Here is a 63,224-nt window from a genome sequence, read left to right on the forward strand (position 1 = left end):
GGACAGATCACATGGCAACAGTAGGTTGAATGTTTTGCTGCTGAAATCGATCTGTGCCTTCCAAAATTCAAATGGTGCAGCATGACATGTCCACAGAATGGCGCCAAACACGAGTTGTATTTTTAGTTGTAAATTATGTAACACAGACAACTGGAATGCAAATTTGATTAACTCTACTCCCTATTCCAAACACCAACCCTTAATCTAAAGGCAGCGTCTCACTAGCAGATTATTCCAATTATTTTCAGCTGTTAGCTTCATTAACAATCGACAACAACAGATGGAGAGACTCCCTGGAAGCTGCATATGGACATGCGTTCTACGACAAGCCTCGATTGGATAAATAAACAATCACTCCACAAAGTTACTCCATCTTCACGATCACATTTCTATTATGGGAGAACAGACACAGGAAGAGAGAGCTCTGTCTGTCAAGTTCTTTTCAATGCAGAAATAATGCAAAAACTACTAATAACAGAGAAAAATAACCACAGCGTAAATGTTTCAGTTTTGTCCATTTTAAAGTATAACCTTGTAAAAGCCTACCGAACCTGCATTTGGATGAGATGCTTTTTGCTCTTTGGAGTCAACATGTATATTTGTATGACATATCTAAAATGTTAAATCATGACAGACTATTAAAAGAAACACATTTCTATCGGGAAGACACACAGGCTTGAGTGAAGTTTAAGATGCCATTTATTTGATAAATGTAAAACAGAAAGTAATGTCTCTCTCTTTGGCGTTGGAACCGTCCAGCGGTCCAAGGGAGTTGCACCTGGAACCGTCATGTCCTGCCGGAGATAGGAGGCAGGGGCCTACCCCCGTGTGGGACAGGGCTCAACTGGTGGTGGTGGGGTGGTGGAGGTTGCCGTGTTAGCACACTGAAACAGCAATGTGATAGATTGTGAGCGGACTTATAAAGCAATGGCTTACATGCAATTGGCTAGGAATTACCCAGCTAATGATGTGATAATGTACAGCTGATTGTCTTCGCGCTAGAACTACGCTGCACTTCCATTTCTTCTGCCCAAAAAAGTAAAACCACTTACATTTAATAGTTAGGTCTTATATTATTTTATATTACTTAAACAAGCTTTATATTTGTATACAGCTTTAGATTATGTACAGTAAATATACAGTATTGTAGTCTACATTTATATAACATTATGTATAAATATGCATCCCTTACAAGTTTGTACAGTGAAGCATTTGTGACAGTGAAGTGTTGTGAGAAGTCAAAGGCAGTCGTTAAGTGACACCTTCCCTCTGTTTTGAATCGGTAAGTCTGACAGGCTCATCGACTTGGAGGGAAATATCAGCTAAAACAGTCACTGACTGTGACACCCCCTACCCAAATCGATTTGTTCTGACTTGGCTAGTGTGGAGCAAAAAATTTAATTGCGGAGCAAAAACGCAACCACCTTTTTTAATGTGAACACGATTACTTCCTGGTTCCCACCTGACCAGAATCCCTGTCTCGAAGGTTCATGGAACACACTCAGTATTGCAATAGGAAAATGTACTTAATTGAATTGATGCAAAAATGTCTGATGAGTGCTGTAGCTTGTCGGTAATTCGGCTGAATGGGGTCGATGTTGGGGAACATGAACTTTCGAAGCATCGTGTCGATTTCTCATGTGATCATTTTGGCTTTCCTGTGAAAAACTCATCACCAAAATGCTAAAATGTTTTAGGTGGTTGCTAGGGAATTGTGAAGTGGTTTCCAAGGTGTTTAATGTGGTTGCTAGGTTGTTGCTAGGTGCTTGAGCCTACTGCTCAAGCCTTAAGAGCCCACCCTCAAATCTTTACAAAATTTTTGATCCCAGAAATGGCTCGGGTCCCTCTTTCAAGAGTCAAATGTATTTTCGCCCCTGAAAATCTGATCACTTTGAAAAATAACACATCAGTCATGTCCATAAAGTAATGATAAAAGAGAGCTCAATTTTAGCCAAATCAACAATTTGATCACATTCCTAACCCTAAACGATAGTGTCATAAAAAGCAAATGTGACATGGAAAATGCAGTTTCTGAAGCAATCACATTATTTTGCTCTTCAGGACTTTTCGTTGCAAGTTCAATGTTCTATTAGTTGAGCAACTGCAGAATTTTGTGCTAGAACAAGCTTGTAAATGTAGTTGGTTATGTAATGTAATCATTCAAATGTATTGCCTTGCAAATCACGCACTAGGCTATAGGTTTTAGAAGGTGATAGAGTTGTGAGGAACGGGGCAAAATGTAAGTGTTTGTGTCCTGATAATCTTCTGTTTTGTATAAAGGAGAATAAAAGCGTGTTTTGTGGTGTTCTAGTGTTCATATCACCACGAAACTGCAGCATTATGTACAATAAGCAATGTTAAAATAATTTTGCAAAAAAGTATGTATCATAACATGATTCTATGACACCAGCTTGGAAAATCGCTTACAGTGCAGGTGTGATGAATTAGAAGTCGGGTGAAGAGTAGCGGAACACTGAAGGAGGTGGAGAGCCCGATGGAGTCGTGACAATATGAATATTATATGGTAGCACAAATCAGTTTATTTAACACTGTATAGAATCTGTGAACACAATGTCAGAAGCAGAGGTGTGAAAAAATATTGAAATATCTATATATAGTGATCTTTTTCCTTGTGAAATTGTACCGATATTTGTAGGCCAAATAGCGTATATTATTATTATTTACATTTTTTCACATTACGGTGATGGTAATTTTTTTTATCTTTGCCAAACTGATCTAGGAAATTAACAACAGTCCCTTAGAAGGTGCAGTCATCATGCTTTACACATGATCACCCACCGTTACTAAAATGCATTACAATTTTACAGTAGTAACATTAACTTAGGTATTTTTACACAAATGTAAATTCTTTAGGTGATATCTATTTTACTTTTGTGTATTGAAACTGTGTTGTAATAAATAATGTTTTGAAAGTGTTTAGGGTACTATTATATTCATAAATACTATAATTAATTTTTAGAAAGTGTAGCTACATTGACCTAACCGCAGATATAAGCACCCATTATGGTCTTACTGTATATGCTTATGGCTTTGCAATATACATATATATTAGGAAATAAACTGGCCTTGTTTTGAAAACTGGCACTTATATATTAATTTAACAATGCATTTGGTGATTTGGTAACAGTTCTCTGAAGTCCAGTGAAGATGAATGAGATATATTGGGTGAAATATCACAATATATCACAGTTTTGAATCATAATACACCCAAAATAATGAATTGCAATAATATCATGTTGTGACTTAAATATCTGTACAGTATCGTATCGGAAGTTACCATTTGATTTCCACCCCTAGTCAGAAGTGCTGCCTTTGCTTTCTTAATCATCTAATTTTCATACAATCTGAGCAATTTTCTGAAGGGATGGATAAATTGTCCAAAGGCAATGGAGAGCACAGACACTGCTTTCCTTGCAGCACTATATACAGTGACCCAGAATGCACTGTGGAAACATGAGAGCCCACTTTAGTTTCAAAATGAGATAATTGGGCCGATGGAAAGCTCTAGTAGAGGTAATGGCCTTCAGTCCCAGAGCATGGTCACATCAGAGTGCAATAATTAAGAGGATGCACTGCTCTCATTGTGACCGGAATTTGGACAAGACCTGCTTGTTAGTGGAGCTGTTACTGAGTAGACAGAGAGTGAGAGAGAGTGAGAGAGAGTGAGAGAGAGTGAGAGAGAGAGAGAGAGAGAGAGAGTGAGAGAGACATAATGATGTGGGCATGAATCATGCTACTTGAACGTTTTCTTGACCTTTTGACAAAGATTTACTCATGGTTTCTACAGAACTAATGCAGTCTAGTTGCAAAGCAGAAAACATATACATGTGCCGCTTATTCTATTTTTTTTGTGGATTTTCCTCCCTTTTCTCCCCAATTTGGAATGCCCAATTCCCAATGCACTCTAAGTCAATCCGCGCATCTTATCACGTGGCTTGTTGAGCATGTTACCACGGAGACATAGCGCATGTGGACGCTTCACGCTATTCTCTGCGGCATCCACTCACAACTCACCATGCACCCAACCAAGAGTGAGAACCACAATGAGATTAACACAATGTGACTCTACCCACACTAGCAACTGGGCCATTGGTTGCTTAGGAAGCCTAACTGGAGTCACTCAACACACCCTGGATTCAAACTGGTGACTTTACTTGCTGAGCTACCCAGCCCCCCTGTGTCACTTATTCTTAATCAAAATGTTCTTTTGAACTCTTGAAAATGGACATTTGGACATTATTGTTTTTGGGTAATACATTCTTAAAAATAAAGGTTCTTTATTTGCATGAACTTTGAACATCCATGAAATCTTCCCACTGCACAAAAGTTTCTTTGTAGTGGGAAAATGTTGATTAGACTGGAAAAGGTTATTTAAAATGGTTCTTTTAAGAATCTTTCACTGGAAGGTTCTTTGGGGATCTGAAAATTTTTCTTCTATGCATCGCAGCAAAACACCCTTTTTGGAACCTTTATTTTTAAGATTTATTTTTTACATTTCTAGTTTCATAATTATAGACCTTTGTTTTGCTGAAAAGGAAAAAATTGCTTCAAACCATGTGAACCACATTGGGTTTTCGACCACTGAAAATTGACTAAATTACAAAATTTTTGAATGGATCCTTATTGAGAGCCCCATATATCTGGAATTTAACCATAAAGGGCCTTAAAAATTTACATACAAAAACAAAAGTTTGTTCTGAACCAGAATCTGACAGAATATTTGGATATCTTTAATACTTCTAGAATTATGGGTACTCAAACCTTTTGGAAAGAAACACAAAAAAGTATTTGTTTTTTCCCCCATTTCTGGACTCCTATTGGCATACAAGGGTTCTGATCAACTGATTTGATCTCTGTGTAATTAAACTATCCTGCCACCTTTCTAAGATAAATATATATATATATATATATATATCTGAAGTATATATATATATATATATATATATATATATATATATATATATATATTTTTTTTTTTTGCCCTGAAGTTTTGCTCTAAAATCAAATGCAAAAATTGTCGTTTAACCCCTCAGGAGGAGCAACCTCTGAGCAATGCTTTTTTCCTGTGCAGTTTTAATACATGTAGTCATAATGTCTATTAAAGAGCAAGACAACCTCTAATTAACAACTTCAACACTTCCATGATCCTACAATGGATATCAGACACACTTACCACTTGAAAGCTATTTCGAAACCTTCATTAGAGCACTTAGAGCACTTATTTTAAGTGTCTTGTATTGCATCTGGTTTCTCTTATGTTTGTATAAATTTCAGTATATTCTGAATTTGTGCTCTTGCATCAGCTTATTCAGCATAACGTGCATTATTTTCCTAGAGACCGTCCAATTGATGTATTATTTAATTAGTGCTTCAAATAAAATAAAATAAAATCATACTTTACATATTAATTTTTTTTTTTTAATGAAATTAAATAAATTATATAGTTCTAAAAACTGCACTGGCAGTATTTAAATAGTTCTACTGACTGATGCTATTGTTTTGCAATTAATCTTCCCAAGTATTTATGAATTGAAATAAACCAAACCCCAGAAAATGTGCAATAAAGATAACAAATCACAGCTTTATGATATAAACTGTCTACCACAAGTATACTTGTCTTGAAGTCAGACAGCTTACTTTCAGTATGCACATTAGTTTCCAGACAGCAGCATTATCACCATAACAGGTGACCAAAATGAAAGTGCCCCTCCTGTGCTCTGGATTTATCTTACCCGTTTCCACCTGGTAATAAGATGAGTCCGATCCCATGTGGTCAGGTGAGACACGTCACTGTTTACACCTGTGTCTCCTGTGACCACTTGTGATAGGAGGGACTCATCAGTCACTATGTCAGTGTGTTACAGCATGTCATGAAGGCACTAAATAGTCAAAAAGACAAAGAATGTGTGAAAAAAGGCACGCTATTTCTCCCTGATGCATCTGAAATTTAATCTAACCACAAATGCAACATTTTAAGCAGAACTGTCTGTTATTTTAGTGGATTAGTTGTATTAACCTGAGCTGCAGATTTTCGTGCTTCTCATGAGTGTCCCTGCATGTTGATATCAGACACACTGAAGATCTGTGAAGTTCTCTTGCTTGTGTATGTAGCGGACAGTTATTAACAAATTTAAACTCTTGATTTAGCGCAGCGGTTGATTGACAGGTGAGGGGTGATGCTTTGCTACTGCCCGGACACATACAGGACGGATTAGCGTTTACGCATCAAATATGATGCATTCAGATGGAATTTTGACCACATACATATGTGGTTTTTGAGATTTGATCACAAAACGTTTTAGACCCCATTTTGACCTGTATTTAGTGCTGACCACATGTGATCCGATTGCCAAAAATGCATATTAATACCAGGTGGAAATGGAGTCTAAGCAAATATATCTGAACAGGGGCGTAACTACAGGCAAGTAGATGCGGAATGACCCTTTTCCCGGTGGGCCAGTTGAGAAACAGGGCCACGATATGCCAATGTGAGCCACAATATGATGAATAGGGTGGCGATATGCTGAAGGGGAACGCGAAACACATTGCCAAAACACCACCATCTCGCCCCCACCCACCCGGGTCGACAACTTCACATCAGCCATAAAACCCCCTGCCCCTCTACAATTTTTTCCAGGGCTGATTTATGTTCTCAGTACACCCATTAAAATGACCGAGAGGGACCCTCTCCCGGAAGGTGAAAACGAGGGGGGGCCACCTGCTGCCTTGCACTAGGGCTCTTAAGATCAAAGTTACGCCACTGAATCTGGAGGTCAATTGTCAATTAAGTCTTTGGAATATAAGTTGATTCCACTTATTGCTTCTCCCTCTCTCTGTATCAAAATATTTAGGTACAGTTAAGCCAGGTACTATTCTCCTGAAGTGGACAAAGAGAAATGTCAATAGCTTCACTCTTCAATCCTTGTAATCTTAGAGCACTTTGGGTTAAAGGTTGAATGTTGTATTCAAGCTGAGCATCCGTAGGGGAGAGAGAGTCTGGCAGGAAACAAATAAGACAGCATGGTACAATATTTCCATACTACAACCCCCAACAGGGACAGGGTTTGCACCAGGTTGGGAGTATTGCTGAATAATTAATATCTCTGTTTTCTGTTTTCTGCTTTTTGCTTGTCTCTGCAGAGCATTTTCTATGAATCTCATTTTCACTCACTTTCTCTCCAGAGCTCTTTCCATCAGAATCTGTACTGTCATTCATACAGGGCTTCCGTTGATTTGTGTAACGACAATACATCTTTCTTTTTTTCCAGGAGCGGTATGCGGCAGCTATTGCATAATTTGTTTCACAGAAAGTCAACAATCCATATACCAATCTCTGTTTCAAAGATAAAATATTTCTGTCACTCAATCAGTCAAGCTTGAAAAGATGCAATCAGGCTGGAAGCCATAATGTATTTACATTTCTCTTGTCATAGGCACTAATAGGCACAAGATGCATTTCCCTTGTCAAATAGAGCAAATGGGCTTACAGATATACAATGCACAGCTAAAATACACAGAAACATAGACTGGGGCAAGTTGTCACATGGGGAATTAGAAGGTTTTAAGTCAAAAGTCCAATTGCACAATTGCATGTTTTTCTAGTAAATGTTTTTGTGGCAGGGCGGAGGGCGGGGCCGGATTGTGATTCGACACACCCGGTCCCTTATCAGGCTAATCAAGCCTCTGAGAGGGATAAAGGCCAACTGCGGAGGCCTTTGGTGTGGGAGAGAGAGATTGTTTACGGACATGTCCGTCGTGTGTGTTTGTGTCTTTTGTTTAAATTTATCATTAAAATATTATTAACATTGCCAAGCCGGTTCTCGCCTCCTCCTTTCCATTGAACTGCGTTACACTGGTGCCGAAATCCGGAAAGGAGGAGGGATACGCCGTAGTAGAGTTCTCGTCACTACCATCCACCCCAATGGAGCAGCAGTGGCCATCTGCCGGGGGACGAGGAGCACGGTCGCCTGGAAGCGGATAAACGGCCACTGACGGCGAGGGCAGAGGGGGCTCCTAACCGACCGCCTGGAGCGGTCAAGGCCGCTGCCGGGGCGGAGGAATCCCCTACCAGCCGCTGAAACGCGGCGGGGTCTTTGACCGCCGACCGCGAGCGGGGAGGGGCTCGCTGCCGACCGCCTGGAGCCGGAGAACCGCTGCCAGGGGTGGGGGAGACCCCATCTGTTCCCCAAGACCGCGGTGGGGCGTTACGTCCTCTCTTTTTTTTGTCATATCTCTCTCCTCTCTCTCTCTCTCTCACTGCCGCTCCGCATTGGCCTTTTCACTCTCGTTTAAATTTTAAATACAGTGTTTTTTGGGGGGTACTACACTGTTACAGGAAGTACCCCCATTTTTATTATTTATGTTTCCCTCCCCTTGTCCCCTCCCTCATCCAGGTAGACGGGGATGATCTGCCGGCAGACGGGGATGCCTGCACGCCCCTCCCCAGGGAAAGGGGGGGTGGGGGGTGTACGTCATGCCGGGGGCTGAGAGAACGAGGGAGGAACGTGACAGGGCGGAGGTCAGGGCCAGGTCGTGATTCGACACACCCGGTCCCTTATCAGGCTAATCAAACCTCAGAGAGGGATAAAGGCCGACTGCGGAGGATGGTGCGGGAGAGAGAGATCGTTTACGGACATGTCTGTCATGTGTGTGTTTGTGTATTTTTTTAAGTTTATCATTAAAATATTATTTACATTGCCAAGCCGGTTCTCGCCTCCTCCTTTCCATTGAACTGCGTTACAGTTTTGTATGTTGGTTTCAAAAACCTACTTTAAAATAGTCCTTAATTAGAATAATTTGTGGTGAGTTCTATCCTATCCAAACAACAATTCCAAAATCAAAATATTTTTACATTAGCTGTTCGGTAAACAAGTAAACATTAAAAGTACACTAGCATACATTCAGCAGCGGTCAACTATGTAATTAAGCTTAAACGTTGTTCTTAGGTGAAGGATATTTCTAATAAAGGTCCATTTGCACAATTATTTTTTTTTTTGGTTGACAAGTGGTCACTTGTGTTTTAAATTATATACATTTACATATTTTATTAATTTAAATATTTGTTGGCTAAACCAATCGTTTAACATTGTTGTATGCGATTTTTGCTGTTTCATAATTGTTTTAATGTTTTAATTTAGCTGAAAAACCTTTAATAATGTTTAACGACAGGTTGGGTCAGCTTGCCCCAGATAGTGTGACAAAATTACATCTTTTTTCATGGGCAATATCGGTGAAAATGTCAAATATCCAAAACTTTTTTGGACCCAAGACGAAAATAAACTTACCCTAAGAAATATTCACTGATGACAAAAGTGACAACTTATCCCGATTCTCCTTTGTTATTATTATAGCAAAAAGTACACTCAGAATAGAGAGAATAGGTGAGACAAAAATGTAATGCAAATAGTATCAAATAAATAAAATGAAATATTCAAAAATAAATTCAACAGTGTAGAAATAATAAACTTTGTGTGTAAATATAAAGTATGCAACTGTATATATAAAAACATTTCTGAGAAACAGAGCAGGAGACTTAGTAATGAAAACATTCTTATTAAGGACCTTGGAGGTGGGCGTAACCTTGATCAACCCATCCTCTGTTATGAGGGGAAGCCTTGTGTCTTGTTAGATGCAAATGTGAGCTCTGGAAAAAAGAATTGCCTTTCACATACAATTGTGCAACTGATTCATCAGGCCCAGCTTTCCCAGTCATGAATAAATCACTCAGCAGTTTGAACAAGAAGAAAAATGTCAAGGCCAAACTCTTTTACCTGGGTCTAATGTGTTTTGATCAAGGGAGCCATATTTGGGTCTGAGGGGATTTATTTGGGGATTCCATTTTTTTCATCCTTTAATTTTTGTCTGTCTGTCTGTGTGAGTCAGAGAGACAGAAAGAGCTTGAAGTTGATTTGTCTTGCCTTTGATTATGTAATCTTAAAGAAATATTCCAGGATCAATACAAGTTCGTCTCAATAAACAGCATTTTGACATTGTTTATTACTACAAAAAATGATATAGATGACTCGCCTCCCTTAATAATTCAAGGTGCACAGACTGGTTTTAGAGAACATTGAAACCTTATTGGAATATTCCGGTTTTAATACAAGTTAAGCTGCAGTCAAAAGAAGTTGTGATTCAGTTTGTTAATTACCACAAAAAATGTATTCCGACTGGTCCCTTCTTTTTTTAAAATAAAAATAGAATAAAAACGTTCTAGGTTACAGTGAGGCACTTACAATGGAAGTGAATGAGGCCAATCTATAAATGTCAATATTGTCATTGTTTCAAAAGTAAAGCCATAAGACTTAATACGCATTATTTACTGGGATATAATCATTTAATAAATTTTGCTGTGTAAAGTTATATCCAATTTTCCATGACACTAATCAGGCACATCTGAAAATTACAATTAGTCCTAAACACCTAGATAAGGAGTTGCCCTTAAGGATAAGCTATTGATTTGTTTGTTTCCTTCAAGGTAAGTGCAGTCTGAGCTCCCTTTTCATTAGCACATCTGGGAGGCGAGTGTGACATTTCAAATCTTCCTAGACAGCGTTAAAGTTTACAATATTCAGTTAAACCATTGACTCATTGAGAAGCATTGGCAGATCTTGGCAGAGGCAATATAGGCAGGCGCCTAGTGCGGCACGACAGGGTACCTGATTGATTGCCCCTGCATAGACCTCGCAAGTCCGCAATGGGGGAAAGTTACCCCGAATTGTGCCATCCAACTCTTGGCTTGTGATGGGTGAAAGGTGCCCCAAAATCGTGCCATCCCGCCCCCACACAGAGCTCGGAAGATTTTGATGGGGGAAAGGTACATCGGATCTCGCCTTGGGCACCTAGTAAGCCAGAACTGCCACAGTTGAGAAGGGTACAGATTGTGTTGGCTACGAACACAATCACCCTGTCTGTCTCCCAGCAACAAAAACATCTCTCACAAAAGCTTGTTTTCTCAAAAGTTTAAGAATTGATTTTAAGTTCATTGCTTGGTCTGTACTGCAAAAGGTTTTATTATTATTATTTACCCACAACAGGCTTGTGGATGCAGTTAATTTAAAAGTACAGCCATTTGTTTTGTGTCTGAGTGTTTGTTTATTTGAATGTTTAGGTAAATGTCTTTTTTTATTTGAATGAAAGGGTAGGAAAGCAAATTCATTTCAACTCGGGATGGGTTAAACTTCCACTTCCAGAGCTCAAAAGAAAAATGAAACTGCTGAGTTTGACATTAGCAAATTATGTTTTAAATGAGTTTTATTATATCTAAAAATACTTCTCCAAAGCTGCATTGACTTTTGTTGTTGGTGGTGGTGGTGTGTCAGTGGTTGATGGGACAGCTCAATGGCGCCCTCTTCTGTATATTAAAAATACTAAATACCTTTAAAAACGTTTGTAAGATTCCAGTGGGAACAGTTAAACTACTAAGTGGTAAATCATTGAGAGTGCCAGGTTTTAAAGGAATAGTTTAACAAAAAAAAAAATCTCTCATAATTCACTCCCCCTATGCCACCCCAGATGTGGGACTTGTTTCTACAGAACACAAACAGAGACATTTAGAAGAATAGTTTAGCTCTGTAGGTCCATACAATACAAGTTGTATGTATTGACCAAAACTTTGAAGCAACAAAAAAGCACATAAAGGCACCATAAAAGTAATACAGAAGACTCCAGTGATTTAAACCATGTCTTCTGAAATTATCCAATTTATTTGGGGTTAGAACAGACCAAAATATGGGCCAACTTATTTTTCACTATAAATCTTGACATCAGCAGCCTCCTTGGCGATCATGATTTCAAGCTTGATTACACTTTTTAGCGCCATCTAGCACTCTGCACATGCATCAAGCACTAGGATGTGTAATCAAGCTTGATATAATGATCATGCCTAGAGACTGTAATGGCAAGATGTACAGTGAAAAAGAAGTTATGTTTTGGTCTGTTTTCACCCAAAATCAAATAGGTCACTGCCGAAAACATGGTTTAAACCTCTGGAGTCATCTAAATTACTTTATGCTGCCTTTATGTGCTTTTTGTAAAGGTAAAAGTCAAAGTTTTGGTCACCATTCACTTGCATTGTATGTACCTATGGAGCTGAGATATTCTTCTAAAAATCTTTTTGTTTGTGTTCTGTTTGCAAGTCATACACATGGAATAGCATCTGTGCGAGTAAACAGTAAGATAATTTTTATTTTTGGGTGTAATAAAAAGGAACCTTAAATGTAAGATGATAGCCCTGAAACACCTGATGTGTCATTCAGATTACAATTTTACAGTATGTGAAATAACAAAAAATCCCATTAACACATATAGGCTATGGTAAGTTCTGGTGCACAGTCCAGAATTTTTTTCTTTTTATTATTGTGAGCAGTGCAAAGTTCTGCTGCAAAAACTTCCATTCTGTTTAAAACAGCAGCGAATTAAACTTAAGCGTTCACTAAACCACCTAAAACACATTCGGAGTGAAATATTTGTGTACATGTGTTATTAACAGGGTTGGGGTGTAACAAAATATAAAATATAAGTAACTGTATTACACTACAGATACAATTTAAATAGTTGGCATCAGAATACAGTTACATTCAAAAAGTGTTTTGATTAATGAAGAGATTACTTTGCATTTTATTGTCATTTGTTTAATTTAATATTTAGTGCTTTCAGATGGAAACATATATATATATATATATATATATATATATATATATATATATATATATATATATATATATATATATATATATATATATATATATATATATATATATATATATATATATATATATATTTTTTTTTAATGAGTTTTATTATAATCTTAACGTACTTCTCCAAAGCTGTTTTGACTTTTTGTGGTGGTGGTGTGTCAGTGGTGGTACTGGCCAATGGTGACCACTTCTGTATATTAAAAATATTAAAATTAGCCTTTTTTAGGGTATCTTGCCCTCATGTTTGTAATACTGTTTTAATGCAGTTTGTTTGTTTTTAATTGAGTGAAGAATGTTTATTTCTGACTTCAACTTAGTTCGCTGTGTCCTCGAAAAGTCAACTGCTCAAGAAAAGGTAAGTCTTCTTTGGGGAAAAGTAAATATTCAAACCAGTTTGTTTGTTTGCCGGGATTGATGATTAGATTAGAATTACACCTCTTAAAATAAAAATGCTAATTTGTCACCCTCATTTTTGCATGTACAGAGCGCCCTTTATAATGAGGGTGTTGAGTTTCAAACCTTCCGATCTAAATAATGTATCGCATAATATCGGCACGTTTATATGATAATTATCTTCAGATATATTTTAAGAACATATATTACTATTAATATTATTATTAATTTATATTATTATTATTAGTATAATTAATAATAATGATGAATAGTATATTAATATTAATTTCTAAATAAAAAAAGTCTCCTAATTATATTTAATTATTTGTATTATGATGGAGTATTAAAGTGTATAATCGTTGGATTTGAGCATTTTTAAATCTTGTTTTAGAAACCGTTGCCCAAGAGCGCGAAAGACGGTTTTACTAAATTTTGAACGTTACTAAATATATCCACAAGATGGCGTGCTGTGACGCTGAACCAGCCGTCATTGGCTACTTCGTCTTTCTAAAAACAACACGATACATCGTCGAGAGGTGGAGCCGCCGCGCTGACAAATGTTAAGAGACCCTTCCTGATAATAAGAGCTCTTCCGTCCTCATATCTTCTTGTCTTAGCGCTGTCGGGACAGTTGTAAGTTACGGAATTGACGTATTTCAGGTCGTCGTTAAAGTGTAATTCTCGTGTGTGCGACGTATCTGACGTTAATACTATATTGTGGACTGTGTAGCCGTCTTGGATGAGCGGTTCGCTGCAGCACTGACAGTTTGACAGGCTGAATGTCTTGATGGAGACCCATCGTGAAGGTAAAAAAAAAAAAAAAAAGAAATCAGTGTGTATGAAAGTGTCAAAAAGTTGAAGTGTCATATTCAAATCGTCGGCATGTTGCGTGCTTATGGGACTAGCCATCATTACACGCTAGGTTTAGAAATGATGCTGAGGACGCATTTGCATGGACGCAAACGTGCTGGTAGCATGCCTGTCCATCCAAAACTGTATTTAGCTGTGTTCTAATGTGGGATGTCTGTTTGTGATTGTTCATTAAACAACTCATTCAGAGTCCTGGAAAAACTTTCATTTAGGGAGCACGTCAAGAAATAGCCGTTCTAAACTTTTTTTTGCGGTTGAAAATTGGCGCACATATCAATGGAATCGCCAAAGTCTTGTTAAGTAAAAAATGGAAACTTATTTGCCCCCTGCTGTGAACTAAAGCTCATTACTATACAGTTAAACACACATGACGGCATGTGTTTGCAGGATAGATAGATAGATAGATAGATAGATAGATAGATAGATAGATAGATAGATAGATAGATAGATAGATAGATAGATAGAGCAATCATTACAATAAATTAGGGATGCACAATACATTAATTAACATGCTTAAACGTTATCCATATTTTCTTCTGTTCATTATTATGTTTTCATGCCTGGTTTCAACGTTTAATGTACTTGATTGGAGATTTATTGTGTACACACAAAAAAACAGCAATAGGTAGAATTGTATAGAGTTATAAAATCATCCACCACACTGAAAATGATTGTGTGTGCAGCAGTGAAATAGTCCAATTTTGAGGTAACAATGGGAAACAAATAAGGAAACTGTGAATTTAATGAACACATCTGAGCTGTTGAGACAGCACTGTCTGTTTAAAATGAGCTTTTAGAGGGATTATTAGCTAAAGAGAGGGATTTAGTCTTAAAGTAGTCACGTTGCGTCCAACAGCCTTGGAGGTTGTTATTTATTTTGCTTCACTGAAAACATCTATTGCTCAGTTGAAATCCGAAAAGATAGTAACTTTACAGGTTTGCTCCATTTGGATTGCCATACAGAATTATACTTTTCTTTATTTGAGTGTGTTCCCAAACCCTCAAAAACTATTTTCTGTGATGTCCACCAATATTAGTTAATGACGTATTTGTTTTGTTTGCAAGCCTAGTGTTTTATGCAGCTTTAGCGTATTAACTGAATCCGATTTAAGGAGTGGGGGGGGGTCTTTTATCAGATTATGAATACTGTATTGTGCCATTTTGCTGAACTTGGAGCACAAAATTCTAGCTAATTAAAGTGTAAAAATGACGTCTGTGTTCTATAGATCAACCAAATTATCCAACTCGAATTCGATGTAAATGATTGGAGGGGAAGTGGATAAAGTCGATGTTTGATCGTCGAGGTTATGGTTTGGGAATTTGCAGCACATGTCCCGAGCTCTGCTTAAAATAATCTTCTTCTAAAAGATGTGTCACCCTACCTGGGATGAGCCTGCTGTTTCAGATTAGGAATTACCCAAAGATCAGTAACACTTTGTAACTGCAGCTAAAGATTGTGGAAACCTGGAAGGTACTCGTTGTCCTTTTAATGTCAAAATGTGCTTGCCAGCGGTTAGTCTTCCTCGCTAAGGATGTTTGCTTATGAGTAAATGTAGGCTAATAATAATAAAGAGAGAAAATTGAATGCACATGTAGCACAAGGCTCTCTTTAGCTCAAATATCTGAGACTCTAGTCTAGCTTGTTTACTGGTTCTAATTTTTGAAATACTCTGTGCTATTCCTTAATGTAAATGCACTTAATCGCCACAAAAGGCATTACAGTGTGAATATGATAAACTACACAGCTGTTCAATGCATGATTACATTCATTTAAAATAGTCACAATGAACATTTATTCCGACAAGTCACATTAGCCTAGATTATTTTGCAGATATTAGATTTGGTCCATAAATACAGCTAAATTGCAGTCTATGGGAATTTTCGCCCATTTCATCATCTGATGAAAGTCTAATTTCTTAGAGAATATATAGCACACTTTTTCAACTAGCAGTACAATGTAAGGTATAATTTATGTCTGCAGTACAAATGGTGTGGGATGTGTTAACTGCTATATTTAAATTCTTAGGGTTAAGTGTTTTGGGTGTAAGCAATAGTTATAGCACTTATTGCACAATGTATGAATTACAGTACTTAGATGTGCAAATTATATTCGCACACCACTTCCCCACAATACTTTATCTTGGATACTTTGGAAAGCATAACTATAATATAAGCCTACATGTTGGTGTGTTTTGCAGAAATGTCAAGGCGAAGCTCAAGGTTTGCTCTCAATGTGTCTAAAGGGACGTCCTCCTTACCTGATGATGATGCTGCCAGCACCAGTTCCACTGAAACCACAGGCCAGATGTCCTACAAAGAAAGTCCTCTCAGGTGTGCTGCTTCACATATGTGTTTTTGTATGTGCTGGAGTTCATCATATATTTAGTGTTCATGTGCATTTGCAATAATGATCCTGACACAGGTCTCTCTGTCTCCGCCCTATTTTTTCCTCCAGGATTTTTAAGAAGAGGGCTGGGCGCAAGAGTACAGGCAGCGCTTCCCGAAATTCAAGCTGTGCTAGCAGTGTGAATTACACAGTGGATGGGCAGCTAGGTGAGCTCACTGACACTAAAAATGAGAATGGTTAGTACTGATGAGCAGGTCCTCATGGAATCTACATTTTGTAGGCTGATTGTGGGGAGAAATAAGAAAAATTGTAAAGGAGTGGGTTTAAATATTGTTAAACAGTTCTGAGGGAATTAAAATATTGTTTGTAGCTTAAAACATTAAAAGGGTTCTGCAGATCCTTAAAAAGACTTCGATTCAGTTTTCCAAAATCTTTAATTATATAAAGTCTTAAATATCATAAATGATACAACAAAATACTTAATTTTTATTTATAGAGGTCTTAAATTTGGGGGCGGAAAAACAGGAATCATGTTATGACCTAATATGATTAACAAACTTCAAAAGAATATGATTTAATTAAATAAATGCTTGCACTGCTTCCTTCAAAGTGAGATGTGAGAGTTTCATGCTGTTGCAGAGCAGTTCACAAGCATTATGCCATATCAGAAATGTATGACAAGCGATCACTAATGATCATCTGTTGATAATGATGTAGTGTTGATGAAATATGAAAATTTTTATTTTATATTGTAATACATTGTAGATTACTGTAGGATTGCACATTTTATTACACTTATCTGTTTGAATGAGCAACTGGAAGCAGTGATGCGCATATATTTCAAAATAAGTGTCCCCATTGTATTTCAAAGTTAAAGTGCCTTTTAAGTTAAAAGTTACACGCTTTGAATCAATGAAACATTTAATATAGGCTACCAATTAAAAAAATATATATATTGGCAGACTAACTAGCTTTCTTTCAACACATTATCGAATCCGCACAATCCAATATTGGTCAAATTCTAATTTGAATTTATTTACAATGGCAGCCAAAAGTTTGTAATAATGTACAGATTTTACTGTTTCGGGTGGAAATTGGTAATTTAATTTACCAAAGTGGCATTCAACTGATTACAAAGTATAGTCAGGACATTACTGGTGTAAAAAACAGCACCATCACTATTTGAAAAAATAAATTTTTGATCAAAACTAGACAGGTCCCTGTAAAGCGATATAAACGGGCAAGGAGGAGGCGAGAACCAGCTTGACAATATAAATAATAGTTTAATGAGTAACTTAAACAAAAGACAAACACACACACGTGACGGTCATGTCCGTAAACATCTCTCTCCCGCACCACCGTCCGCAATCGACCTTTATCCCTCTCAGAGGCTTAATTAGCCCGATAAGGGATCGGATGTGTAGAATCACGACCCGCCCTTCGCCCCGCCATTTTTTTGGCCATTGACATTAACGTCTCAACACATATCAAGTCCTCGGTAATCCTCTGCAAACATTGGGACCGGCTCAGTCGGTTCTTTTTGAGTCAGACATTTCAACGCGCTGCATAGCCAGAACAAGTACTTCAGCTGTGTGTCTTGAGTCATCAACCTAGAACTTAAGTTCGATTCAGTGAGATTTCTTGAACAGATGTGACCAGATACTTGCTGAGAATCAGCTCAAAAAACGCTCATCAATTGGTCATTATTATTTCTGTTTAATTTCCTTATTTGATTTGATTATGATTTACAAGCTCTCGAGTTACAAGTTCTGATATCGATTCGCTTCGATTCCGGTTTATATGGGTATATTTCAGTTAAAATTCAATTTGGTTTACATATGACAGAAATACAACTTCATTTTATTAAACTTAATTATACAAGGGACCTTTTAAATTTTTGCTTTTTAAAAATGTACAAATCCATGTATTCCATCAATAAATATAATATCTTGAAATTGCATATAAAGCATAAATATTCATGCAGTGATAGGATCTCAGTGCCTAGCATCTTCGCTGATATACTTCTCCATCATGGTGAGTGAAATCTGAACATTTGGTCGCATATGTAAGTGATTTACTGGCATTGTAGAGGGTTGCTGCATAGAGTTAAAGATTGTTCTTAGGAAATAAGAATTGATATCGAGATCAAATGAAGATCGCAATGCAAATCTGAAAATCGATATTATTTACCCAGCCCTAGTAAACACAGACTGCAACTTACTGTTGGATCACTGCCCCATCCTTCATTAAGAGTTTGTTTGCAAAACAGTCTGCTCTTAAATTCGCACTTACTCATTCTTTATATTTACCTTTCTCTGTGTCTGGGTTTAAGGTGAAACCTATACTGCTCAAGGCTTCTCCTCAGGATATTCATCAGCTGAAGACCAATATGAGAAACACATCAACCCAAGCACTGGTATGTGTGCATTTCAAGTTTATAACATAAAAAAAAAAATCACTGATTGTCTGGTTGCTAATGTTGGCCATTTTGTGTATTAAAAAGTAGAGAATTATTAAGCTTTTTTTATTTCCTTTCCTTCAGGTTCTGCCCGATCTGTGGCTGAACCAGCATTTGACGTGTGGGACGTGTTTAGTTCTCCAGGTATTAAATGTATAAATCCTCCCTTCCCTCCACTAACATGAACAATCAGTCTTATTCTCCTGCTGTAGAGTGGGGAAAGTCATGTGCTCATGTGTACTGTATGTTGCAGCTCAAGCTCTGGTTATGTTTTACTGGTGGCTGGGCACTTCATGGTACAGCCTCACCTCTCGAGTGTCTCTGATCAATGTGTATTTGCTCAGCAGGTACATTGCTCTCTCTCTCTCTCTCTCTCTCTCTCTCTCTCTCTCTCTCTCTCTCTCTCTCTCTCTCTCTCTCTCTCTCTGTGTGTGTGTTCATATGTTTGACAGGTGCATTTTTAATCAACTAGCTTTGGTTCATATAGTTACATGATCAATTATCCTCTGTTTTTCTCCATAGATGCACTACAGGTATGAGAAAGGCTGTACTTCTCTTCTTCCTCCTAGTCTGCTTCATTTTTGGTGAGTCAGCAGATGGAAACCCCTTTGTAAAATATTGAAAATTGTATTTCAAGACAACCCATTTTACACAAGTGGACATTTCAAAATTTTGGCACCCATTCACTTGCATTGTATGGCCCTACAGAGCTGAAATATTCTTCCAAAAATCTTTTGTGTCATACACATCTGGGATGGCATGAGAGTGCGTAAATGATGAGAGAATTTTCATTTTTGAAACTGCAGGGTTATGCAAGTGAAACGAACTGTCGAATTGTTTTGTTGTAGGAATATGGTACTTGTTCCCATCTGCTGCTTCTCACCCTCATGAGGTTGCTTCTAGGACTCCACCTGTCAAACACACTGATGCTCCTTTGATAGCAGCTGTTAATGTAAGCAAAACTTATCTCCAGTTTAAATAGCCATATAGGCCTGAGCCTTTTTTTGTACTTTTCAGCTACTACTGCTTTCTCTTAACTTGATTTTATTTTACAAATAAATGTGTTGCGCTTTTTAGGACAATTTCCAACATGCCAGCCTGACTAACCTGCAGGATGAGATCGTAAACTTGTACGAAAGAGAGGCCAACCTGATGGTGAGGAATAAAATCGAGTCACATCCAACAATCTAAAATCTAGCATCAGTGTCTACAACAACAAAAGTGCACAACGAAAGATGTCTCATTGCCTTTCCTTCTTTGTCTTTGTAACTCTATCATTAGAGAGACATTGAACTGCTGAAGATGGAGAGTGCAAGGCAGAAGGTCAACTCTGAGGTGAGAAAACGAAACACTGATTGACACATATCGTTTTCTGTATATTGGTATTCACCCTCTTCTACCAAATGTCACCCACCTAATTACACAGTTTTGTCTATCTGTGTGCTTGTCTCCTAGATGCTGCATACCGATATGAAGTTTCTGACTAATCAAATGAAAAAGTCAGTGTCTTTTCCCATTTTCTGAACATTTGTACTTATTATTTTTTACTTGTTTTAATCTTGTTATTGCTTCTTGCTAAGGCAAACATCACTATTACGATTGCACATACTTGGGTTTAGGGATTTTTCGAAATATTGAAATGTGTCACACAGTTCATCCAACACGTCTGTGCAACAGACATGTGCAATACCACAAACTGTTCAGCTTAATGTTCACTGTCTCTCCCTAGTGTTGAGTCTGAGCATGGGCAGCAGATTTCTGACCTGAATGCAGGTCTCTCAAAGCTTCAGTTGGGTTCAGACCTCCTTATGGAAAGAGTTGATGCACTAGACACTCTCAACACAAATGTAAGGACACATACTCACTTTTCCACGACTTTTAATGTTGGTGTTTAATGCCAATTCGAGGATTACAGGGCAAAATAATCAGACAATGATGCCATGTCCTCTGTAGCTGAAAGCAGAGATGTCTGAGTGGCTCATAAGACACATGAAAGATACAAGCTCATTGGAATCAACTATAGTTGCTCGTCCTGAGCTGCAGAGGGCACTGGAGGATCTAGAGAAACAGATACTAGACAAACTGGGGCAGAAGAAAGAGCAAGCGAGAGATGTGTGGCGGACTGTAGGGGAGACGCTTCAACAGGAGGGAGCTGGAGACATTACAGTACAGGTGTGTATCTGTGTCTAATAGTGTTTTAAATCGAAAAAATAATAATTTGGACTAATTTTCAACTGTATTTTTGAGGATGGGTCTTTGATGGGCTACGTTTGGTTTCATTATACTGCTGAGCTGTTTTACTCAAGGGCAGTTTTAAAGTGTACTCATCAGAATCATGATGTCTTTGAGTTTTATTAAGTATGTTTTTAATGTGTAACAGGATGTGAAAGAAATCGTGAACAGGGCAATTAGTCTGTACAGGGCTGATGGAATTGGAATGGCAGACTACGCCTTGGAATCTTCTGGTAAAAATTTAGCTCACAGTAGTTTTGAATTGAACATTATGGGTCTGTTCCAGAACTTAGTACGCTGCTTCACTGTCCTGCCTACATAGGATCTGACTTCTATGGCAGTATCCTTATTGAAATGGAGCCTCATAATAGACTTTGGACTGCTCTTCATGGGCGGCAGCTCCGAGCATCTTTTAAATAGTGCTCCTCATATACAGCGCATGGGAGACTCGACTGGCTTTTATACAGGTGATGCGAGAGAAACGACGCAATCCTCTAATGAGCATAAATATGCACAGCGTACACCTATTTTGGGTAAAATAGTTGGTTTTGTATCACATTAAACTGTAATTTTTCCGCTTTGTTTGCCAGCTTGGATTTATTTTTATGTCGAGCTCATCAAGGTGCACTCTGGGATCGCCAACCCAGGGAAGGATACATTCAAATATACCTTAGAATTTGGCCTAAACTAGATATCTTAAAAAGCAGCATAATTAAGACACTTACCTTTTGAAACAGCCTTTCCATCAGGAGCATGCCTATGATGTTTTAAAATGCTGCCTCAGGGGGATGCTTTTGGAACAGACCCTATTCATATATATATATATATACATTATCTCAGTGACCACTTTATTAGGTACACCTGTACACCTACATCTTCACGTGGTTATCTAATAAGCCAATTGTGTGGCAGCAGTGCAATTCATAAAATCATGCAGATGCAGTTAAGGAGCTTCAGTTAATGTTCATATCAACCATCAGAATGGGGAACAAATGTGCTGAGGTTGTACCTACCCGTGGGCCTACCATCTGTGTTCCTCAGCAGAAATCGAAATTCATCAGACCAGGCACTGTTTTTCCATTCTTTTACTGTCCAGTTTTGGTGAGCCTGTGCCCACTGCAGCCTCAGCTTTCTGTTCTTAACTGACAGAAGTGGACCTCGGCATGGTCTTCTGCTGTTGTAGCCCATTCGCCTTGAGGTTCGACATGTTGTGCATTCTGCGATGCCGTTCTACGCACCACAATTGTACAGAGGGGTTATCTGAATTACCGTAGCCTTCCTGTCAGCTCGAACCAGTCTGCCCATTCTCTGTTGACCTCTTTCTTCAACAAGGTGTTTCCGTCCACAGAAATGCCACTAACTGGATGTTTTTTGTTTTGGCACCATTCTGAGTAAACTCCAGAGACTGTTGTGTGTGAAAATCCCAGGAGATCAGCAGTTACAGAAATACTCAAACCAGCTCGTCTGGCACCAACAATCATGCCACTGTCGAAATCACTGAGATCACATTTTTCCCCATTCTGATGGTTGATGTGAACATTAACTGAAGCTCCTGACTTATATCTGTATGATTTTGTGCACTACACTGCTGCTACATGATTGGCTGATTAGGTAATATATAATAAGTAGGTGTTCAGATGTTCCTAATAAAGTGCTCTGAGAGTGTAAATATATATATTTACATTTGTATATTACTGTAGATATACACATATAAGTAACTATATGTATATAATTAAGATTAATATACAAGTGCAAACAAATATACAAGTACTAGGCACAGTATACAATATTGTATGTTTGTGTGGGTGTGTTTTAGGTGCCAGTGTAATAAACACTCGTTGTTCAGAGACGTATAACACAAGATCTGCGTGTATCAGTTTATTTGGCATACCTCTCTGGTATCAATCTGAAAGCCCTCGCACAGTTATCCAGGTAAACTCACTTTATAACTGTAAAAACACAAACACTGTCATAGAACTATCCACTTTTGATTATCTGAAATCTGTAAAAATCTGTGAGGGTCAGGCTTAAGGGTAGAGGTACAGTTAGGGAAAGATAATATAATGAGCACATGGGATGTCCCCAACATTATAGAAAAACAAACGTGCACTTTTTTTTATGTTTTAGCCAGAGCTGTATCCTGGGAAGTGTTGGGCATTCCGTGGCTCACAGGGTTTCCTAGTGATCTCACTGTCCTATCCGATAAAAATCAACCATGTCTCACTTGAACACCTTCCTAGAGTGCTCTCACCAACAGGACACATTGATAGTGCACCAAAGGATTTTGCTGTCTATGTAAGTCAACATTCTATAATTTCATCGTTTTAACATTCATGACAATGTTAAAACGCTCTTATTACAAAGTCCAAATTTACCGGTTACCCGTGTGTGTAGGGTATGACTAATGAGAACGAAGACGGAAAGCTGCTTGGGACATACACGTACGACCAGGATGGAGAGCCCATTCAAACTTTCAAGCTTCCGGTAAGTCATCCACACACAGGAAGTCAAAAATGGAGCAGGAGCCCAATAATGAAAAAAAATATTATTTTATTTCTCATAGGAAGCCTCAAATATCTACAGCCTGGTAGAGCTGAGAATATTAAGCAACTGGGGTCACTTGGAATACACATGTGTGTATCGCTTCAGAGTTCATGGGGAACCGTTGCTCGCTTGAGAACTAGAATAAGAAGAGGATCTTAAATGCTTTTCACCTTTTCAGTTTTGGTATACTCTATGCAGAATAAATATGAAAAGAAAAAAGCTCATATGCACTGGACTCTCAAAGAATGATTCAAACAGACAGCTTCCTAATATACTTACAAACACATTTTAACATACAAATGTGTACAGAAATGTGTCGAATTTGTGCACGGTATTTCAATTTTCATTCCTCATAAACAGAGGTGCCGTTTTGATTTTCGTTTTGAAGTGCTGATAGGACATTTTAAATGTCTTTATTTAATGATACTGTTTTGAATGAGGAATCATAGCTATTCATTTTTTTATGAAGGACAGACCCCTGTTTTATGTAACAGTTAATTATTGTATGACTGCCAGCTATGTATATTTCTACATCAAAGCCTGAACAAAAGAAAATTGAGCTTGCAAACAAGTGGAATGCCTAGAGACAAGAAGCACCTTTAAGCAGTGTTTTAGCTTGTAATCTTTTTGTTGGTTTGATCTGCTCTTTAAATTTTAAATTTGCTTCATCTGCTATTCTGTAATGACAAATGGTTCTGGAATGTGTTAGTGCACATCATCATGGAACTGTAAGAGTTTTAAAAATAACAAGCTTTATTGTTTAGATACTATAAGCAGCAATTCTGTTTCCTGATTGTCTAGACAAGTTGTGTTGAAATGTTTTCCCTGGTAGAGTTGGGATGGTTATTATCTCCTCTGCAGGACAGGGGAAGAGTAGTCAAACTCAGGTTTGGGTTTTCTGACCAAAGTGCTCTTTAAATTCTCCTTTGTGTGTATATGTGTGCTTGTATAATGTTGAATGCAGACTTGAAATATTCCTTGAAGGTATAAATATTTTTGTGGATTTTGTTTTGGTTTATTGTTTCATTTTGACATACTTATCAAGCTTAAATGGATAGTTTAACCAAAAATTAACATTTACTCATCTTTTACTCATCATCGTGTTGTTCCAAGCTTGTATGCTTGCCGCAGTCACCATTCATTTCCATTACAATTTTTGTTGTTTTTTGCCATTCAATGAAAGACAGTTATGATTGAGGCTGTTGTTCTGTCTGACGCCTCCTTTGTGTTTGTGAAAGAAAGTCATACAAGTTTGGAACAGCATGAGTAATTAATGGTGGTATTTTTATTTTTGTGTGAATAATCCCTTGAAACTATCTTTGTTTTAAATTTGGCAAAGTTTACACGAAGTTTCTGTCACTTTATTTGATAGGATTATTTTGTAAGGAAAAAGGCAATTTGTTTTATACGATGGTCATTTATATGGTGTAAATGCAAGTTGCATAAAACACATTTTTATGTGTAACGGTGCACAGATCTTTCAATACACAAAAAGAGTAATTGTTTCTACCTTTACCAAATGAATAAAAACTGATCTCATAATAATTCAATTGTCTTCCATGGTGCAATGGATGAATTGTATGGTCATGTAGGCATTAAGATATATTCTAACATATATTTTATAATTTTAGGGTGTGCATTTTTGGTCAATTGATATACAGTAAAGGTGGCAGGCGGTGTCTATTGGGTGAACAGATGTGTATTTTCAATACATATATAACGATTTTTCTCTGACTTCAATAATGAGAGTAAGGTGTTTTGTTTACTGAAAAGGCATTGTAATACCATTTCATAATACATATCACACTCAACGCAAGATTTGAAAATGTCAAGAAAATAAACTCAAGATAATTAGATATAGATCAGGATAGCAAGTGCACGACTGAACTCTACAGATACAACGCAAACAAAACATCCCACAAATGCAGATCCACACTGCTCTATAACTAATACACAAATACAGTATTATTTTTCTAGCAATTTTATTTCAAGAAACAGTAGTAAAACTGAAAGCATAAAAACTAAATAAATTAGGTAATCTTATAAATACAGTATGTTAAACACAAAAGTTGGTAAGATGTTGACATTGTCTTACAGTATTGGCTACCGTAATAGTGCATCAAAGAAAGGGAAGTGCTGTATAAACTACATTATAAAAACAGGAAGATGTTACATGTGCATCTCAAATAAGCACACTGTTAAACTACATGTATGATACATAAAAGTCAGCAATTCTATTTTACATTCATTCACTATTTACACTTACTGCTGCAACTCAATTACCAAACTCTCCATAGGCTAACGGTGAGTGTGTTTGCTTCTTTGATTTCATAACACACATGAGTTATTTCAGTGAATATCATTGTGCATGAGTATGTTCATTTTGAGTACAGTTGTCATATGCAATTGATCTACAAAAGGCATGACCATTTCACATGAGCCCATGTCTTTCTAATGTGTACAAAACTTTTCAAACAAACACAAGACATGCTCCCATATGGAGTGCTGTGATGGGAAATATTTACATAGGATGAGGGTGTTAAAACAAGAGAATTTTATTAAATAAAATTAAATTTTTCTGTCAAATTAGCCAAATACCACAAGCAAACAGAACCTAACTTGCATGAATTTGATATGCCAAAAAATTATAAATACTTATGGGTGAATTATTAGGGGTAACCAGAAGGATTTGCTAAAAAAATAAAAAATGCTTGAAACTTGAACTTAAACCTTGCAATTATATAAGAAAAGTCTGAAAAACAAAGATAAACATAATTATTTCAAATAAGAAAAAAACTGTTTTTAGGGGTGGACATTAAGGCTTAAAACATTGGCTTTCCATACAATAGCATAAAAAATATACACTTCAAACTGCAACTCTATAAGAAAAGTATGAAAACCTAAAAAATAGCCTGGCATATTCTATGGTGTATAAAACTACGATGTATAAAAACAGGAACCAACTCTAAACTGTTCAACAGTTTAACAGCAGTTTACAGTTTAAAGTACAGTTTAACAGCATGGGAGTCTCGGTGGATTTTGGTCGCTTTACTTTTGAAAGTGTTTCCCAACCACACAATTCTTCACTCAGCGAGTGATTCATCCGCCAACTGTGCAAAAGGCATGTTTTCAAACTACAAACTGAACTGAACTGGCTAAATAATTGCAGTAAGGCTGGCCTGAAACGTAATGAGTAAGAGATACGAGAGTTATTGAAGTGAGTCTGGGAGTATATGCTGCGTTTTATGACTGAAACTTGAACCAGTACTGACGCTAATACTTTCAGTGAACTTATTAAAGGGTAAATGTGACATTTCTCTAAGTAACGTAATCAAACTTACAACCAGATTTGTCAAAATGATGTTCTGGATTAAATGCAATTTACTGCCACAGTTGCTGTCGATTCTATCAGAAAACATTTTTGACTCGTGCCACAGTTTAAAACAGCAAACATAATATGCACTGACAGAAATCTAGCTGGAACACTTCATTGTAAGCGCGAAACTGTCACCGCATTTTTCTCTGCCACTGATCATATAAATAGAGCTTAAGTTGTTTTTAACCCTGAATATTTAGTAAAGAAATGATTTGTTTGTCACCAAACAGATCATTGTGGAGTAATTCTAAGGATTTGTATTTGTGGAGACAGCAACTGAATTTGTTACAAAATATAAATACATTTAAAAGTTGTGATTTATCAGATAAAAAATATATGTTTTCAAAAACAGATTACATTTATAGGAAGAAATGACCCTGTAATGTGTTAAATATATATATTTTTAAAAATGCTATCCATGCAGAAGAGTTTAAAATAAAACATACATATGTTGTATTGCTTAGCTGGTGACATCATACAGGCTAAATTCAGGTATATTGAGCCCAGTTGACCTGAAGTTGATCTAGATATGCATGCATTGAATTGATGACCAATGCCAAGATAATGATGTCCAACTTGTCATCATCTGATTTATGATGGTTGACGACAGTGAGATAAAGTTACCTTGAAATACAGTATTGAATTGTCAGTTGCCATTCACAACAGCAGTCCTGTTAGGCCTTGAGAGACACTGTAGATTTACAACATCAATGTTGGGTATGGCCAGGTTACATCTCAGTCGTCTTTAAAGGGTCAGGTCATCTAAAACGATTCAAATTCTGTCATAATTTCCTCACCCTCATTTTGTTCCATATAGGATACATTTGGAAGAATGTTGATGCTGCTATTTCTCATCCAATGAAAGTGAATGGTGATTTATTCTGCCTAACATCTCTGTTTGTGTTTCATGAGGGTAAGTAAATGATCTCCGAATTTTTTATTTTTAAGTGAACTATCCCTTTAACTCTTCCGTAGAAGAGCAGAAGTAACAGTTAAGAAAGGTTTTTAAAATAACACATTTCAAATGCAAATATGGCACCTCAAACATTAAATTATCATCTTCCTGATAAAAGGAATATGATAAATACTCTTGCTCCCTGCCTTTCAAGCCCCATTTCCCGCATTCAGCATTGTTTATGAAGCCACAAGGGTTGAAAAGAGGTGAGTGCAGCCGTGAGAGGGGGAAAATATTTGACAGCTCAGTGAGCCCCTCTCCTCAGTAGTTACGTGCTGAATTGTGAACAGGAGGAGGCGGAGTCAAAGAAGAACTTTAAAGTTGAGAGTCTGCGCCCAGACTGTTGAGCTCTTCGGCTGTGTGTTTCTCTGCACCTGACGCTGCCTGGCGAAAACCAGCAGAGATTTCGTCGAACGTCCGACCCTTGGTCTCTGGAACTTTGAAGTAGGTGAAAACGAAGAAGCAAAGTAACAGCACAGTGAAGATGACAAACACATACGGCCCACAGAGCTCCTGTTATAGCAGCAAAAGTAAAAAAAAAAGATAAAGCTGTTGTGAATAACAGAAATGTTAAAGGAATACTTAAAAGACTTTTAAAGGCATGAAAATGCTGGCATTGTTAACTCACCCTCATGTAGTAACAAACCTGTATGACTTTGTTTTTCCATGGAACACAAAAGGAGTCTCAATCACAATTCACTTTTATGGCAACTTTTTCTATATCGTTAGTGACCCAATGTCTCTTTTTGTGTTCCAAGGAAGAAAAAAAAGTAATACGGTTTGGGACAACATGAGCAGATGACAGACAGAATTGTTTTTGGTTTGTATGAACAATTTCTATTAGCCAACCACACAATATTCCTGATCTGATCAATCAAAACGTGCTCTTAAGTGGCCATTATTATAAATAATTCCTACTGGTCTCTTACCTCCACATACTGGAAGCACATGCCCACAATGAAGTTGGCTGTCCAGTTGGAGAATCCAGCAACAGCAAAAGCTGAGGGTCTCGGGCCCTGACTGAACAATTCAGCCACGATGAACCATGGGATGGGGCCCGGTCCGATCTCAAAGAATGCCACAAATGCAAAGATGGCCACAATGCTCATGTAGGACATCCACTTCATCTGTTCCTGTGAGACGGACGGGTGACAGAGCAGTCAAATCAATTGTATTTTAAAACTTGATCACAGTGATGACTAAAAGATCAAGACTACGAAATAAAAGTAAAATCCTCTAAAACCTAGACTAAGTTGTTTAGCCATCAGTTCATACCAGCAGGGCGAGAGCGATGGTCATCAATACAGCTGATCCAGCCATTCCTAGCAGTCCCAAAAGGTGCAGAGACCTGCGGCCGGCTCTCTCGACCACAAACAGCTACAAAAAATAACAACACATTTTAAGTATATCTTTATAAATATACAGTGTACTTTGGGATCAGCCAGGCCAATTAATCGGCTGATATTTGGCCATTCTGAAATGATCGCATTGGCCAAATTAACAGCAGTGTTAGCACCCCCTTGAGTCAGTTTCAAAAAACCAAAAGCCTTCTGAATGGATAATGCACATTGTCTGTTTTTAAAATATATCTGATCTGAAATATTTATACATTATTTTGGTATAATTATATTATGTATTCGGGTTTCTAAATATCGCCGCCATTAGCCATTGAAAAACTCCTATCTGTCAACCACTAATACAACTTTTTAAAAGCAATTGTTGTCTATTCATATTTATCTGATACTCACCGACACTACAGTGAAAGCGGTGTTGACGACTCCTGCTCCGATAGTAGCATAGACCGGCTGCTCCACTCCTGCTCTCTCAAAGATCCTCGTAGAGTAGTAGAACACCTGTGCAACAACATGAGAGGAAATTAGAGGCTTAGTCTGTGTGCCTAAGGAAAAGTTTATTGCTCAGATCTCAGGAGACTTGAGTCAGGTGCTTCCCCTTAAATGCTTTGAGAAATATATTACAAATAGTGAAAAAATTATATCTCTATATTTTCAGCCTACTGACGATATTCGATATCTCGATAATTATGCATTTGCTCTAAAATGGCTCTAAATTTTGTTTTGTTTTTTATCAGAGGAACCGTAATTTCATCCAAAAATCCAAGTATATTCAATATTTTAAAGACATTCAATTAAAATATAATCATTAGTTTTTCATTAAAGGGCACCTATTATGACCCTTTTCACAAGATGTTATTTAAATCTTTGGTGTCCCCAGAATGTGTCTGTGAAGTTTCAGCTCAAAATACCCTACAGAAAATTTAGTATACCATGTTGAAAATGGCAATTTTTGGGTGGGAATAAAAACTAGCTGTTTTTGTGTGTGTGTCTTTAAATGCAAACGAGCTGGTGCTCCCCGCCCCATATCCAGAATAGGGCGGAGTTTTGACATCTCTGCTTCGGATAACAAGACATCATAAGCAATATGACTGACAGCTAAAATAGTGGTGTTCAGCCTTATATGTTTGAACCGGAGTAAGACACTGATGAGGGAGAGACTTCATGAGAAGTAACAACTTTGAGAATGGACCAGGAAATTTCCAATTGGTTATTTGATAAATGTATTTATTTGTTGTAGAGTTTTTTCAGCAGTTTTGCAACGATGGATGAGCAACACACACGCACAAATACTGTTACAATGTTCGCTATGCAGTATAATGAAACAACCCACACAAACAAACATGTCCATCTGTGTCTGTCAACAGTCATGGGCAGGGCCTGTACAAAGTGATGTCACTTTGTACAGAATCTGCGACCGGCTTGTTCTGGGACAGTGTTTAGGATAAAAAAAAGGACTGGGTAGATTTTTATCATTATAGGGTGGTTGCGTACAAACACTGCCAACACACATTTATGTTCAAACACCATGTAAAAGTGAATTAAGCATATTAGGTCCCCTTTATATAAACACAAGGGATCATTTTCATTGATATACACTTTATATTTAAATTTAATATACAATGATACATAGTAGCTTAATAAAAAGCATTATTTACTTGCAAATCTTTTTACTAATACATTTTTGTGACTGAACAAATTGTGCAAATCTATTTTTTACTTATTGAAATCCCAGTTGAGCATAATACGAAATTATTACTGTAGGACACATCAGATTTATTATTATAATATAATGCTGACTTAACATTATAATCCTGATTATTAGATTTGTGTTATACAAAAGTAATATTTCTCTGTCCTGTTTACTTCACCTGGGGCTTTTATTTTGACACCGAAATTACTGTTGTATTTACTTCAACATTACCTGAAACACTGTAATCTCCTTTTCTGTAATACGATGCCACATTTGTAGATTTGCATAATATCTTGTAGTAGTTACTAATGTTTGGAATTGTGCAAATGCTTGAACCTGCATTTCTTTGATTTCACAATCCACGTGAACTGATCTAAGAGTGCTCCCATGAGCATGAACACAGATCAGCACATCACCGGTTTGTTGAGATTCATCTGAAACTCTATTATGGTATGTATTTCAGGAGAAGCATGAGATGTCTCCATTTAATCTTATTGCAGTCTAGTAGAAACATCTAAGGTGGTAAAGAGATCTCATTTGGGATGTTTATTTCTCTATGTGTCTATGAGCACTCACTGCATTGATTCCAGACAGCTGCTGGGACAGTTGGAGCATGATGGCAATAAGGATGGGCTGTCTGTAGAGTGGAGAGCGGAACAGTTCAGGGATGGTCACTTTTTTCTCCCTCATCATCTGTCTGCTCTCCTCTTTCATCTCCTGCATGTCTGCACTTACATCTGTCATTCCACGCAGCTTCTTTAGCACTAAACAAACATCAAAATAGTCATTTACCTAGAAGTAGGCTCTCCACTGTTCCTCTGTTGGATATATTGGAAAATGTCGGTCCTGTGGATAATCAGGCTGTGCTCACCTGTTTTGGCTTTGTTTTCTTCGTTGCGGATGATGAGGAGGAATCGAGGGCTCTCAGGGCAAATGGGCAGTAAACAGCACTGCACCAGGGCTGGGATGAAGGTAAAGCCCAGGAGGAATGGCCACAGGGTGGCGTTACCCATGATAACATCCATGCCAAAAATCTACACCACACAAACAGAATTAACATACAGTAATTAGGAACCTCATACTAAACATAACAAAAATATGGAGAAACTGATATAGCAAAAAATTAAATGTGTTAATTCTGAAAATTCAGAGGTCTAATGGAGTTTTTAGTTGTTTCAAGTGTCACCTTTAAGTCTTGTTTGAACAAGAGCTGTTTGAGGAGTTCATTAAAATGTCCAAAGCAAAGTATACCTGTGCCATGAGGATGCCAATAACAATGCCCAGCTGATGAAGGGTGCCCAGGGCTCCTCTGAGGGCTGTGGGAGCCACCTCACCCACGTACATGGGCACAAAGCCAGTGGACAGACCAGAGTAAAGGCCCACCACGAACCGACCAATAATCAACATCTCCCAAGATGCGGCCATCTTAGAGAAACCCATCAGAGCTGCAGCAATGAAAGCTAGGATATTAGCCATGAGCATAGAGTTTCTCCTAAAATGAGAGAAAGAGGGAATGAGAACGACAGGACTAGTTAGAACTATAACCAAACATCTAAACCATTCTATAACCATCAGTAACCAAAATAGAATGGTTCACTCGGAAAGTTAAGTTGTTAAATGATCACTATGTAAGTGAATATTATAAATTATGTTATAATAAAAATGAAAATTCAGTCATTGTTTATTCACCTTCATGTTGTTCGTAACCCATACGACTTCCTTCATTGGAACACAAAAGGAGATGTTAGGCAGAACAATAGCCTTACTCACCATTCGCGTTCATTGCATCTTTTTTCCACAAAGTGCAAGTGAATGGTGACTGACACTGAATATTCTGCTCATCTCCTTTAGTGTTCTGCCAAATGAAAGAAATTAATGTGTGTTTGGAACAATATGAGGGTGAAAAATTGACAGAATTTTCATTTTTGGGTGAACTATGACTTGAATATTATAGATTAATGTTTATAAGCTTTTAATGTTGAAACAATATCAGTGGTCATGTTATCTGAGTTTACCTTCCATAGCGGTTGACAAACAGCCCGACAGAGAAAGAGCCAATGATGCCGCCCACAGAGAAGATGGCCACCGACAGAGACCACAGGGTGGTCATGGTTGTTTTATGGATGGGCTCGTCATATCGTTTATACCATGTCTCATTGTAGAATGCCTCAATGACCTAAAACAAACATATACAGTCATTAATTATTACATACATATGCATCAATACAGTCCAACTAACACTAAAAACACAAATTGTTCTCTATGTTTTAAATCTAAGAAAGCAGTTCAGCATGTTTCAATTATATTATTACATTATTTTATATTATTACATGTCACTTAAACATCAATACTATCTACAGTATTTGCTCCTTAGGCTGCAGGTTCATGCTGTAATGAACACATTTGTCCTGCAGATGGTGCACTGATGTGCTCTGAATTAGGTAACAAGGTAATATGATGGAATGAAGTTGACTGAGGGAGTCAGGTTTCTACAGTATCTCTGCACTACGTGATATGCCAGTGTTGATAAACACAGACTGTCCTTAGCAAACCCTTACGAAGCTAGCTGACACCTCAGGTATGCCGAAAGCCCTTCAGTGCATCAGCATCACCTAAATATCAGGCATGGTGTTGGAGGCTCGACCACACTTATCCAAACCTGTTACACAATGCTGTGATGTTTTTATAGAAACACCACTAGACACATGTTGCAGTATAGAGTGATAATAAAAAGTACCTCAACAATTGTTACTTAGAACAGGGGTTTTCAAACTGGTGTCTGGGGACCCCAGGGGGCAAAAGGGGGAACTAGTGGGTCCGCAAAAATATTCAGAGAAAAAAAAGGGGGTAAAAAATGTTGACATTATTGCGGTTTCATTCTGAAAAAATCTGATTAATCACAATTGTTGTATTATATTGACAGTTATAGTAAGAAATAAAAACAGAACTAAAACTAAATTGGCATATAATTGAATATATTATGAAAATAAATATTATTAGTAAGAAATTACAAAGAGTTGTAATTCACTATTCTCTGTAAATCTGCTTTTAAAAAAAAAAAATATTGTATTGTTTTATATGGCACTTTCCACAATAAATATAAATATTTTAAATAAAATATTGAATTTAAATATTTAAATTTTTTAATGAAATTTTGTCCTTTTCTGGTTACAAATGTAACATTACTCCAGCATAAATACCAGATAATATTTGAACAATATCTTTTTGGCTTTATTATTGGCCAATTATTTCGTTTTGCAATCAAGAAGTCTTTATAATATCATGTTTACTTCTTATCTCACACACGGGGTCCCTCGCAAGGGGATCATTATATTTGGGGTCCTTGGCATCAAAAAGTTTGAAAACTTCTAGGTTAGAGTGTGCTTTCTTTTTTTGCTTTGCATTAACTTTTATAATGAGCCTATTAAATATGCAAATAATCTGATGTAAAGACGTAATCTTTACACAAATGTAAATCATTTTAGTAACTCTAACATTCTGATAGTTATTACAATTTTTAACATTAATTCGCTTTTTATCTCGACCATTTAAATATCTGACTTTGTCACTGAGCCTGTTTACATGCACATCAATAAAATGATTACTCCCAAAAATCTGCTAATTTAACAAATTAGACAAAGCAAGAAAACTGCATTTATATGAGATTTGAAATAATCACACCATTCTCTGCTTTTGACATCAAAACGTGAAGAGGTATGGGCACAACACGTGCGATCATTGGACAAGCCAGTGAGAATGCAGGTTAAGGTGTTTACAACATGCAACGCGAAATTGGGGTAATGGGCAAAAATATGACATTTATGACGCTCACTGCATTTTAGTGTAGATTTTTAACAAGGATTACTTATTTATCTATTTTGTGATTTTCAATGTGTTATTATCCGATTTAATTCTGCCTCAAGTAATTTGATACTAAACACCCACTCAGAGATACTAAACTGACAACATCATAGTGTATTTTGCAATTTGTGAGCCACAATCTCTTCTCTTTGTAGCAAGGTGCAGCTAAAATCCACCTGGTCACAATCATATCGTCAATTCATAAAGTAGTTTCAGGCTAGATTAAGTCTTATAAAAAAACAGTATGACTTTAGTCATTTGTGTGTGTGTATCTCAGTTAGGGATGTTTGTGGACAAGGAGCCCTTGAGGGTGCACTAATCTTATCGAAATGAGTATTTATAGAGAAGGCCTGTGTCAAGCCCACATGCCATGTTACAGCAGTTTTGGCCCTCTTTCACATGATAAAACTACTGTTACAAATATTAGCAACACAAGGATGCAACACAAACAAAACATTCTCTAACTGAAGCCAGTAATACCTGCATAGACTTGGTGGCAGCTCAGTGGTTAAAAATGTAAGTTAGTAATCAGAAGGTTATGCTAGTTTTAACCCTTCATAAACATTGTAACTTTTTTTTTATTTTTAAAATTGTTGGGGATGAGTAGTGAATTAAGTTACGTTTAGAGTTTTTGAAAACTCCCTATCACTAAATATGGGCAATAAAATTAGTGATGCTTACATTAAGAAGTACCTCTAATAAATAACTTAAGCCTGATTAAAGGTAAAAGCTTCCACATAAATTGCTATCTTTTTGTTTTGTATTAGTGAGAATGATTCTGCTCAGGGTCTCAAAGTAGGAAGAGGATTGCAAGTAAAAGTGAGGGTACAGAATCTATACACTCGTTCCAGTGTCTAAATGTCAGAAAAGCTTCATTCATACAAGCAAAGACTGGCCCCATGTCCAACAAACTTTCCCCCCATCTTGCGCTCTCTACATATCTGAACAAGCCGCAATATGAGTAAAATGACCTACACCATGTGCCAGAACAGAATGAATTTATTTATATTTAATAAGGTCACAACTACATCTGACAGGCGGCTAATTACTTGTCATTTAGCAGATGCTTTTTGTCCAAATTGACTTATAATATGTAGATGAAAATGGAGCATTCTAGGGTTCAGTGCCTTGTTCATGGGAACTATAGAAACAAAGTGGAATTATTATATAATTATTGGTAAGTGTTAAGTCCTCCTGCACTGTCATTTCTTTTTTCTTAATCAGTATTTGTGTCTTATTTTCCAGTAGATATATCTAAACATCCTTTAAATGGAATACAATTACTTGAATAAGATAATAAGACTTGTTTTCAGAGAATATTCCTTTAAGTCGATTTTTCTAATACCACTTGCAAACAGTTTTCTTCTTAGGCATAAATCTAACAAAAGTTAATGCTTTATGCTTTAAAACAAGTAAAAAATAACTGATGGGGTTAGAAAAATACACTTTTTTTTTCACAAAATATTCACGAAAAATACGTTTTGCATGTAACTTCTTTTAACCCTGTAATTGCTATTTTTGTGTATGTCCACTGACAGACAGGGATTTAAAAACAGCTGCAGCCATACATTAATGTGAATGACTGAGGGGGTGGTGTTCTGATGATGTCAAAGTGCAAGGACACATCTGGGACTTTGAGGTAAACGGTAAAACGGTTGTCTCTCAGACTGAAATGCTATGTACCAGCATTGTTCAGAAATTATGAAGAGATTTTTTAAAGCTTCTTAAGGAATGTTAAGTGTATTTTTGATACACTTAACATTCAAGATAACATTGGTACATACCTATGAGTGACAGTGTTTTGAGTGGCCGAGTTTAAAGTATTTGTGTGTGTGCTCTGTGCTCACCTTTTGTGGGGCATTGATGACACCTGTGTTGTAGCCGAACTGGAGAGAGCCAATCACAGCCGTCCCCACGGCCAAAATCAATGGCAAGGTCAGTTGCTGTTGAGGGAGAAATAAAAGAGAATTCGATAAGTAATTTTTTTTATTTACAATGGAATGTTTTGAAAGTCCTTTGCCTTTCTCTCTCTCTCTCTCTCTCTCTCTCTCTCTCTCTCTCTCTCATTGTCTAATAAGTACTTTTTCACCCTCGGACAAAAGCAATGATCTGACCTGTTTGTATTAAACAGAATTTTTTCTCAAAGGTGTCCTGTTGTTCGACATTCTGATAATGGTTGTTGTTGAGTAAGTTCTAACTTTGTCCTTCCTCAAAAATGAAAGACAGAACATCTACATTTTAGGCATACTCCTTATTTTCCAACAATGTGTGGAAATTGACAAAACATCTTGACTTAAACTCACTTCAGCCAGGAGCTCCACAGCTCAATATTATCAAAGTACCCCCGCCAACAGCTAGGCTATGGCAATGATGACCGCAAGCTTCAAACAACTAACAAAAAGAACATCCTTTTGGATACTAACCAGCAGCCTTGGCAAATAAGGCTTCATAAGGATAAAAAATTAATATATTCCTGTTACATCTACAGTATTCCACATTTCCAGAATTCCATTGTTCACATACAGTTATTACCATCACCCCCTTCTTGGTGGAACATTAAAGATTAACATTGCGTAAAATTACAAGCATTTCCTCCACTGACTTGCACGAATAACCTCACGTTTTCTTTCCGCATTTCTCAGGTTTAAGCAATATAATTCAATACCTCTCAGGGAAGCGCTTGAAGAAAAATTGTATTTCCTCATTCTAAAACAAAATTAAAATGAAAAAATATTTGCTGCCAGACTGTCTGTTCTGAAAAATTACTGGACAAAATGTGATGCAATCTGTCTGCAATTCACAAAGGCTTGAAGGTTAAAGGGAACTGAAAGCTCATTCAGTTAAACTATTGTGTGGTAATATTGTAGATGCCTAATATATCAGTGACTATATTAGTATTGGTAATAAAAAAAAAATATATATAAAGGGAGTAAAGGGGCTATACACAGATGCGCCACAGGAGCATCGTCAGATCTTTTGTCTTCAGATCATTCTGTGTGTGTTGTGCTTCTTGACTGTCAGAACTTTCTACTTTCCTCTGTTAGGAGTTAGAATTGTTAGGCAGTATGCAGAAACCCTTCTCTTTTCTTTAAAAAAAAAAAAAAAGAAGAAGAAGAAGAAGAAAAGAAAGACTGATAAACAAAGCAAGCAGTGTGTGTTCCCATGTTTACACTCTATGGCTGAGAGGGACACACACCAGTTTTGTTTTGCGTGTTTGGGGGAAGAGCATGCTGCTCTTGCGTTGGGGTGGGACAGGTGCTAGCATTGCGATCTGTTCTCAGTCAGTAGAAAAAGGCTACAGAATTAAATTCGATCGCTGTCCTCCGCGTTTCAACGGCGTGGTCTCCACTACCGTGAAACCGGAACAAGCATGTCTAATGTGGAAAGAACTGCAAAATCTCTTGGTCAAAGGGAACAAAGAACATGTTCCCCTTCCAGAGAAAGAGTCAGGTTACTACAGCAGATACTTCCTGGTTCCCAAGAAGGGTGGGGGGTTGCATCCGACCTCCGGATGCAACCCCCCAGGAATTAGACCTCCGAGGCTTGAATCGCTCAGTCAGGTCGTTCAAGTTCAAGATGCTAACTGTCTAGATGGTCGTACTCAAATCCAACATCACAATTGGTTGGTCATGATCGATCTCATGGACGCATATTTTCATATAGAAATTCTGCCACAACACAGGAAGTTCCTGAGGTTCGCTTTCAGGTGCGAAGCATTCCAATATACGGTTCTTCCATTCGGCCTAGCCCTATCACCAAGCAAAATTGCACCCTCACCCTGACTACCTGCCTACAGTTCCTTTCTCGACCAAACATCCGGTCGCTCTCGTAGCATTCTGCTCCCCGCCGTTTATAACGCCGGAGCAGGGAAGACTTCACAGACTGTGTCCAATCCGTGCCCTTCAGACTTATGTCCACCGCACTAGACAGTGGTGTAAGTCAGGGCAACTATTTGTTTGTCATGGGGGTCATAACAAAGGGGCGTCCGCCACCAAGCACACCATGTAACATTGGTTGAGGGATGCTATTGCTTTTTGATAGGGAACGTCTTGGGTTACTTAACTGTAACCCCTGTTCCCTGATAAAAGTGGAACGCGATGCTGTGAACTCCATTGACAGGATCAGTATGAGTGCATCATCCGGGCACTCCTTAAAATGTGAGCTCTCGTAACAAATGCAGAGCGGCTCAACATGCGTGATTAATTCGGGCTTCCATCAATAGAATTTGCGCATGCGACCCATTGGAATTTTACATGAGAATTTGTTATTTTAAAATACCATGGAGAAGTTCAACCATGTGAAACATCTTGACAATGCCGACATGCTGAACAGCACTAATGAGGGAAAGAGAAGCACCTACTCAGCTCCACCATCCAGTTATAAGACTTTACACATCTACACATCAACACCCTTACTACCATTTAACACATTTTAAATTACAACTGAGGAAGTTGTAGCCAAGAATACCACCGATAGCACGGATAGTTGGAAAAAAGTTATGGATATGTAAGTATTTTGAATTGGACTAAACTGAAGAATTAGCTGTCATTACATGAGTGATGATCACTTTTATATTATTTTTCTGTATAATTTTTTTCATCATCTGAATTACCTTATTTTGTTGTGGATGTCCCAATGTGTACACAGAATGCTGAATAAATTAATCAAATTATATTTTGCTTGCTTTTAAGGGTACATTTAAAAAAATAAAAGTAAAATACGCACATAATATCGGAATATTGATCGCCGGCCCCAAAATCGAATTGTATTGCGGCAGACTTTGAAGTATCGGCATATATGGGATCGCAGGCCAAGAGAATCGATTCAAGATCATATTGAGATGAATGTCCGATTTACAGTACACCCCTATTTTCTACTATACCATTTTTTTTTAAATAAATAAAGAGTTATCTACTTTTACATTGAAGTCTTAATTATAGATATAATGGCTATCAACTATATTTGTATTTAACATTTAACACCCAGGTTTGGTTGATATTTGAGTGGATTTGTCTCTTAAACTGAAACAAGCTTTTCCTGGGGACTGCAACAACTGAACTTAAAAATGTGAACTCAAATCTGTGGGAGAATTTAAGAACAAATTTCTAGTAGTTTAATGAGATTAAATCTGTGGGAGAATTTAAAAACAAATTTCTAGTAGTTTAACGACATTGAGAGCCTAAAAAGCAAGTTTGCATAAACCCGCCCTTTGAGGGCAACAGATAGCACTGTCATTGTCCAGCATCCTGTTATTTCAGGAATCACTGAACTAGATTAATCCCACAAAGAGGTTTGGGGTAGACATTTTCTTCCACATGCCGTGAAGCTACCCATCCACACCAGGGTGGCCAATTTAAAACCTGTTTGCCAAAGCCACATTGGAAAATAGCTGAACCTTAGCAGGGCAAATTGGTGTTTAGTTCTTTGTTCAAAGAAGCACTTGACTTTGTCAACATAATTCAAGTTTTTGACAGCTTCACAAATATGAAAGTTTGATGAAGAACTTAAGCTGAGATAATGCCATTGCGACATCTTGTGAATACATAATCACACAGAGAGCCTCAAGCACACCATTAAATAAATGTACTCTATTTAACTCTACTTTAACTTAAAGGTGCAGTATGAAATTTCTGCACTATTAGTGTAAACAGAATTGCTAAAATAATGAGTGGTGCTTGCTTTCCAGAGCAAAGCTCACACAATGAAGCTAGTTTGTTGCCAGGGGGTTGCCAAAGTGTTCTTGAATTATTTGTTTTGTGTTGCTCTGCAGTTGCTAGGGTGTTCTGGGTAGTTGCTAGGGGGTTACTTATATGACTTATATGATATTCTGGTCCCAGATACTGTATGCATTACTTATTAAAAATAAGTCTATGAGATTGTTTAGTCTGTTTTTTCATATGATCATGTCTGATTGCTTAGAAAAGAAATAGCTAGAGCTGTCAAGTAAATAATTGTGATTATGATGGTTAATTGGCTCTTTTAGGGCTTTCACAATCAATTGTCATTTAAATTGTAATATGTGTGCTTCGCACCTTCAGAAGTTATTTTTACATATTTAACTTCAAATATATTAATTAAATAATAAAATAGAGATATGTGACTTCCTTATGAAACTTATGAATGGAAATAATAAATATTAAATATCAAAATATAAAATACTTAAAATGACTCTCTCTTTTTTGGTCAACTTTATTTTGTCAATTATACATTTACACTTGTTTTTAGAACTTATATATATATTTTTATTTTTTTTGTATTCTTTTTTTATTAAATATATTTTATATGTTATATTATATGAAGGGCACCGGTGTAAAACCTGTGCCAAGTCAAATATGCAGATCACGGATGGTCCGCTGTGGCGACCCATAACAGGAGCAGCTGAAAGAAGATTTTATATTATGAAATAGTAAAAGATTTCTGTCCTAATTTCTTCACATTTACACATTATCCAGGTTGACATTCTTGTTGCAGCTCAGCGATGCTCGGAGATCAGCTGTATCACAATCAAACATGCCATTGATGGTATTATATATTTGCTTAAAATCCCTTATTTGGTTATTAAAATGTTATTGGAATTTAAAGTGCACAATAATCACAGTTATCTCAAATAATCGCGGTTAGATCAAATAACCGCAATCAGATGGTTATTTGATAATCGCAACAGGCCTAGCAATACCACGGTCACGATTCACTGTTGTCTGCCCCGTGTTTTGCCTCTGTCATCTGTTCCCCATGGACTACACTTCCCATAATTCCCTGCTCTCATCACTGCCAGCTGTCTTTCAGCCCTTCGTGGATGTTTTACCTGTTTATGTTCTTGTTTCCCATCGTGGATGTTTTCTTTGTTCCTGTGTTTACCAGTCATTTGTTTTTGTTAATTTGCATAAAAATCCTTCACTGCACCTAGATCCAGCTTTATTGACTTCTTCCCTGCATTACACACGCTTCTTTTCAATAAGCAGCAAAAGCAGCCAGAGCAATAGCCACAATGTTTACACTTTTTGGGGCAAAATCAAGCTACAAATGGCTTACTTGTTTCTGCACATTAGGCTGGTATAGAAGAAATTATTTGAACATAAAACAAAATACAAACTTCAAAGAAAATGGTTGTTGATCCACTCTTGAATTAAAGAAACTTCAATGGCATGTAGTTCATATTTTAGCTAGTATTTAGGATGCTGTCTGTCTCCTTATGATTGTAAACAGATCCTCTCCAGTCTGATAATTTTTAAGTGATTTCATTCTTTCTTTATAAACAGACAGTGGTGAGAAAGAGACCAGTATAAGAAAAGAGATGGTCATTGAATGCGTGTACTCCTTTCATTTCTACACACACGTACACTCTTCTGCCCAAGACGCAAGAGCTAAAAAAGGGGCGGGAAGTGGACACACCCTCTGTACATTCAAAGAGAATACAAACACTGTACAAACAGTTCACCAAGTTCACGACTCGGCTGTTTAACAAGCCCTGGAACAGGATGATGCACATCCACACACCAAGCCAATGAGAGGTCAAGTGAAAATGTTCTTTAAATATTAATTCCATAGTTTACAAATTAAAAATCTTCAGACAACTGATACTTTGGTATGCATGAATGTTTTCGATTATTTTGATAACCCATACATAAGAAAAGGCAATAAACAGTAGCCTTGGCCAACCCAACTTCCTAGAGTAGTTAACTACATCCTTCCTACTGTTGAAACATTAACAGAATTTAAAACAGAGCCGAGGAGAGGAACTGTATCACTTTAAGAAAGATGAAAGCTTTGAAAACTTTCTAAATATGGAAGTTTTGCTGTCTTACTTGAGGGGAGAGCATATGTTTGGCTATGAAACATTCCTCTGTCAGATATATTACCAAGCAGACATGTCTAGTTGCTGTACATACAGACTTTCACTGCAGACTTGTTCACAACGCACAATAACACACTGCAACTACATTCATACACAATGGCGTAGATTTGGTTTGAACATTGAGGGTGACCAAATGTGGGTATAATAATATAATCAGTTCAAATGAATGCACTGATAAATAAAGTATATTCAGTGTAGGGAGTTTTTGACTGTTAAATTACCGTGTGAGAAAAAAAAAATCAAGGTTAACCAGTATTACAATTATTTAAAAAAAATGTATTATGCAATAGCACTGATGACATCATTTAACAATTGTCTAAACGTCTAAGTGGACATATTTCTTGGGGATATGTGGACGCTAAGGGATGCCCTATAATAAGAAAACTGATAAATACACACACACACCATGAAAGATCTTATTAAAACCATTTACCTGACAAGTGTTTATTTAATAAGTTAAAACACATTTTATCAATTAAGTAAACAAAAAGATACAACGTAAAGTGGTGTACTGTTTCTTTCTAGAACTTCACACATACAGTAGTTTATATCTGCAATACTTGGAAATAGACATGCAGAAAATAATGGACATGGACGCTTTCAGAAGTGCATTACAGATGCTCCACAATGATGTTTATATGGCCTACTGGTTTAGTAATGTGACGGACTTGAAATGGCTTACTGACATTATGAAAAATATAGGACTGAACATGGGACTGATGTGATGCAAACTGCTCAAGCTAGGGCTGGGCGATATGACGATATATTGTGGCAACAATATAAAGTGTCAATCGATAGAGATTTTGCTATCTTTATATATATTATGTAAAAATATCCATATGACTTTCAGTGGGCAGGACTGGTTAAAGTTATTGATGGGTTAGAGCGATGAAGAAACATAAATGAATGAGAAAATGCAAAGAGGAATGCTCTTTATATTAAAAAGAGTTATTAAGAGCACAATAAGCTGCGAAAGATAACTCAATTCGGTACTTGCACCAATCGGGTGTACAGTCAAATACACACACAAGTGTTTTGTATTTTGGCAAGTATTCACTAAAACACTATCGGTTATGTATTAAGTGAACGTAAGTATAATGCCAGTATACTGTGCATTAGGTCTTAAAGTGTAAATGCAGCCTAATACTGTACCTGCTGCTGTATGTGTCGTTAACAACAAAAGAAAAAGAGAAAAATCACTCACTGACTGAATAACTTTTGTAGTTTTAACAAGGATCAATGTATATTTAATGAATACTGTGAAGACTATGAAGTGTTTTATTTATTTTGATTATTCATTTTCTGAATGCTTACTTGAAGTTTGAAACACTTCCAGAACAGTTTTATATTTTATTTTTAAAAAATGTTTTGGGGGGTTCCTCCTCTTTTACCCCAATTTAGCATGCCCAATTCCCATTGCGCTCTAGGACCTTGTGGTGGCGTAGTGACTCACCTCCAACCAGGTAGCGGGGGGAGAATCTCAGTTGCCTCAGCGTCTGAGACAGTCAATCCACGCATCTTATCACATGGCTTGTTGAGCGCATTAATGTGGAGACATAGTGCGTGTGAAGGCTTCGCGCTATTCTCCACGGCATCCACGCACAACTCGCCACACCACCCACTGAGAGCAAGGACCACATTATATCGACCACGAGGAGGTTAACCCAACGTGACTCTATCCACCCTAGCAACTGGTCCAATTGGTTGCTTAGGAAGCCTGGCTGGAGTCACTCAGCACGCCCTGGATTCAAACTTGCGACTCCAGGTGTGATAGTCAGCGTCTTTATTTGCGGAGCAACCCAGGCCCCACTTCCATCACTGTTTACATCTGTTACATCCCAGGACGTATCTATCTTTTTTTCCTTATTACATCTGTGGATGTAGAAGTTGAATGTATACTGATTACAAATTGTATGTTTTCTGTTGTCTTCCTTGTTTTTTCTTGTGTTCTCTCTCTCTCTGTCATCATTAATTTACATCAACTGCCAATGATTAAGGTCGAGTGCTGAGCTGCTCTGATTGGTGGAATAAATGGTGAACATGTGGATAAAGCTGAGGTGGAAAGTCAGCTATGAGAGGCTCTTTCCTCCTGCCCCAGCATGTGTAGCCTTGTGTTTAGCGCTGTTGATCATTTGAACTTAAAGTTGCATTTTATGTTAAACAGTTACCTGACTTTAAACATTGTAATTATAAAATCCATTGTTGGGTGTGCGCTTATTTCCACCCATTGACATCTACGGAAGCGGTAGAGAGGTGGGCGCCATTTGTTGTTAAACCTGTTTTCTACTGTTTTGGGCTAGATAGGGAGTGAGACTATACTTATGTTGTTAATTTTCTATTTATTTATTTGTAAGGGTAAGTAGTGTGTGCGTCCCATCAGCTAGACTCCTTTTGTTTATTATTTTGGCCTGGCGTTGCTGTGGTAGTTTAGTTTTCAGATGCACTTCCACCACCCGATGTTGTTGCAAAGGTTCTTATTTATTAACTCCAGAGAAAATTATGAATAAACATAGATTGAAATTAAACTCAAAACAATATAAAACAAAATCCATTTATACATTTTTTTTCTCCAAAAGAATAACGTCAAATAAAGTGGTAGCATAGAGACTATGAGTGGGTAGGCTACCCCCCTAGGCTTACAGAAATGGTTTACCCCTATAGTGCTCAGCAGCCAATGGGAACTTACAACACTCATCGGTTCAAACTGGACAAGTGGCCAAATGGCTCAGAAATATGTGAAATTGACGTCTGAAATCACGCGTTGTTAACGTGTTGTTTGCGTGTTATCAATGTGTTGTTTGCGCATTGATTTCAGTGTGTGCTGGGAATAGGATATTGGACAGGCTATATTTTATAGTTCATAGTGACATTACGACACATATTTATAGTGTATTATAGATATTCACTTTCTCAGAATATGCGACAGTCACATCTTAAACAGTCCCACCCTTTAGCTGATATCACACATTGACAGATGACTTAGAGACAGACAAACCTTTGTGCTCTCTCAGTTCACATATTTTGACATGTTTTTTCATTGTGTTTCTGCATATAAGGATAGGGGTGAAGATTAGTTCATAGACTTTTAATGCTTTTTAGTATAATAACTATTTGCAATTGACTCTAAAAATGTGCTATATAATATGATGACGTTTGGTACAATGATAACAGCTGAATATGGACAGACATTTTTAGATTTTCATGAGCATTTCATGACTGTAAACATCTGTGTTTGCTGGTTACTAGAGCCTCTGTGTTTGCAATTGTGCTCCAGCTCAGTTGATGCAACCAAATTAGCATGCAAATAAACCTTGCTATTCACTGCTGAGCTCAGAGGGTTTTTCTTATTATTATGAGCTCTTCAGAGTTACGTAACAAATTTGAGCCGATCTCCACACTGCTTAAGAAATCTAAAGCCTGAGATTTTAGACTCCACCTGATGCCAAGTGTGTGTATTTGTGTGCATGTGATGTACACTGTAAAAAGTGAAAATGTGCTGTTGTTACCTTTAGATGTTATTTTTACCTGATCTGACCTTTAAAAATTACTTTTGTTGTATAATTTAATGTATTACATTTGAGTCAATCGTAACAAATACTATTTTGGCTTGAATCAAACTGTTAATTTGGACTTTACAGCATAAAGATAATTTTTTATGTTACCTGGTACAACATTTCGAGTGTGGACTCTAAATACACATCATAAACTAGGTGCACTTAAACTAAAAATTACCACCTTAACAACAGCGACACTTTTGTAAGTACTCTAACGTTATTGCCTTGTTAACTCCAATAAAAACCAATTGTGTGAAGATCTGTTTCTTTACTAAAACAACTGTGCAACTGTAGCGCTTACTGTATGCATGCATGTTTGCTTCTGTCTCTCAGCAGTTAATGAAGGAAACAAAGTTTAAGAATGACTCTGAATAGTGTAACGAAGGAACTCCTGTTCTTAGAAGGCACAGAGACAAGGTCATGGCACTTTATTTCCTCAGAAGTGCATTTATAGCTAGTGATAACATGGAATATTTGCTTCCTATTGCCAATTCGAAGAAAATTAAACAAATACTTCCACAGAAAATGAATATTGTGAATTAGAATAGATATAGTTACTTGTCTCGAAAAGATGCTTTAAAAATTCTCCTTTGGTGTTCCAAGGAAAAAAAGCAGGGTGAGTACATAATGAAAATAAGTAATTTTGTCTTTACTAATCATTTATAAAAAATATAAAGCTGTGGTTGTTCTTTGTACTCCAGTTCATAAGAAACAGGCTTTAATAGTTGTACTCACACACCCTTCACGTTGTACAGTTCATAATACAATTCTAGCTATTAAAGTATTACTTATAAAAACAAAATTTGTATCAGTTTATCTCAAGCTGGGCTAATCATTCTATGTGCTTATCAATCAATTCATCTGTGCATTCCTTTATTTATTCAAAGATTAACTCATTTAAATTTGTGATAAACTGTAAAAAAAAAAAACTGTGGTAACGTGTGGTAACAAAATACATTTCATTTTATTTTATTTTTTTATTTCAAATATGACTAAAGCAACCTGACTATATTGAGTTACACGAATAAAAGTAATTTGAAAGGTCATGTCAGGTAGAAAAATCTCCTTATGGTAACACCCAGACTTTCAGCCAATTCAGGGAGCCCCAATATAAAAAAGCTTGATTTTCTAAGCAACACTTAACACATAAATATTTTCATTAAGAACATTAATTAACATCATTAAATTATATAAGGCTTAAAATCATTAGCAGATAATCAGTTTTGTTCAACCAGATTTAAACAGAAATGCAATTTTAAAAATGTTTAATAAATCATGGACTCCTCTTTTTGAACACTATTGATATAAAAAATATCAATGCATATTGCATTTATTTTAAAGAAAAGCCTTTTCAAACACTTTCATGTTAATGTCATGAACTACACCTGTGGTTCCTCTACTAGGACGATCCATGTAAACTTTTGTTAAATATGCAATAAATGTAAAACAAATTAAAAGAAGAAGAAAGAAAAGTGTTCAAATAATTTAGGGGACATTGTATTCTGAATTTATGCCAGGAACACAAGGGAGAGAAGCTGCTGAAATCAACTGTCTGGAGAATAGTCAAGTAGAAGAGCTTACTCTGCAACATAGACAAAGATGTCTTTTTACCTCTCTGTCTCTCTCTCTCTTGGTCTCCCTCTCACAGGGTGATGCCATGACTGGCACAGCTTCTTTCTCTACCAGCAACTTTTTGCTAGTTTCTATTAGTTTCGTTAAGTCTGAGAGTCGGCACACTAATACTATATAATAATAATATAACAATAATATTTAATAATATAATGTGTAACCAGACCATATTTGAATTGAAATGTTTACTTTGAACTTATTACACACTAAAACGTATTTCTATTTTTTTTGTTTGTATGTTTTGTTTTGTTTAAGCACTAATCATTTACGTACTAACTTTACGTCTGTCCCTACAATACTACCCTTCACTGAAAAAACACAAACCGACTAGGATTTAACATCCCAGTATTACAAACAAATTATGTAATCTACAGTAAATGACCTCAGCTAAAGCCCTGCCCTCCCTTTCAAACATTTGGCATTAACAATTGCAGCACTGCATTCATTTGCCCTTGAATTTTCAAGGAAATGTTTTACTGCCGAGGCACTTTAGATTCTATCATTCCATAATCCTGTTCTGCTTAGAAATCCATTATTAGTACTCATTAGGCTGAACTGACAGTAAGAGGGAAGTAGATACTCAGGACACAGTCATCCATGGCTGAAAATGAAGAAGGCCTGTCTTCAGAAAGCAAAACTGAATTAAGCCTACTGACAAATTTGCTTTAAAAGCAGGTTTCATATTAATCAAAAGCTCAGAATGACAGTTTCCTCGCAATTTGGGTTTTGCGCTCAAAGCTTGTTAGTTCTACTTGATAAAGTACAGGTCAACTGTACACCTGCCCCCATTTACATGATTTTGCAGATGATCAGTCATTTCTGCAGGGTCTAAGCCATGTTTTCAATCTTTACCCCTGTTTCGCGACAAGGTGGGTGGAGAGAAAGAGAGAGAAACAATGCTGTCCTCCCCCACAAACATTGAGCTGGTGACATAACTTAACAGGTGACTGACAGGTGTGGTACTGCTGCCTACCAACACAATACACAGATGACATGTATTTTAGATATTCTTTTCTATTCACAGTATACCTCAATCTACTTCAACAACCAGCTTGGAATTATCCAAATAGGTTCGTTCAATGGTCAGGCATAACATCTAAACCCCTCCCACTTATTCACACGCCATCTTTTTAACACAAGTTCTTTTCTTCCACAAGCTTGTTTGGTATGAAAAGCTGATGCATGAGGGTCGTCTTAAGACCAAACAACACATGTGCACGCTTCTTTGTTATTAGTCAGGCACACAACCGTGTGTCTTGAGTGGACAGCTCTGACAGAGTAGGAGCAAAACACTAGGCAGTGTGCTGGTGGGAACAGGTCAAGAACATGACCTTTGTGGCAGGGCCACATCGAGCGTTCCCTAGCTAGAAGCCAGCTGCAGCACTCTTCTCCCTTAGCTCCATTGTTCCCAGCACGTCCAACAGATACTAGAATAAATATAGCATCACCACAATGCACAGCTGGATTTAATGTTTCAGCAACCTTTTTTAATTTTAGTTGCTTAACTAAAATAAAGAAGAATGCATTCCACTTTATTGTAAAGCCGCTGAATTTCTCTTAAGCAATAATTTTCAGCTTTAAACCTCAAACTGTTTTTCCTTTTACTGCCCATTAAAGAGTGGGAGGAAAAAACAGGATGGTGTAAAGCCCCTGAGTTTAGAGAATCAGAAAGACATTTGATCTAGTGAGGGTGATCACACATCAGAGGTTAGGGTAGCCATGTTTAACAGCCTACTAGTCACGTATGTGTCTCTTGCTCAGTGTGAGTCATTGGTTTGGATGTTGCTCACAATAAACGTAGGTTAACAGATGGAGCTTTTCCGTTTGAGTGATACTGATGAATTTAGATTTTATCAAAAAGATGCCACCTATATATATACTATAAACACAATATCTAATTATATATTTAATTGTATATCTACATATTTAATGTTATATAATATTTTAAATGATATATATATATATATATATATATATATATATATATATATATATATATATATATATATATATATTATAGTGGTGGACAGATATATCGCCAAGGCCGATAAATCGGCCGATATTCGGAAATGTTTAATTGTCGGCATCGGCTGATACATTTTCCCGTTAGGCCGAATTTGTTTCTTAAATGCGTGGAGAATCGCCTGCTTGCATGTGAAGCGACTGAGACATGTAATCGACCAGTCATGGTTCATTTTGTTGTTACGTGCCATTGGGTTGGCAATAATACAATAATAGCAAAAAACCGATGTGCAACACAGTGTCATTTAAATGGTCCGCATATCAGAGCCGCAGCAGACGTGTTTGATCTCATAATGTTAAAGTGCTCACCTGTTTCATTCTCCCTCTCTCTCCTCAACAATTCCAAAATTTAACTGTTTTGTCTAATGTTAAAAAGGCAAATATCAATAAAACTAATATCATATACCGTCTGCTAATACGCACATACCTCGTTTATACAGATGTAATAAACCAACCTCACACAACTTCAGCAGATCCAGCGTCCTTTGGAACGCTAATAAATCGTCTTCTGAAGCATGTATTCTAACAGTCTCTCCTCAACAGTTCCCTGTAGCTTTTCTAATGATAAAATGCAAATATCAATAAAACTTCTCTTCTATACCATCTGCAAATATGCAGGTATCTCATTTAAAAAGATGTAAATCATAAACCTCGTGAAAATTCAGCATTTTCTTCCCATCGAGCGCTCATCTATTATCTTTCTCTGAAGTGCATTTTCCATCAGCAAGAATAAAAAAAACTTCAGGATCAGGATCAAAAGTTCCTCTGATTCACAAATCATGACGGTCAGTCCGTGAACAATCCAAGCAGGCGATCCCGGCCATTTAAATTGTCAGGAGATTGCTGCTCGTGCTAGATACGCACAAGCACGTGAGTGCAATTCCAAAGTAAAAGCGCTTCATGTGCGCTACAAGTAAATATATTATATACTATGCACCGTATGTGCAATTACTTTGATTCAGTATTTGTTTAGAAAATGTGATTGCTAACGTGGACATGCCATCAATGGTTGCTGGACACAACCTGTGTCCTGTTATTTCCTTCTTCCTAATTTATTAACAATTTCTTCATGTGATAATAAATGACTCAAATTTGATAACTAAATAGAAATCAGAAGAAACTGCTATATACCATTTAAAATACAATATTAAATTTTAGATTATTTTTTACAAAGTTCAAAGTTTAGTGTGAAATTGTATAAATATACTGCTAAATAAGACTTTATTAATTTTTGTGCAATTTCATGTTTATGTTATTTACTATATTAAATTGTTTGATATATTGGCCACCCTGCTCTCTGGATTTTGGTATTGGCCATTAAAAAACCCATATCTGTCGATCACTAATATATTATATTTAAATGTGACATGCTTGTAATATATTATTGTTATAATTGACTATAAGCAATAACGGTTATGATAAATAAAAAGCTGTAAAAAGAAAAGAAAACTGGCCATAGACAGTTTTAGGACCTTGTGGTATAACGGTAAGTAGGCACGTACACCACGATTCTGTGGATGCGCCTCAAAAACTAGTGAGCTGCCTACCTTGTTAGCATTTTGGGCGTTATAGGCTCATTGATGCTCAAAAATGGATATTGAGCTCGCAATGCTACCTACCTGAACAGCATTAGCCTACATAGATAGCACCAAGGCAGTCACTAGGTTTTGAGAAACAGTCAGAAAACGCGCATCCGGACAACCAGCGATACCCAAATATGATGTCTAGGTAGGCGGCTCCGCTAGGTTATGAGGCTAACGAGTTCCCGGACTTGGCTCACGAAAACCACCAACACCAGACCGTCGTTAGGGAACTGTAACAGTGTGCTCATCACATCTCAGCTCAACATGTGACCACTCTCAACATGTGGTATGAGTTTATTTTGGTAAATTGTTACAAAACTAGTTTTGGAGCTCGAGATGAGAACGGAGTACTGATCAATACTGAGAAAACCAATTATATAGACATATACGTCACCAAAATCTACAAATAAAAGTATATTTTTCCAGGTAATGTTTTGTTAAGCTGTATCTTCCTCCTTGTTTTGCTATTATTGCATTTTAAATGAAAAAAAAGAGTTTTTATTTAGTTACCTTTTCTCCCTCCATCGTGTCTTGTCAAATTTTTCGATGACGTCTCGACGCGCGTTACCTCAACTGAAACGTCGTCTGGTGTCCTCGGTTTTCCTCAGAATTACACTTGTCAATAAAATTCACAATAAATAAGTGAATAAATAAATACAACTTCTCCAAGTTGGATGTAGTCGTGTAAATGCCTTCAGATGTATCTCATGAGCTCTTAATTCTAAACTTCCTAACGAAACTTTTCCTTTTAAATTAGTTTGCTACTTCTTGTCGTTCTTATCTGGTCTATTTCTATAGAATCGGTGTTATCAGTTCAAGCCGGTGAGTCTGGAATGCTGTCTGTCCGGGGTCGACGAGTTAATATGTATGACGCAATAGCGTCGGGAGTGAATGTGGGTTGGACTGACATTTGCTCTGTGATTGGCTACCTAGGATTGACGTCTTTTAGACATTAACGAATGCGTAAGAGCGTGAAAACATCCACATCACGATTATTTGTAGACAGTGGTAAGAATGTGTTTGTTCTTTGAAGAATAATTAACTATAGGCCTATACCATTAATTTTTTTCTTCTTCAATTTGATATTTTAAGGAATGTCTTTTGAATGGTATTTTGAAATACTACTGAAATTGCTTAATAATTATAATTAAAAACATTGCATGATAAATAATGTTACTGCATAATTCTAATAATCATTTTATACAATGATGTCTTTTAACTTACTGGAATTTAAGTGGTGAATTTTAATTACATTTTAAGAATGTATTTAGAGGGGGCCTGTGTAGCTCAGCGAGTATTGACGCTGACCACCACTCCTGGAGTCGTGAGTTTGAATCCAGGGCGTGCTTAGTGACTCCATCCAGGTATCTTAAGCAACCAAATTGGCCCAGTTGCTAGGGAGGGTAAAGTCATATGGGGTAACCTCCTCGTGGTCGCGATTAGGGGTTCTCGCTCTAAATGAGGCACTTAAGTTGTGAGTGGAACGCGGAGAGTAGCATGAGCCTGCTCATGCTGTGAGTCTCCTCGGTGTCATGCACAGCAAGCCACTTGATAAAATGCACGATTGACTGTCTCATATGTGAAGGCAACTGAGACTTGCCATCCGGATTGAGGTGAGTAACCGCGCCACCACGAGGACCTTCTAAGTAGTGGGAATTGGGCATTACAAAATGGGAGAAAAGGGGATAAATTAAATTAAAAAAATATAGAATTTTGATGGAATATAATTATGACAATTTAATGCGTAAATCTCAAAAACAGGCTCAATAATTTTTTGAGTGTAAAAAAGAGCATGCGAGCAAAATGCTGAACTTTAAAAAAGTTTTGATGTGTTTTTCTTTGAGCGTTCAAGGAAGTGAGTAGAGTGAGTGCAAAAAAATAAAGAAGACAATCTGTTTTCCATAATCCAAATAGGAGATGAGAAGATGAAAAAAAATGCTTTGTTCCAAAGACCTTTACAGTATGTCTTATTCCTTTGAAATCTAATGAAAACAATAGTAAGTTACTGGTGGGTCATGTCTGGGTAGTCCATGGGGGACCACAGGAAGAAGCTGAGCAGTGAGCAAATGGACACTGATATAGCCATCCTGAGTTGTTGTGTTACAAAGTACATCATATAATTTTAGAATAGCTTAAAAAAAAAATCTGACTTATAAAAAGCATATGAGACTAAAACAATATCCTCTAGTTTAAGTTGGAGATGTCTAATTGTTTTATAGATTTATTTGTATTAGCTAGACACAAAAAAAAAAAATTGAAATGTGAAAAGCTTACAAAATAAATAAATAAATAAATAAATAAATGTATATGGCAGGATCACGTGTGCATAAGCATATTCTGGCAAGAGAGGAAATAGGTGTTCTACATGCAGGCTACTGAGTGAGCAACCTCAAAATGTTGTTGAAGTGCCAAGCCCATTTAGGACCCGGGATATTAGATATTATTTGGTGAGAAACTCAAAGACCAAATGTATCCTTGTGTCTCGCTTCTACAGACAATTCACTTAAGATCGTGGGAACATGCAAGAGATGAGAGAGGGGGTAGGCCTACAGAGCAACTCATTACAACACACTGGTTTTGTTTGAATTAGTGGGGAAGTATCCGCTTAACGCACAAGCCTAGGGAAGCAAAATAATCAACCTGCATGAGCAGGAAACATCCATGCATTTGTGAAATAATCAAAACTACACACAAATGAGAAAAAACTGACACAAGGTAGAAAAACAATGTGCACCTTTTGTCTCATTGTTAAATCCTTTTGATATTCTAAGAAAAACAAAAACAGACCTTTCTGAACAATCAACGAGGGATGTTATAAAACCGGCAGACATTGTGACACACATAAATAAAAGATACAAAAAAAATAAGCATGGCAGCTTCAGGATGTTCGCCATTTTTCAATACTTAAGAGGCACATAATGAAGTGAATCAAGCACTGAAACAACTACAGGAAGATGTAAAAAAAAAATAAAAATAAAAAATATATATATATATATTCATTATACTATTACAGACTTTAGTTAAATAGATTTTAAAGGAACAGTTCACCCAAAAACTCGGACATCATTTTTACCATCATGTCAGGCATGACTTTCTTCTGCGGAACTCAAAAATAGTTCTTTTGAAGAATGTTAACACAGCTCTGTTCCACACAATGAAAGCAGCAGTGGCCAAGGTTTGTCAAGCTTTAAAAAGGACAGGGGTGAAATATTCCTTTAAATATTCTTGAATCTGGATTCATTTCACTGTATGTCAGAATGAAAGTATTAATACTGGATGTTGCTGAACAAGAATTTCAACATACCTCAACCAACTGCTAATAATACTGTCGTTATACTGGTACACCGTGTAGACATAAAGTAGCATTCCACAAAACTGAAACAAAGTCACATGTTGCACTCTTAAAAACACTAAATAAAGTAGGAAAGCAATATTCATTTGAAAGTTTTGTTTATTGTCATGAATTCTTAAGATTTTGGATATCAAAAGTAAGATTTCTTTTAAAATTGCTTACATACTTAGATTTAAATAATCTAAAAATAATAACCTAACAAGGATGTTAAAAACATGGCTTTTTGTTGTTATTTATGTTACAAACATCATGTCTGGTCACATGTAGTTTGAATAGCATGATGACAGTTCGGCAGCATGAAAATCAGCAACATTTTTAAATACAAAATCTTGAATTAGTCATTCATTTGAATGTTCCTTAAATCTGTCCCTGTTTGGATTTCCTTTTTGAGGCAACCTGCAGTGGTGTTTTGGCCCCATTCATAAATACACCATAGTAAATCTGTCAAAGGCAGAACAAGTAACTATACATCCTTTTTGCAGAGTTTTTGGACTTCTGCACGTAAGGGGCTAACAAATGTGGGCTTTTGTCTCACTAATGTGCTTTAAGGGCATCTAAGCTCATTCCATAATAAGTATGTTTACCTTAATAAGTAAATAATAGCACTCAGCTTTAAATCAACTGAAACTCACGTTTCATTCTCTTTGTCAAACAACAGAATGTCAACAATATTTTACATTTTGTGAAGAAATGTCACAGCCATGATGCCATAGCGTGTTGTGTGTGGTTGCCAGGACATTGCTATGCAGTTACAAAGGTGATCTGAGTGGTTTTAGCCTGTTGCTATGCAGTTGCTATGGTGTTCTGTGTGGTTGATAGGTGGTTGCCTACTGGCCATGTCAGAAGATCTCAGCTCTCTAAGATATTCTGGTCCCTAGATATGACTTGTGTCCCTCTTTCAATGTAAGTTTATGGAATTTATTTCTATTGGCCAAAAATTGATTGCTGCTCTTAATCAAGAATATTTTTTACTTAAAGATTTAATGTTTTTTCAATAGAATGTACATTACTTTGGTAGGACCATATTGACACACTCTACAAAGGGTGTTGGGTTTTTCATAAGCCCCAACCCTAAATGTATCCAAGTGCCAGGAGACAAAGTTTCATTGACTGAGAAAACTGACCTACATGTTTCAACAAGGAAACTGGACAATAGTACGACATTAAGCTACAACATCATGCAACAATGGACAAATAATCAGACCTTGCATCCAAGCAAGTGGTTTTCCTTCAACTGCACTAGAGTACGTGGTCCTGGGACTGCCACAGATTTACAGTAATTGCAGACTGTTCATGTCATAAGAGTAACACAAAAACTACACTGTAAAAAAGTTCTGTAATTCTAACTGTAAAATAATGTAAAATGCTAAAGGAATTTTTTTTTATTATTGGTTAATGGTAATTAACCTTAAAATATACAGTGAAAATTATATTATATTTAACAACACAATAAAAAATTATTTCCAGGGTAAATATGGTTAAAAATATGTTTTTTAGATGTTAAATATATGGTTTTACCATATAATTATCGGGAACATTTTTATTTTTTATTTTAAAGAAGAGAATACATGTACTTTTTAAACAATAATCTTTCTAATATCAGTTATGTATGCATTGGTGTGTTCTTTGTTGTATTTTATGTATTTAATGGTTATTCCATTACTTTAGTGTCACATGTGTTTTGTGTTAGTCAGTCACTGACTGAGCACTATCTCTACATATGTATTAATTATTGCTCCTTTAAGGGCCTCTCTTTATGAACTTTTACTCACCAAGTGGCCTTCTGCAGTTACTACGGTGTTTCACAATCCAAGTAGATTTGTATTGTTTCAGAAAGTTTGCATATTAAGTTTATATCTTGTAATAGTATAAAAGTTTAAACGGTAAATAGAGGGCAAAGTAATGCATAGTGGAATAAGACAAGAGAAAATATCTGTAAAAATATATTAGGTCTACTAATTCTAATTCTAATTTAAAATCTGTGTTAAAATTATTACATTCAGAAAAAAATACAGTGTAATGTATTTGGTACATGCCATGGTTTCAGTGCTGGAAATAAAAAAGTGCATAAGTCAGATTGTAGTTAATAAAGAATGTTATGCAACAGAAATCCAAATGTCCAGACAGGATGTTCAGTATGAAGCATTCAAAAATGTGCAATAGGGTTGACCTTTTACTCCCAAGCCACATATTTTATTCATTGTTGAGACACTCAGCAAACAAATATACAGTTTACTAAGCAATTAGGCATTACTGACCAAGACGTGGTTCTGATAGGTGTTCTGAACAAACTGTAAAGGCCCCTATGAAATCAAAATAGGAGTTTTGTGGCTTTTAGTCCATGTCTATTAGCTTTAAAGCTACAGGTGAAACTCGAAAAATTAGAATATCGTGCAAAAGTTCATTAATTTCAGTAATTCAACTTAAAAGGTGAAACTAATATATTATACAGACTCATTACAAGCAAAGTAAGATATTTCAAGCCTTTATTTGATATAATTTTGATGATTATGGCTTACAGCTTATGAAAACCCCAAATTCAGAATCTCAGAAAATTAGAATATTGTGAAAAGGTTGAGTATTGTAGGCTCAAAGTGTCACACTCTAATCAGCTAAACACCTGCAAAGGGTTCCTGAGCCTTTAAATGGTCTCTCAGTCTGGTTCAGTTGAATTCACAATCATAGGGAAGACTGCTGACCTGACAGTTGTGCAGAAAACCATCATTGACACCCTCCACAAGGAGGGAAAGCCTCAAAAGGTAATTGCAAAAGAAGTTGGATGTTCTCAAAGTGCTGTATCAAAGCACATTAATAGAAAGTTAAGTGGAAGGGAAAAGTGTGGAAGAAAAAGGTGCACAAGCAGCAGGGATGACCGTAGCCTGGAGAGGATTGTCAGGAAAAGGCCATTCAAATGTGTGGGGAGCTTCACAAAGAGTGGACTGAGGCTGGAGTTACTGCATCAAGAGCCACCACACACAGACGGGTCCTGGACATGGGCTTCAAATGTCAAACGCCTTACCTGGGCTAAAGAAAAAAAGAACTGGTCTGTTGCTCAGTGGTCCAAAGTCCTCTTTTCTGATGAGAGCAAATTTTGCATCTCATTTGGAAACCAAGGTCCCAGAGTCTGGAGGAAGAATGGAGAGGCACACAATCCAAGATGCTTGAAGTCCAGTGTGAAGTTTCCACAGTCTGTGTTGGTTTGGGGAGCCATGTCATCGGCTGGTGTTGGTCCACTGTGCTTTATTAAGTCCAGAGTCAACGCAGCCGTCTACCGTGACATTTTAGAGCACTTCATGCTTCCTTCAGCAGACAAGCTTTATGGAGATGCTGACTTCATTTTCCAGCAGGACTTGGCACCTGCCCACACTGCCAAAAGTACCAAAACCTGGTTCAATGACCATGGTATTACTGTGCTTGATTGGCCAGCAAACTCGCTTGACCTGAACCCCATAGAGAATCTATGGGGCATTGCCAAGAGAAAGATGAGAGACATGAGACCAAACAATGCAGAAGAGCTGAAGGCCGCTATTGAAGCATCTTGGTCTTCCATAACACCTCAGCAGTGCCATAGGCTGATAGCATCCATGCCACGCCGCATTGAGGCAGTAATTAATGCAAAGGGGCCCAAACCAAGTACTGAGTACATATGCATGATTATACATTTCAGAGGGCCGACATTTCTGTATTTAAAATCCTTTTTTTTATTGATTTCATGTAATATTCTAATTTTCTGAGATTCTGAATTTGGGGTTTTCATAAGCTGTAAGCCATAATCATCAAAATTATATCAAGTAAAGGCTTGAAATATCTTACTTTGCTTGTAATGAGTCTATATAATATATTAGTTTCACCTTTTAAGATGAATTACTGAAATTAATGAACTTTTGCACGATATTCTAATTTTTCGAGTTTCAGAAACTGTAGGTTGACTCTGCCCCCAGTGGCCAAAGCAGTAACTGTTGTTGGGAGCACGAGTGAGCTCCATTTTCTGGGTGTAATGTCTACAGAGGGGCACCAGTTGTGAAGAGAGTTGTTTTCAGCTGTATAGGATGTATACAGTGAAGAGCAATGCATATTTTATAAACCGGATCCTCAAAACCAAAAAGCAAACCTAAACCTAAACATCAGTGGAGTAAAAATTTAATGTTAGAGGGAAAATAAGACCTCTGAATTGGCTCGTCACTGATTGTGTGAACACGATTATTTCCAAGTTTTAACACGGGATCTGAACCCAGGTATTCAACGCTGCTGACATAATGTGATTTTGGTCTCACCACAAGGGAAGGAAAACAAACTGGAAGATTTGCCATTTATCAGTGAGTCTGCACAATATGGCTGATCCAAATGATCATGTGATCATGTTGTGTATATGTTTGTGTACTTCTTAAAGTTGTAAAATGGCCTTCTAGAAAATATGCGGTACATTTCAAATGTACTGTACAGTCTTTGTATTCTGGGAAAATTGACCAAAAATACAGATAACTCATTATGCACTACACAGACTTTTGTCCAATCAAATGCTCTCTGGAATGACAATGTTCCTCCCCTATAGTACCAAATCATGCTTCTCGGCTGTGATGTAAACTAAAGCCTATTGACTATTTCAAAAATTTGATTTTCAACAATTACTTATAAACACTTCAAGACAGACCTACCTTGAGCTCCAAGGTTGTTCATCGATAGTATTTGCTTCTATTGAAGCTGTCCATCTCTGTTATTTCAACTACAGTACATTGTTGAAATAGCATGTTTGATAGCGGAATTCATTGTAAACAACTACATTACCTATGGTACAGCAGAGAAGGATTCACCAATCAGAGAACCATGGACAAGAAAGCCCACAAAATTAACCTAGTTCAACAATCATATCTCAATAATATACACATTAACACAGCATGGTATGATGGTAAATTGTTTAACCCACTTTTGTAAGTTGCTGTCTTCACAGGAGTTTTGCTAGTTGCCATATTCTCCATTATTATTAATTTTTTTGCCAGACCAGCATTGCTGCCAGTAACTCCGCCCCTTCCGCTATGTATGGCATGCTGTGAGAACTGAGTGCACAAAGTGTCCAAAATTCCAGACTCCATTTTGACAGTTGAAAATGTGCATCATCCAGGTACACGTAGTTCTTTTGTTGCATACTACAACTCGCTTACTTACGTTACAAAATTTTCAATTATAATTTTTTTTTTGCCTCAAAACAAAGTTTGTGAGAAACAAAGTTTACCTCGGAGCTGGTTGGTTTGGTTCATGGCTCAGAACTCTTTTCTGGAAGATTTTATTAAAAGACTATAGGAAAAAAGCATGGGAAAAATACTTATGGAACAGATGCTGAAAAGGTGGGCAGGACACCATTGCATTCCATATATCAGGACAGGAAATAAAACTCATCAAGATATTTTTTATGAGGTATTCAGTTTTCTAGAGTTAGGAAAATCTTAACTTGATTTTAAATATTTTCCATGGGATGGTTTCCAAATGTAAAAGCACTGTTTCACTCTCAGTTTAAAAGAAAAAGCTTTTGGATCACAAAGGAGTATAGGTGTGGCATAAGCAGAGTTACAGAAAAATGGAGCGAAAGAATTAATGCTTTTCATAAATTTGATATAGGCACTTAGACTAAACACCCAGTTTGAATTGAGCAACAGCCTTATTTAGAAGCTAAAACAATGTGCAGTGGGGGCCAAAGGTTAGCTGAATACATTTTGGCATCAAGCCATTTTGTCTCAGTGACAAAAGATTTAGGCAGTCAAAGCCACAGACTAACGCCTCTACCATCCCTTTTAGCTGTCAAGCGATACTTTATTCAGTGTGACATGCTATAAATGGACTTCATGGAATATTTGAACATTTAAAAACAAATTTATCACACTGCAGGACCATTCAAATGAACTAGTGAAGTCATAAATGTGATTAAGATGTTGAAATCATGGTGAACAGTCACAAGACCTAACATTCCCTTATAGATTCAAATACATTTTAACCCTAAAATCTTGAATGTAATAAAAAATTCCATGGACATGTTCAGGTGTCCCAAAACCAATGTCCTCTCAGCTGGCATCAGTGGTCATTACTTTCAGAAACTGTGGATAATCTTGTCACTGTGTCTTTGTGTCATTTGAGCCAATGGGAGTGAATCCAGCAAAAGGTCAAGCCAACTCATGTTTTGGAATCGTGTATGTCCTTCTTGGCAAGCTAAACTTCACTCTACCTATGACATTTTAGCACCAGATCAGTCCATGCTGGCTGTGAAATCTGTTACATTGGTCGCAGAACAGGCAGGCGTGCTACAACAGGGCTGAAACACCCAATGCCCTCTCTGACAGTTTTGCCAAGCCCTTCAATTTGCTGAGTCACCCCCTACATTGGTTCAGTTGGAGAAGATAAAGCATGTCTCATGGGTTTGTTAATGCAACCAGTGCAGGGCATTGATAAATCCTGGACAATTGCAGATTTATTAAAAACTTCAGCAATCGGTACCCTTTTTAAAAAGACAATGAATTTAAAGAAAATTAAGACCCTAAAAAAAAAAGCTTCTTAAAAGCTTATTCACCTAATGCCTACACCAATTGTAATTACACTGTAGTATACAAATATACACTAGGGTTCAAAAGTCCATACATTAACATGCTTCTATTTTGCATATTGAATATATATCAGTTTGTCCAGATACTCAGGTGACATTTCACCCCACACTTCCTGTAACACTTGCCATAGATGCGGTTGTCTTGTCGGGCACTTCTCACGCAACTTACAGCCCAGCTGATCCCACAAAAGCTCAATGAGGTTAAGATCCATAACACTCAACAAGTTTGTGCAAAACCTGATAATTCATGTTCTCCCAGCATGCTTTGAGAATGATTGATCAACATGATTTGTCACAAATTTGCTTTTTATTTGATTGTAACCTAAAAATAGTGCAGAATCTTCAAAGAAATATGTTTTAAGACGTCATGACATTTTTAGTTTACCTAAAGTGAGTTAGTAGCAATGTTTCATCACTGGAATCATCTGCCAATGAAATCAGCATTACATTTTACAATGGTTGATTCATGTGAATTTCCATTTTATACATAATTTGAAGTCTTTATGACCTGAGATCTTTTATATATCTAAAAAAAAAAAAAAAAAAAAAAGTTTTTCTAATTATAATGTTTATAATTATATATTTAAAGGGTTCCTGTAACACGACTGGTACAGCATGGCACTAGTTACGCCAAGATCATGGGTTCAATACCTAGGGAACACACAAACTGCTAAAAATGTGTACCTTGAAGTTGCTTTGGGTCAAAAGCATCTGCCAAATGCATAAATGTTTTTATTTTTTATTTTGTTTATATTTATTATAAATTTTAAAGCTCAAAAACATTACAAAGGTCAAAAATGTATCTTTAAATGTGTGGAAGAAGCAGTAGATTAGCTTCAGAAACTACCCTTCATTATAGGGTCACACAGGTCGATGCTATACCTCTAAGCCTATTGCACTTGTTTTTACAAGTTGAATAGAGGATTTACTGGAAATGTGCTAAGTGATATATTACATAAAGCAATAAGTGTAGAGGAATTTCAGGTCTTATGGAGGCATCATTTTAACATACAGTAGAAGTTTTTGTTGGTTTAAGTTTTCCTGATTTCACATTGCAGTTCAAGTCCTTATGATATTTGAAGGATATTTTTTTTTTTATATATGATGTCATGGATGCCTTAGTTATTAATGCTTCAAGTAATATCACAGTATACGGTATTAGCAAGATTATGTCAAAGAATTAAAAGCTAATTGCTTCGAGCCAATAAGAAGTGTGATGAAGCGTGTTTTCACATATGGAGTTTAGAAATGGTTTGCATAAAAATTTGTCTTTTAGCACAGTTTCTTCATGACCGCTCCACAGAACAGCAAAGCATTAGTTTTGCCATTTCTAACTAGCATTTATTTATAAAAGCAGGAATTATACATTTACTCAAAATTAATTGATCTGCTAGAGGCACATTTGTTCCCCAAGTCTCACAGAAGCTAAGTTTACAAATAATGTCAAAGGATTTACTATGAGCCAACCCAGAGTATCCAGCGAGTATCACCCTTAGAGGGGACTTTCACCAACACCTACATGGAAATAAACAAAGTCTTATAGTGTTTCCGTTTTACATAACATGTTGCATGTAAATTCTAACAAGACCTTTTATAGAAGATCTACTGGCTGATGCAATGCCAACACATACATTGTTATGGTTGTAAGCTACCAAATCAATAGAAATTCTGTTTCAAACAAGGCCTCTTCCAAGGCCTCAGGAAGTAGCCATACTGTTGAATTTCTTGCTATCAAAAATATAGCATTACCATGATTAAATTAAAGCGACACATGATAACACACAATAAGGCTTGCTTCAACAATGACTCACCATTCAGGAAGCTGCACCATTCTAGATTA

General features: G+C 36.8%; 2 protein-coding genes across 2 annotated transcripts; one reads left to right on the forward strand and one right to left on the reverse strand.

The window, feature by feature from the left end:
- The first annotated feature begins 13,662 nt into the window (after nt 1–13,662).
- LOC127654193 (SUN domain-containing protein 2-like) lies at nt 13,663–25,097 on the forward strand. Its single transcript, XM_052141264.1, has 18 exons — nt 13,663–13,918; nt 16,181–16,313; nt 16,438–16,535; nt 18,662–18,745; nt 18,872–18,931; nt 19,041–19,134; nt 19,310–19,371; nt 19,636–19,739; nt 19,865–19,942; nt 20,069–20,122; nt 20,243–20,286; nt 20,517–20,634; nt 20,741–20,959; nt 21,168–21,252; nt 22,836–22,951; nt 23,147–23,314; nt 23,414–23,503; nt 23,583–25,097. The coding sequence occupies exons 1-18, from the start codon at nt 13,900–13,902 to the stop codon at nt 23,694–23,696; spliced, it is 1,740 nt and encodes a 579-aa protein (XP_051997224.1). The 5' UTR covers nt 13,663–13,899; the 3' UTR covers nt 23,697–25,097.
- Nucleotides 25,098–25,515: 418 nt separating this feature from the next.
- Nucleotides 25,516–52,286, reverse strand: LOC127653902 (solute carrier family 2, facilitated glucose transporter member 1-like). Its single transcript, XM_052140749.1, has 10 exons — nt 51,954–52,286; nt 36,648–36,743; nt 32,955–33,115; nt 32,191–32,431; nt 31,811–31,973; nt 31,516–31,703; nt 29,643–29,747; nt 29,170–29,271; nt 28,824–29,027; nt 25,516–28,407 (listed from the first exon to the last, which is right to left on the reverse strand). Exons 1-10 carry the CDS (start codon nt 51,966–51,968, stop codon nt 28,210–28,212), a joined length of 1,473 nt encoding a protein of 490 aa, XP_051996709.1. The 5' UTR covers nt 51,969–52,286; the 3' UTR covers nt 25,516–28,209.
- Nucleotides 52,287–63,224: the final 10,938 nt, after the last annotated feature.

This window comes from Xyrauchen texanus, chromosome 13, assembly GCF_025860055.1.
Source record: "Xyrauchen texanus isolate HMW12.3.18 chromosome 13, RBS_HiC_50CHRs, whole genome shotgun sequence".
Classification (NCBI taxonomy): domain Eukaryota; kingdom Metazoa; phylum Chordata; class Actinopteri; order Cypriniformes; family Catostomidae; genus Xyrauchen; species Xyrauchen texanus.

Bases quoted from the DNA above. Each gene is read 5' to 3' on its own strand.
- LOC127654193 (XM_052141264.1), top strand. The intron at 16,536-18,661 runs GTGAGCTCACTG...TCTGGGTTTAAG, and splicing joins CACAGTGGATGGGCAGCTAG to GTGAAACCTATACTGCTCAA. The intron at 19,943-20,068 runs GTGAGGAATAAA...CTCTATCATTAG, and splicing joins AAAGAGAGGCCAACCTGATG to AGAGACATTGAACTGCTGAA.
- LOC127653902 (XM_052140749.1), bottom strand. The intron at 32,432-32,954 runs GTAAACTCAGAT...CTCTCATTTTAG, and splicing joins TTTGTCAACCGCTATGGAAG to GAGAAACTCTATGCTCATGG. The intron at 31,704-31,810 runs GTGAGCACAGCC...ATGTTTGTTTAG, and splicing joins AGAAAACAAAGCCAAAACAG to TGCTAAAGAAGCTGCGTGGA.